Source organism: Staurois parvus, unplaced genomic scaffold (assembly GCF_062004578.1).
Source record: "Staurois parvus isolate SC_StPar_1 unplaced genomic scaffold, SC_StPar_1.0 ptg001316l, whole genome shotgun sequence".
Lineage (NCBI taxonomy): Eukaryota > Metazoa > Chordata > Amphibia > Anura > Ranidae > Staurois > Staurois parvus.
Window position 1 is genome coordinate 3,479,301 of NW_028319112.1, and position 72,089 is coordinate 3,551,389.

The 72,089-nt window shown below is 42.6% G+C and overlaps 2 long non-coding RNA genes across 2 annotated transcripts in view; both read right to left on the reverse strand.

The window, feature by feature from the left end:
* Nucleotides 1-18,221: 18,221 nt before the first annotated feature.
* On the reverse strand, nt 18,222-33,706 carry LOC149437103 (uncharacterized). The gene is made up of 3 exons (XR_016308187.1): nt 33,575-33,706; nt 18,993-19,083; nt 18,222-18,468 (listed from the first exon to the last, which is right to left on the reverse strand). It is a non-coding gene; the product is annotated as an uncharacterized LOC149437103 (long non-coding RNA).
* Nucleotides 33,707-69,438: 35,732 nt separating this feature from the next.
* Nucleotides 69,439-72,089, reverse strand: part of LOC149437104 (uncharacterized) — a 65,045-nt gene continuing 62,394 nt past the window's right edge. Inside the window, exon 2 of the long non-coding RNA XR_016308184.1 lies at nt 69,439-72,089. This exon is cut by the window's right edge and continues 2,434 nt beyond it. This is a non-coding gene — a long non-coding RNA (uncharacterized LOC149437104).

A 72,089-nucleotide genomic window follows, 5' to 3' on the forward strand; every position in this document is an offset into this window, starting at 1 on the left:
CATCTTGCTTACATTTACATTAAAGAGGCACTTGTAGGTCAGACAAATATAACATAACAGTTATAATGAAATAACCACAAATGTCTTTTCTGTGCTCACAGCATTATCAGTTTTATTCAACCCCCAAGTGACATTCAATCTTAGTACTTAGTACAGCATCCTTTTACAGTTATAACAGCTTTTAAACGTGAAGCATAGCTTGACACAAGTGTCTTGCAGCGATCTACGGGTATCTTCGCCCATTCTTCATGGGCAAAGGCCTCCAGTTCAGTCACATTCTTAGGCTTGCGCACTGCAACTGCTTTCTTTAAGTCCCACCAGAGGTTCTCAATCGGATTTAAGTCTGGTGACTGCGATGGCCACTCCAAAATGTTCCAGCCTTTCCTCTGCAACCATGCTCTAGTGGACTTGGAGGTATGCTTGGGATCATTGTCCTGTTGAAAGGTCCAACGTCTCCCAAGCCTCAGGTGTGTGACGGACTGCATCACGTTTCCATCCAATATCTCCTGGTACTGAAGAGAATTCATGGTACCTTGCACACGCTGAAGCTTCCCTGTACCTGCAGAAGCAAAACAGCCCCAAAGCATGATTGACCCTCCACCATGCTTCACAGTAGGCAAGGTGTTCTTTTCATCATAGGCCTTGTTCTTCCTCCTCCAAACATAGCGTTGATCCATGGGCCCAAACAGTTCTAATTTTGTTTCATCAGTCCACAGAACACTATCCCACAACTTTTGTGGTTTGTCCACATGGCTTTTGGCATACTGCAGTCGACTCTTCTTATTCTTTGGAGACAGCAAGGGGGTACGCCTGGGAGTTCTGGCACGGAGGCCTTCATTACGCAGTGTGCGTCTTATTGTCTGGGCTGAAACTTCTGTACCCACATCTGACAAATCTTTTCTCAGTTCCTCAGCAGTCACACGGGGACTTCTCTCCACTCTACGCTTCAGGTAGCGCACAGCAGTCGAAGTCAGCATCTTCTTTCTGCCACGACCAGGTAGCGTTTCAACAGTGCCCTTTGCCTTGAATTTGCGAATGATGCTTCCTAAGGTGTCTCTTGGTATGTTTAACATCTTTGCAATCTTCTTATAGCCATTGCCCTTCCTGTGAAGAGAAATCACCTCTTCTCTTGTCTTCCTGGACCATTCTCTTGCCTTCACCATGTTTGTAACCACACCAGTAAATGTCTAGAAGGAGCTGAGTATCACAGTCATTTTAAAGCTGCCTAATTGGTGCTTATTATGCTTGATTGCTGCTCGGTGACATCCACAGGTGTTTTCAATACCTGATGGAAAGCACCTGTATGAACCTCTGTTCTTCAGAGTGGTAGTCTTTAAGGGGTTGAATAATTGTGGCAATGAAGAAACCACATAAGAACCATTTACTACTGTATTACATAAACAATTGATGTCATTTTAGTTGCATTTGGGTAGTTACAACGTCCTTGTAGGATTTGATTCTGAATACAATTCCAAATGTACACTATAGTCCCTAAACCCCTTTACAGCATTGGGGGTTGAATAATTTTGGCCACAACTGTACGTTTAGTGGACACTGGAATGGTGACTGAAAGGTGCTTAAAGTGAATCTTGCTGTATTATTATTTTTTTTTAAGAAAACCTGTAAAGAAAAGGCTCTGTAGTCACCTGCCCCTGTTGATCTTGGCTTTGTTGAAAAGCTACCACAAAAGTCTTCTGCACATTTCTGGGTCTGTGGGATGCCTAGATCCTACTGTGCATTAAAAGAAAGAAGATTGGCAGGGTGCGCAGTGGGAAAGTTAAAGTTAAACATATATATATATATATATATATATATATATATATACCTCCTTGATCCCCTACAGTCTGGCTTCCGTCCCCTACACTCCACCGAAACCGCCCTATTCAAACTCACCAACGACCTGCTAACCGCCAAAGCTAATGGCCACTACTCAGTCCTCCTACTCATCGACCTCTCCGCGGCCTTCGACACAGTTGACCACCTCCTCCTCCTTAAAAGACTATACTCCCTTGGCATCAGAGACTCTGCTCTCTCCTGGCTCTCCTCCTATCTATCCCAGCGCTCCTTCAGTGTTACCTATAACGCTGCCACCTCCCCCTCTCTCCCCCTCTCTGTTGGGGTCCCCCAAGGCTCTGTCCTCGGGTTCCTTCTCTTCTCCATCTATACCTCCTCCCTTGGTTAACTGATACACTCCCACGGCTTCAACTACCACCTCTACACCGATGACATGCAAATCTACCTCTCTACCCCTCGCCTCACCCCTTCAGTCTCCGCCCGAATCACCTGCCTACTGAACGACATATCAGACTGTATGTCACTCCACTTCCTCAAATTAAACCTTTCCAAAATCAAGCTCCTAGTTTTCCCCCCAGCCCGTGCCCCCCCCCCCCAACCTCTCCATCATGACCAATAACGCCACCATCAGTCCCACCCCACAAGCCAAAGTTCTAGGTGTCACTCTAGACTCCAACCTATCCTTCCAGCCCCATGTCCAATCACTGGCAAATTCATGCAGGCTCCACCTCCGCAACATCTCCAAAATACGTTCGTTCCTAACCCCAGACACTACTAAACAACTCATTCACTCCCTTATTATATCACGACTCGACTACTGCAACTCCCTCCTCACCGGCTTACCTCATCACAGACTCTCCTCTCTTCAGTCTATCCTGAACTCAGCGGCCAGACTCATCCACCTCACCAACCGCTCCGTATCCGCCACCCCCCTCTGTCATTCCCTCCACTGGCTTCCGATTGCCCAACGCATAAAATTCAAACTACTAACATTGACGTACAAAGCTATTCATAATACTGCCCCAAACTACCTCACCGACCTGATATCCAAATACCACCCAACACGTACTCTTCGCTCCTCACAAGACCTCCTACTCTCAAGTTCCCTGGTCTCCTCCTCCCATGCCCGACTCCAGGACTTCTCCAGGTCTTACCCCATCCTCTGGAACTCACTACCCCAATCCATCAGACTGTCATCTACCCTCCTCACCTTTAGGCGCACCATGAAAACCCATCTCTTCAGGGAAGCCTACCCCGCCCTCACCTAACAGCCGATTTTCTCCACTCCTCCTACCACTCCATCCCCCACAGCCATTTTCTCCTGTACCACTATCCCCTCCCTCCTAGATTGTAAGCTCCAAGGAGCAGGGCCCTCGAGCCCCTGGTGTATTGTATTGTTACTGTATTGTCTCATGTACTGTCCCCCACTATAATGTACAGCGCTGAGCAAACTTTTTGGCGCTATATAAATACTGTATAATAATAAATAGGCAGTACATTTTTTTTTATTTTTTATCTATTCACAGATGCTTCAGGCTGAATTTAGGGAATTTGAGCCCCTAATAATAAGGTAATAACAGGTTTACTTAAATGTTATACTGTGACATGCATAGTTTAAAGCCCGAATCCGGGAAAATTGAAAATTCTCTCATTCAGTGGGACTGGCCTGTACTGCAAGGGTTTACTGCTCATTTACATCTAGGCGGCATAGAAAAGAAGATGTATTTGATCCTCCAGCCCTCTCCATTGTTAGACTGGTCCCTTCAGCATCTTCTCACCCATGCTCCAAGGTTCTGACGCAATCAAGGCCAAGGCAGAATCCATAGCCCTGTATTGAACAAGATGATGCCGAGAAACAGTCCTCCTCCAAAGCATGGGAGGGGCAATGATTGCCAGGGTAGCAGAGGATCAGGCAAGTAAAAGTACTTTTATTCTCCTCTACAATAAACAAGCAGTTACCCTTGCCGCACAGGAGAAATCCCACTGCAAGAAAAAGTTGTCAAAATTTCTGAAGTTACATAATCTGGCTGAAAAAAGGCAAAAGTCCATCCAATTCAACCATTAAAGAAAAAAAAAAGTTACAATCCTATACTCACAGTTGATCCAGAGGAAGGCTAAAAACCCAGCAAAGCATGATCCAATTTGCTCTTGCAGGGAAAAATATTCCTTCCTGATCCCCTGAGAGGCAATCGGATATTCCCAGGATCAACTTTACCTATAAATGTTATTATCCAGTTATATTCTGTGTGTCTAAGAAAGAATCCAGGCCTTTTTTAAAAGCAATCCACTGAGCTGGCCAGAACCAACTCTTGAGGGAGTCTATTCCACATTTCACAGCTGTTACTCTGAAGAAACCTTTCTGTGTTTGGAGATTAAATATCTTTTCCTCCAGATGTAAAGAGTGCCCCCTTGTCCTCTGTGATGATCTCAGGGTGAAGCTTTAACATTACTAAGCATATATTGAGCTTGTGTTAGAGACTGCACTGGACTGACTGGATTGGTCACTGGCCCTGAATGAGTATTTCTGTGAGCAAAAAGGAAGGAATTCCTTCTGGCGAATAGTGTCCAGTGATGGATGGAGGCGATGGACCCTCTTGGGGATTGGGATGCTGCCTTTTCTGTGCGGAATTTTGATAGTTTCAGCATGTAGACTTGGATAAAAAGAGCGCCCAGTGTCCAGAGAAATGCACCTTCTAAAGCAGGGGTCCTAAAACTACGGCCCGTGGGCCACATGCGGCCTGCCGAGGACATAAATCCGGCCCTCTGGGTGTTTTGTAATATTTGTGATCCACGGCGGTGTAGCGGCAAGATGAGTTCCCCTATGAAGATGTGTGTCCCTGACACATCTGCGCATGTCACGGTTTTCAGCAGAAGTAGCCGATTGCTGATCAACAACCATAGCACAGAGCTGTCACAGTTAACCCCTTTTCTGATGCACTGCTGATTACACTTACACACGCCGCTCATCCCGTGGATCACTAGCAGCCGATGCTCCAGCAAGATGGATCAAAGATGCGTATTGGGGAGCATCATGGATCGGAGAGAGGACAGTTACATGGGGGGGGGGGTTGTGACATTGGGAAGACACTGACATGTGGGGGGGTCAGTGACATGGGGGGGCCGTGACATGGGGAAGACACTGACATGTGGGGGGCTAGTGACGTGCTGAGGACAGTGACATGTGCTGAGGACAGTGACATGTGTGGGGGTCAGTGACATGGGGGGCTGTGACATGCGGAGGATAGTGACATGTGGGGGGCCAGTGACATGCGGAGGACAGTGACATGTGGGGGGCCAGTGACATGTGCTGAGGACAGTGACCTGTGTGGGGGTCAGTGACATGGGGGGGCTGTGATATGCGGAGGACAGTGACATGTGGGGGCCAGTGACATGTGCTGAGGACAGTGACATGTGTGGGGGTCAGTTACATGGGGAAGACACTAACATGTGGGGGGGTTCAGTGACATGGGGGGGCCATAACATGTGAACAGAACTGCGGGTGTCATTAACTTTTTTTTTAAACTATAGTCCGGCCCTCCAACAATCTGAGGGACAGTGCACTGGCCCCCTGTTTAAAAAGTTTGAGGACCCCTGTTCTAAAGTATGGTTCATAGACATTTATTAAAAAGTAGCAACACATACATCAATCCAACGCATTTCGAGGGCATAAACAGGATTCTGGCTTTAGTTGCATGGACAGCCCATGCAACTAAAGCCAGCATTCAGCCATTCTGATTTCTGAAACCTTGATTGAACATAACCATTGAATTGTTCCCATTAAAAAGTACACAGGAACGGCCCTGAAGAAGGGGGAGTCTATTCCCTGGAAACACGTTGGCTTGATGTACGTGTTGCTACTTTTTTATGAGTGTCTGTGAACCATACTTTGGAAGCTGCATTTCTCTAGACACTGAGTGCTCCTTTCTTTTTATATTGAGGCACGTTTTTAGAATGAAAGTTGTATTTAGAATATGGCAGAATGGCAACTGAAATCCAGTGATATGCATAAGCATGGTATACTGTACCCCCATAGACAATATGACTGTGGGGCAGTGTGTAGCAAGTGGCAAAAGCTTAAAGCAACTCACTAAAACGCAACTCTGCATGCTGACGTGAAGTCATTTTATATTCATTAGATAAATAAATATTTTTTGTTTTTACTTACAGTTACCGTTTTCCCACTTCCTGGTTGAGTGAGGCACTGGTGATGCAACCAGGGCCTCACAGATGCATCCTGGCAAGACTACATTATCAGTGTCCTCCCCCATCAAACAATGTGCACTGTCATATGATCCAGGAGAGAGACCCAGAGCTCCAGACAGTAAAGGGTGATGGATTTATCCGCCCTTAGTGAAAATGGCCACCATGGGAAATATAGGGAAGAATAAAAAATTAGGTATTACTAACATGGGGTGAAGTTCCTTTTTAATTTTTATTAAATATATTTCCTAAGGCAGCACAAGGCCATTCAAACAGTTCAAAAAGTTAACAACACCTCCCTATATTGAGCCCCTTGCAGTGTATCCTCAATTTGCAGCAAATGTAAATTCTGTAGTTTAAAGTAGTCTTAAAGGCATTTTTTCACTCTGGATAGAGTAAGGATGGAATATAACCCCTATCAGTTTTTCATTGCCATCTGTTTCCCATTGGGCATAATTCCCTTCCCTTCACTTCCTGCCCCATATCGAAAACAGGAAGTGAGAAATAATCCCTCCAAAGTGAGGGAATCACTGGTTGTCTCCAGGGTCACCCAAACCAGTCTGGGTCACCCAAACCAGTGTCCCCACTGGAAAATGCCCCCTCCCCCCCCCATCCCTGGTCTTGTGTCAACCTAAAATTTGGGGAATTTCTTTCACTTTCACTTTCATTGATAATGATCACCAGTACAAATAGAGAGGATGAATCTCCCTAACAGGGGCACAGGCAGCTATAAAACCTGCCAGTTGTTCTAATCCCTCTCCACTCTATCCAAAACGAAAACAAATGTTCTTCCTTTATTTATACTTTAAATGCTCTTATTCCTTACAATTTGTCATACAACCTTCTCCATTGTGATCTTACCAGAGATGTTGGACTACACAAAGTCAATTAACACTTTGGTGTTTTCACCCATTCCCCCCACATTTCTGTCTTTCTGAGTTACTCATGATCCATACCTTGCATTGCTCAGATCCTTGGAGGTGGGCACCTCTCTTCCAATCAATAATTCTCTCTGTACGAAGTGGTATTGAAAAGGGCCCTTCTTGTGCAGTATTTCTTTTATGAAAAATCTATAGCTATAACAGTTTCTATAAGCATTTAATACAATGTCACAGAAAAGCACAATCACACAGCACAACATTTTTTTTTTAAAGAACTTTATCAAGACTCTTTGTGGGATGAAACGCATCAGTGGACTGCACTATGCTGTGAAGCTGTAGCTTTCCAAGCACCTCAGGGTTTCTAGTGGTAAGATCTCTTGATTGTAGTCCTCTGTTCTGCTTGTCTACAGTAGGGGGATTTCAGCAATTTCACCAATTTCTGCCCGATTCTCTATAACAGTGGTCTCCAAACTGCAGCCCGGGGGAAGCAGCCCTTTGCTTGCCTTTGTCTGGCCCTTGAGGTAATATTCCTCACACTGACACTAATGATGAGGCACTATTCCTCTCACTAAAATCAATGATGGGATACTATTCCTCCCACTGACACCAAAGAGTTTTCTATTCCTACTGGCCTGCCTAAAGGACAGTAAACTGGACATTTGTTTAGAAAGTTTGGAGACCCCTGCCTTACAATTAGAGATGAGCGAATCAAACTTGGCGAAGTGGAATTCGTTTCGAATATTAGGAAAATTTCGATGCGCGAAAACTTTGGATGCGCGAATCGAAATTTTTCCAAAAATGGCGGCGACATGTGCGGCGACGGAGCGGGGATCTGTGGGAACGCGCGTAGACAAGGCGCACTGACCCATAATGCATTCATTCATGACATGTGATCGAATTAGCCAATCAGCAGCCAGCCAACCAGCACTGTGTAATGGTCGAGCTATAAATTGCGGCCATTTTAGAATTCTCCATTAGCCTCCAGTCATTCAAGAGAGACAGACCACCTGTCTGTATTGAGGGACAGAGTTAGGGCCACAGAATCGTTACTTAGGGACACAGAACCGTTACTTAGGGACACAGAACCGTTACTTAGGGACACAGAACCGTTACTCAGGGACACAGAACCGTTACTTAGGGACACACAATCGTTACTTAGGGACACAGAACCGTTACTTAGGGACACAGAACCGTTACTTAGGGACACAGAATTGTTACTCAGGGACAGACACAGAATTGTTACTCAGGGACAGACACAGAATTGTTACTCAGGGACACAGAATTGTTACTGAGGGACACAGAATTGTTACTGAGGGACACAGAATTGTTACTCAGGGACAGACACAGAATTGTTACTCAGGGACAGACACAGAATTGTTACTCAGGGACAGACACAGAATTTTTACTGAGGGACACAGAATTGTTACTGAGGGACACAGAATTGTTACTGAGGGACACAGAATTGTTACTCAGGGACAGACACAGAATTGTTACTCAGGGACAGACACAGAATTGTTACTCAGGGACAGACACAGAATTTTTACTGAGGGACACAGAATTGTTACTGAGGGACACAGAATTGTTACTGAGGGACACAGAATTGTTACTCAGGGACAGACACAGAATTGTTACTCAGGGACAGACACAGAATTGTTACTCAGGGACAGACACAGAATTGTTACTCAGGAACAGACACAGAATTGTTACTGAGGGACACAGAATTGTTACTGAGGGACACAGAATTGTTACTCAGGGACACAGAATTGTTACTCAGGGACACAGAATTGTTACTCAGGGACAGACACAGAATTGTTACTGAGGGACACAGAATTGTTACTGAGGGACACAGAATTGTTACTCAGGGACAGACACAGAATTGTTACTGAGGGACACAGAATTGTTACTGAGGGACACAGAATTGTTACTCAGGGACAGACACAGAATTGTTACTGAGGGACACAGAATTGTTACTGAGGGACACAGAATTGTTACTCAGGGACAGACACAGAATTGTTACTGAGGGACACAGAATTGTTACTGAGGGACACAGAATTGTTACTCAGGGACACAGAATTGTTACTCAGGGACACAGAATTGTTACTCAGGGACAGACACAGAATTCTTACTGAGGGACACAGAATTGTTACTGAGGGACACAGAATTGTTACTCAGGGACAGACACAGAATTGTTACTGAGGGACACAGAATTGTTACTCAGGGACACAGAATTGTTACTGAGGGACACAGAATTGTTACTCAGGGACACAGAATTGTTACTCAGGGACAGACACAGAATTGTTACTGAGAGACACAGAATTGTTACTGAGGGACACAGAATTGTTACTCAGGGACACAGAATTGTTACTCAGGGACAGACACAGAATTGTTACTGAGGGACACAGAATTGTTACTGAGGGACACAGAATTGTTACTCAGGGACACAGAATTGTTACTCAGGGACACAGAATTGTTACTCAGGGACAGACACAGAATTGTTACTGAGGGACACAGAATTGTTACTCAGGGACAGACACAGAATTGTTACTGAGGGACACAGAATTGTTACTGAAGGACACAGAATTGTTACTCAGGGACACAGAATTGTTACTCAGGGACACAGAATTGTTACTCAGGGACACATAATTGTTACTCAGGGACAGACACAGAATTGTTACTGAGGGACACAGAATTGTTACTCAGGGACACAGAATTGTTACTCAGGGACAGACACAGAATTGTTACTGAGGGACACAGAATTGTTACTGAGGGACACAGAATTGTTACTCAGGGACAGACACAGAATTGTTACTGAGGGACACAGAATTGTTACTGAGGGAAACAGAATTGTTACTCAGGGACACAGAATTGTTACTCAGGGACAGACACAGAATTGTTACTGAGGGACACAGAATTGTTACTCAGGGACACAGAATTGTTACTGAGGGACACAGAATTGTTACTCAAGGACACAGAATTGTTACTCAGGGACACAGAATTGTTACTCGGGGACACAGAATTGTTACTGAGGGACACAGAATTGTTACTGAGGGACACAGAATTGTTACTGAGGGACACAGAATTGTTACTCAGGGACAGACACAGAATTGTTACTGAGGGACACAGAATTGTTACTGAGGGACACAGAATTGTTACTCAGGGACACAGAATTGTTACTCAGGGACAGACACAGAATTGTTACTGAGGGACACAGAATTGTTACTGAGGGACACAGAATTGTTACTCAGGGACACAGAATTGTTACTCAGGGACACAGAATTGTTAGTCAGGGACAGACACAGAATTGTTACTGAGGGACACAGAATTGTTACTCAGGGACACAGAATCGTTGAATTAAAGAGTATGTCAGACAACACGCAGAGGAGTGGCAGAGGAGGCAATGTTTTAGGAGCGAGCAGACGTGGCAGCAGAGGAAGGGGTCGAGGCAGCACTAGTCGCAGCCAGAGGCCAGTGCTCCCGGTGTCATCCAGCGGTCGTGTCTCCACCGACAACCCTGCCGTCATCGATTGGTTGGCTCGGTCGTCTTCCTCTTCCCAGGTCACCTCTGACACCTACAGCCAACGGTCGGTGGGTATGTCAGACACAACCGTTAGTTGGCATGGCCCGGGAGCAAGCCCACTGAAATCACGTGTCCTCTACCTGCCCCTGTCCTTTGGTGTTCCCTCACCAAGCGAAGTATCGCATGCTGTGGGCTCAGCCCCACTGTACAGTGAGGAAGAGCTAACAGAGGGCGGTCAGGAACGGGGGGAGACATCCGCCTCTTCAGCAGCCAGGCGAAGAAGTACTGGCGAGGAGAGTGGCTCGGTAGCCGGTCTAGAGACAGGTCTGTCTCCTGACCCACACGCAGCCGAGGGGGCTAGTAGTGAGGCGGAGACCCTAATTGATGATGATGAGGCTGATCGCACTTGGCAGCCTCGTCGTCATCAGGCTATTGCTTCCGAATCATCAGGAGAAGAGGGTGGCAGCTTGGCAGCGAGCAAAACAGTCGGTGGGTTGCCCAGGAGGCAGCAGGGTCGCAGCAGTGTCAGTGGAGGCAAACGGCCACGGAGTAGAGCACCAGCTCCACTGCAGCCTACCACCACGGCCAGTAGTGGTGTCGGTGTGCACGGAGGAAGTAGCAGTCAGCCAGTGAGGAGTAGCGGGGGCAAAGTTTCCTACTCGGCGGTGTGGCAATTTTTCGTCAAGCCGCCCGAGGAAGTAAACGTTGCCGTATGTCGACTATGTGGCCAGAAAGTCAAGCGTGGCCAAGGGGCCCATGTTGGGACTACAGCGTTGCGTCAGCATATGCAGCGTCGCCATTTGGTGGCCTGGGAAAACCGTTATAAAGATACGGCGGTTCTGCCTGCCTCCTCATGCTGCTGCCAGGTCCAGAGTGTCTCATGGGTCCCTGTACGGCCTCCCATTGCTGCTGTCTCCATCGCCACACTCTGCCATGTGCCACTTTCAGGTCTCCTCACACTGCTGGTGTGTTCCATTTTGTCATAGGGTGCTGGCAGATTACGGGCCTCCCATTGCTGCTGCCAGGCCCGTAATCTGCCATGGGCCCCTGTACCGCCTCCTCATGCTGCTGCCAGGTCCAGAGTCTCTCATGGGTCCCTGTACGGCCTCCCATTGCTGCTGTCTCCATCGCCACACTCTGCCATGTGCCACTTTCAGGTCTCCTCACACTGCTGGTGTGTTCCATTTTGACATAGGGTGCTGGCAGATTACGGGCCTCCCATTGCTGCTGCCAGGCCCGTAATCTGCCATGGGCCCCCGTACCGCCTCCTCATGCTGCTGCCAGGTCCAGAGTCTCTCATGGGTCCCTGTACGGGCTCCCATTGCTGCTGTCTCCATCGCCACACTCTGCCATGTGCCACTTTCAGGTCTCCTCACACTGCTGGTGGGTTCCATTTTGTCATAGGGTGCTGGCAGATTACGGGCCTCCCATTGCTGCTGCCAGGCCCGTAATCTGCCATGGGCCCCCGTACCGCCTCCTCATGCTGCTGCCAGAGTCTCTCATGGGTCCCTATACGGCCTCCCATTGCTGCTGTCTCCATCGCCACACTCTGCCATGTGCCACTTTCAGGTCTCCTCACACTGCTGGTGGGTTCCATTTTGTCATAGGGTGCTGGCAGATTACGGGCCTCCCATTGCTGCTGCCAGGCCCGTAATCTGCCATGGGCCCCTGTACCACCTCCTCATGCTGCTGCCAGGTCCAGAGTGTGTCATGGGTCCCTGTACGGCCTCCCATTGCTGCTGTCTCCATCGCCACACTCTGCCATGTGCCACTTTCAGGTCTCCTCACACTGCTGGTGGGTTCCATTTTGTCATAGGGTGCTGGCAGATTACGGGCCTCCCATTGCTGCTGCCAGGCCCGTAATCTGCCATGGGCCCCCGTACCGCCTCCTCATGCTGCTGCCAGGTCCAGAGTGTCTCATGGGTCCCTGTACGGCCTCCCATTGCTGCTGTCTCCATCGCCACACTCTGCCATGTGCCACTTTCAGGTCTCCTCACACTGCTGGTGCTATGACAATAGGGTGCTGGCAGATTACGGGCCTCCCATTGCTGCTGCCAGGCCCGTAATCTGCCATGGGCCCCCGTACCGCCTCCTCATGCTGCTGCCAGGTCCAGAGTGTCTCATGGGTCCCTGTACGGCCTCCCATTGCTGCTGTCTCCATCGCCACACTCTGCCATGTGCCACTTTCAGGTCTCCTCACACTGCTTGTGTGTCCCATTTTGTCATAGGGTGCTGGCAGATTACGGGCCTCCCATTGCTGCTGCCAGGCCCGTAATCTGCCATGGGCCCCCGTACCGCCTCCTCATGCTGCTGCCAGGTCCAGAGTCTCTCATGGGTCCCTGTACGGCCTCCCATTGCTGCTGTCTCCATCGCCACACTCTGCCATGTGCCACTTTTAGGTCTCCTCACACTGCTGGTGGGTTCCATTTTGTCATAGGGTGCTGGCAGATTACGGGCTTCCCATTGCTGCTGCCAGGCCCGTAATCTGCCATGGGCCCCCGTACCGCCTCCTCATGCTGCTGCCAGGTCCAGAGTCTCTCATGGGTCCCTGTACGGCCTCCCATTGCTGCTGTCTCCATCGCCACACTCTGCCATGTGCCACTTTCAGGTCTCCTCACACTGCTGGTGTGTTCCATTTTGTCATAGGGTGCTGGCAGATTACGGGCCTCCCATTGCTGCTACCAGGCCCGTAATCTGCCATGGGCCCCCGTACCGCCTCCTCATGCTGCTGCCAGGTCCAGAGTCTCTCATGGGTCCCTGTACGGCCTCCCATTGCTGCTGTCTCCATCGCCACACTCTGCCATGTGCCACTTTCAGGTCTCCTCACACTGCTGGTGTGTTCCATTTTGTCATAGGGTGCTGGCAGATTACGGGCCTCCCATTGCTGCTGCCAGGCCCGTAATCTGCCATGGGCCCCCGTACCGCCTCCTCATGCTGCTGCCAGGTCCAGAGTGTCTCATGGGTCCCTGTACGGCCTCCCATTGCTGCTGTCTCCATCGCCACACTCTGCCATGTGCCACTTTCAGGTCTCCTCACACTGCTGGTGGGTTCCATTTTGTCATAGGGTGCTGGCAGACTACGGGCCTCCCATTGCTGCTGCCAGGCCCGTAATCTGCCATGGGCCCCCGTACCGCCTCCTCATGCTGCTGCCAGGTCCAGAGTCTCTCATGGGTCCCTGTACGGCCTCCCATTGCTGCTGTCTCCATCGCCACACTCTGCCATGTGCCACTTTCAGGTCTCCTCACACTGCTGGTGGGTTCCATTTTGTCATAGGGTGCTGGCAGATTACGGGCCTCCCATTGCTGCTGCCAGACCCGTAATCTGCCATGGGCCCCCGTACCGCCTCCTCATGCTGCTGCCAGGTCCAGAGTGTGTCATGGGTCCCTGTACGGCCTCCCATTGCTGCTGTCTCCATCGCCACACTCTGCCATGTGCCACTTTCAGGTCTCCTCACACTGCTGGTGGGTTCCATTTTGTCATAGGGTGCTGGCAGATTACGGGCCTCCCATTGCTGCTGCCAGGCCCGTAATCTGTCATGGGCCCCTGTACCGCCTCCTCATGCTGCTGCCAGGCCCGTAATCTGTCATGGGTCCCTGTACGGCCTCCCATTGCTGCTGTCTCCATCGCCACACTCTGCCATGTGCCACTTTCAGGTCTCCTCACACTGCTGGTGTGTTCCATTTTGTCATAGGGTGCTGGCAGATTACGGGCCTCCCATTGCTGCTGCCAGGCCCGTAATCTGCCATGGGCCCCCGTACCGCCTCCTCATGCTGCTGCCAGGTCCAGAGTCTCTCATGGGTCCCTGTACGGCCTCCCATTGCTGCTGTCTCCATCGCCACACTCTGCCATGTGCCACTTTCAGGTCTCCTCACACTGCTGGTGGGTTCCATTTTGTCATAGGGTGCTGGCAGATTACGGGCCTCCCATTGCTGCTGCCAGGCCCGTAATCTGCCATGGGCCCCCGTACCACCTCCTCATGCTGCTGCCAGGTCCAGAGTCTCTCATGGGTCCCTGTACGGCCTCCCATTGCTGCTGTCTCCATCGCCACACTCTGCCATGTGCCACTTTCTGGTCTCCTCACACTGCTGGTGGGTTCCATTTTGTCATAGGGTGCTGGCAGATTACGGGCCTCCCATTGCTGCTGCCAGGCCCGTAATCTGTCATGGGCCCCTGTACCGCCTCCTCATGCTGCTGCCAGGCCCGTAATCTGTTATGGGTCCCTGTACGGCCTCCCATTGCTGCTGTCTCCATCGCCACACTCTGCCATGTGCCACTTTCAGGTCTCCTCACACTGCTGGTGTGTTCCATTTTGTCATAGGGTGCTGGCAGATTACGGGCCTCCCATTGCTGCTGCCAGGCCCGTAATCTGCCATGGGCCCCCGTACCGACTCCTCATGCTGTGACGTTGCAACAAGGTGGAATTCAACCCTACATATGTTAGACCGCCTTTACGAACAGCGAAAGGCCATCACCGATTTCCTGATGTTACAAGCGGATAAAGGTACTCCCCTGTGTAACTTAGATGTCAGCCATTGGCAGCTCATGCGTGACACCTGCCGCTTGCTCAGACCCTTTGAGGAGGCCACGCTATTCGTGAGTCGGCAGGACTATGGGATGAACGACGTCATTCCTCTGTTGCACGTCCTGGAACAAATGCTGTTAACAATGGCTGGTCAGGGTGCGGTAGACGTGGCGCACAGATCTCAACGCCACATGACCCCTGTGGGGGCAGGACAGGCAGAAGAGGAGGAGGTAGAGGAGGACATTGGTGCTCAGGAAATATTGAGTGAAATGGGTGGTTTTTCCACTCAGCGGACAGGAGTGGAGGAGCAGGAGCATCTGGTAGAGGAGGAGGAGGAGACAGAGGACCAAGACGCACCGTGGCAGTATGCTGTGGAGATGGAGGCAGGGAGTCCCTCGCATTTCTTGGCACAAATAGCCCATAGCATGCTCGGTTGCTTGCGTAGTGACAGCCGAATAATAACCATCAGACAGAGGGATGACTTTTGGCTGTCCACCTTGTTGGACCCTCGCTACCGTTCAAAAATGGTGGCCTTTTTCACACCTGCTGAGAGGGAGGCCAAAATAACGTACTATAAAAACCACCTATGTAGTCAGTTGGTCTCTGCCTTTCTGCGCCAACGTCCATCCTCAGACACTGTGGGCCCTGTGCGCTCGCGTTCCGCTGCCATGGCAGCAGGGGAGGGGTGGGGTGGTAGGAGCAGTGGCAGCTCCACCAGCAGCAGCTGCCTCAGTCTGCAGTCGATGATGAGTAGCTTTCTTCACCAGCGCAGTGAGGAAACTACTAACCAGCCGCAGCAGCAGCAGCATCAGGTGGACCTGGAGCAGGACCTCAAACAACAGGCTCGGGCCTACTTGGACAGCACCCTGCCAACCGAGGTAGACAATCCCCTTGACTACTGGGCAACGAAACTTGACCTTTGGCCCCAACTAGCTGAATTTGCCCTTGAAAGGCTGTCATGCCCGGACAGTAGCGTGGCATCGGAGCGCGTGTTTAGTGCGGCAGGAGGTATTGTAACTCCGCGGAGGACACGACTGTCCACCCAAAGTGTGGAGAGACTCACGTTTGTGAAAATGAATCAGGCGTGGATTAGTCTGGATTTCAAACCACCAGTTCCTGACACAACTGACTAAATCCGCCATGAATCATGCCCCAAACATGTTATTATTTTTAACATAGGCCTCTGTATGGCCTTCAATTTAAGCTGCTTACGCTTCGCCACTTTGCCATGGGCCCCTGTACCGCCTCCTCTTGCTGCTGCCAGGTCCAGAGTGTGTCATGGGTCCCTGTACGGCCTCCCATTGCTGCTGACTTCATCGCCAGACTCTGCTATGTGCCACTTTCAGGTCTCCTTACACTGTTGGTGGGTTCCATTTTGTCATAGGGTGCTGGCAGATTACGGGCCTCCCATTGCTGCTGCCAGGCCCGTAATCTGCCATGGGCCCCTGTACCACCTCCTCATGCTGCTGCCAGGTCCAGAGTGTGTCATGGGTCCCTGTACGGCCTCCCATTGCTGCTGTCTCCATTGCCACACTCTGCCATGTGCCACTTTCAGGTCTCCTCACACTGCTGGTGGGTTCCATTTTGTCATAGGGTGCTGGCAGGTTACAGGCCTCCCATTGCTGCTGCCAGGCCCGTATTCTGCCATGGGCCCCCGTACCGCCTCCTCATGCTGCTGCCAGGTCCAGAGTGTCTCATGGGTCCCTGTACGGCCTCCCATTGCTGCTGTCTCCATCGCCACACTCTGCCATGTGCCACTTTCAGGTCTCCTCACACTGCTGGTGGGTTCCATTTTGTCATAGGGTGCTGTATGGCCTCCCATTGCTGCTGCCTCCACCGCCACACTGTGGCTCCACACTCTGGTTTTGGCCCCGTGACTGCCCAAATGAGTGAAGTGTGCGGTGATTCTAAGATCGACGGCACTCATCTGCATGTCATACTGACTGACAGTATTATTCCTCTTCCCCAGCAGACTCCAAGGGCATTTAAATTAAAGGTACAGTGTTCTGCACTAATATAAAGGCTCTCTGAAGCCTAGAAACACCCTTTTTATAAGTTAAATTCGCAGCGAATATATTCGCATCGAATCGAATTTATTCCTCGAATTCGCTGAATCGAATTTTTGAATACTTCGCTCATCTCTACTTACAATATACATTAGGGCAAGATTTTGAAGATGTGGTGGGAACCTCTTGCAAAGGCATGAGAAAAATGTTTTTTCCCCCAAAGTTTCTGTAAAAAATTAGGTAATTTTGGCAAAATTGTATAATTTTTAGCAGAAGGCCAAATTAAAGATGTAGCGGTTTTTAAAGGTGCACTGGGTTAAAAAAAAAACACAACCTCTCAATGAAGAAGAGTAGCTTGTTGTTTTTTGTAAGCTAATTTCTCCTAAGAAATTCAATAGAAAGTTTTTTGCTTTGGCAAAATGTTTCCAATAGCAATGTTTGCAGCAAAATCAATTTCACAGAAATTGGTCTTCCCATCCCTAATAATGACAATTCCAGTAAGTCTCTTGCACAGAAATCACACTACTGGAGCTCTTAGGGATAAAATAAACCAGTAGATGATCTGAAATGTCAGAATGTGCCAATAAGGTAACAGGGACATTGTGATTAATTATTCCAGTAGCTACCTTTAGGTATTTTTTGTGGTGTGGCAAACATTTTTGCCATCCAGTATTCTATAAAAGTTGTAGATTGACCCCTGGAGGGAGTCTGTATTTGACTCATACTTCCTGCTTAACAACTGTTGAGATAAGGTGTCAGACACTCAATGAGTGCATTGTTTTTAGTGAGTTGACTGACAGGTTTTGATTTAGAAATAATTTGCATAGCCATTTACCTAATAAAAGTGCATATACATCCATTCTGTGCAAACAGGGCAAACATGTACGTTGTACAAGTGTAAATCATTTATTTCAAATGGAATATATCATATTTAGCCACTATATAGAGCTAAGTATTATAGGAAATCCTTTTTAATACTTAGCTCCATATAATGGCCAAATGTGATATTTTCCATTTTAAATAAATTATTTACATTTGAACAGCACAAGATCAAAACAAATGGCAAAATCCCAGCTCATAGAGGCTCCAGGATACATGCATAGTCAATTGCAGGTGTGGATACAGTTCACCAAATAATGTCTATAAAATGAACACTCAGAATGCCACCAAGAAGTATTGATGATTGGAAGTGTGATGCATATTCACCATCAATGCATAGCAAAATGGCTCGTAGGTTCCTTACCAAAATACATATCCACAAGAATATATTGATGTATTCAGATATCCAATTTATTGAACACTTCAAAAACAAAAACATTATCTTTGTTCGAAATAACCTTGTTGAAACCTGGTAATCCAATGACAATTACATACTGTCCCTGTGACTCAGAGGTGTGCACTTAAGTCGCAATGATGAAACAAAGTAGTTGCCCCTTGTAAGGTGGCCAATCCTATGAAGGGACACCTGCTGGATATTATCCTCAAACTGGTGGCTCAGGGTCAAGAGCGGAAATCCAACTCTGATGGTACACTGACCGAGACTGCATCCTGGAATTATGAAAATGGAAAGTTGCGTTACTGCAAGTTGCATCACTGTTAGTGAAGTGCTGCCTACACTTTGGAAAATAACTGGGATAGCTGAAAGCATCTCAGATCACCAGTGTGATGCTTTTTGAGGAGTGGCCTCTTTGTTAGGTCAGCACATATAACCTATTTACAATTGTTGTTTGTCTTATTTGCATGAAATGAATGTACATGCACTTTCAACTGGTGATGGGAAATGGCTATGTGAATTCTTCATAAATCTACGCCATAGACCTGCAATGTGAGAAGGAGGAGAAAGGCACAACCATCATGTACTTCTACAAAGTAGGAAGCAGGACCTGTGTATGTAATGAGTGACTCTAGCTACACAGATAATTACAAAGTATTAATAGAAATAGAATGTTTAAACACATACAGATAATTATCTTCACATCAATCTTAATTCTTTTAAAATCTATTTAAAGCCCCACTTCAGTCTGCAGCCTGCTCCCACCCAGCTGACCAATCTAATTGCCCATTTTACTCACCTATATCTGCGGTCATGTTACATTCTGGTCACAAGTCTTCTCTCTTTTGTGTAGAGAAAAAGATGAGGTCCTTCTTTCTGTGTCCACGTGCCTGTGTGACATGAATATTTCACGTTAGCTGTACAGCAATGAGGTGCTCTCAGAATCTAAAAGAGGAATCTCAGCAGTGATGGAAACAATTGGGAACTGGCTGATGTGGCTACAGTTGCCATACTGGAGTGTGGTCTCCTCTACCTGGAGACCATCCTGGCAAGCAATCTGGACAGTGAACTTTGATGAATAAATGTTTGCTTCACAAGGTGTTAAAAGAACATGGTAGGGTGTGAGAAGGGGGATACGTTTTTCCAGAGGTGGGGTTTAGGCTACATCTCCCATGGACAAAACATGGTGGCTACCATTGTTGACTTAGTCAACCAACTTGAACCAAGTATAAGAAGTTTTAATTTCTTCATCATGTATTTCTTGAATGGGTGACTCACCAAGCACAGCAAAGTAAGTATCATTTGTGAAAATAGGCCAGCAACAGCAGTCCACATATATTTTTCTCATGACAGGTATACTTGAAACATGAGTTATGAGAAGGACTAACCTTTTGACACCTAACTTGACAAAGTGAAAGCTTCCAATGATTCTAAATGATCTGCTATGTTCATCCCACTGTATCCAGCATCCTAAAGGAACTGTTTGTATTAGAGCTCATAGGATTATAACAACCACCTTTTTTTTCTTTTAAATGCAGAAAGAGTGCAGTGGAAGATTTCAGAGCATTTAAAGCCTCTCTCAGCTCAAATTGCAGTCAGATATAAAGGAATGTCTGGTAGTTCCCACATGTATCATGTTACAAGGCTAATTTTCCACTTGTCCTTCCAATATTTTGTTCCATTATTTAGAGGCGTTAAAATATCAGTTATGACGTCCTGATGCACTCCTACAAATTAATGCTGACACTGCAGGGACAAAGGGCTGTACATGCCTCACTTTACCCATGGTATTACTTTGAAAAAATAATACATTTATTTGCATGTATATGGTAAATAAACAACATCATTTTTACACCTTGCTAGAAAAAAATGAATCTAATGCTAACAAAAAGCATAAAAACTAAGCACACAAATGTGTAATTGCAGATAATTAATCTCAGTTGATATTTTACCGGCTATAGTAAAAACTGTAGATCTAAAGGTTCAATAGTGAAAATGGCACACTGGTCTACATATACAGCCAGGTGCAGACTGACAACTCATGGGACCCCCGAGCAATAGGAGATCATGGGGCCCCATGTGTTACCACCCTCACTCAAGCCACACCTACACAAAGCTCATATTGCACTACCTACATTACATGCATTTGTGGCAGACACCCTCCATCCCAGCTGCACAGAAGGGCTCGACAGGAAACTGCGGAAGCTGTTTGACCGTCATGTTCAGGAATGAGCCAATGCCTGGTTCTTGTCTGCAACTTAGGCTCACAGAGATTCCCCTTGCCATTGCTGGGAAGCCAACAAACATATGACAGGTTCAAAGGTGGCAGCCATCTGTGAACCTGTCAGCTGCCCATATGCTTAGCTACCATGCTAATGCTAGATAAAGAGGTGCGGCACATGCAGCGTGCTGTTATATAAATTGGGCGTGGTTTTCAAGGGCTGTAGGTAGCACCTGCTGGCTTTGCAGTACAGTAAAGATGCCGATGATTGAGGGATTAAAGTTGTTGAAGATTTGTTACCTTCATGCATTCTAAGTATGAAGGTATAAAACCTTTTGTGTGTAGCAGCACCCCCAGCCCCCCATAATACTTACCTGAGCCCCATCTTGATCCAGCAATGTGCACGAGAGCAGTGGCTGTCCCAGGTCTCTTCCTCCTCATTGGCTGAAATAGCAGCGGGAGCCATTGGCTCCCTATACTGTCATTCACAGTCAGTGAGCCAATGAGGGGAGAGCAGGGGGCAGGGCCAAGCCGCATCTGTGTATGAATGGACACACAGACCAGTGGTTTGGGAACCCCCATAGCAAGCAGCTTTCTTTGGGGGCACTTGGCAGGAGGAAGGGGCCTGGATCACTGGCAGGGGACCCAAGAAGAGGATTGAGGCTGCTCTGTGCAAAATCACTGCACAGAGCAGGTAAGTATTACATGTATGTTTTTTTAAAGAAAAAGAAAATCTGCCTTTACAATCATTTTAATTGCTTTGTTTGGCCAAGACCCCCCCCCCCCCCCCCCCCCCCACACACACACACACACAATTTTTTTTACATAGAAACTTTACTGACAGCATGCATTTTTTACTGAGTTTCCGAATTGTGACAGTTTTTCCTATTGTAAACTAAAAAGTGAAGAGTGGGGTGGATGGATAGAGACAGAAGAGGACAGGGGGGAGGGGGAGGAGATATAGCAATAGGAGAGAGGGGGAAAATAGGAGAGAGATGGAGGAAGCGGAGGGGCAGAAGAAGGTGGGGAGAGGGTGGAGAGAGAGAGAGAGAGTGGGAGGTGAAAGAGGGGGGTGAGAGAGAGAGAGGTTGAGAGGAGTAAGATAGAGAGGAAGTGAAAGAGAAAGAGGGGGTGAGAAAGAGAGAGGGGGAGAGAGAGAGGGAGGGGATGAGAGGGAGGGAAGGGGTGAAGGGGGGTGAGAGAGAAAGGTGACAAGAGAGAGAGCGAGAGGGAGCAAGAGCGAGGAGGGTTGAGGGGGGCATGAGAGGTGGGGATGAAAGAGAAAGACAGGGGCGAGAGAGGTCAGAGAGAGGGAAGGTGAGAGAGAAAAAGACAAAGGGATGAGAGAGAGGGGAAGGCGAGAGAGAGAGGGGGGGCAAGAGAGAGGGGATGAGAGAGAAGAGGGGACAAGACAGAGAGGGGGCTAGAGAGAGGGGAGTCAGAGAGAAAGGGGGGTGAGAGAGAGTAGAGAGGTGAGAGAGAGCAGGGAGTGAGAGAGAGGGGATAGCGAGAGAGAGAAGGGGCAAGAGAGAGGGGGGTGAAAGTAGGGAGAGAGAGAGGGAGGTGAGGGGGGGTGGGGGAAAGGGGGGTGAGACAGAGGGAGAGGGGGACAAGAGAGGGGGTATCAAAGAGAGAGTAGGGTGAGAGAGAGAGAGGGTTCAGAGAGAGGGTGAAAGAGGGGGGACTGAGAGAGAGATGGACTGAGAAAGATGGAGAGAGAGAGAGAGGCGAGAGGGGGGTGAGAGAAAGAGAGGGGGTGAGAGAGGGGGTGAAAGAGAGAGGGAGCAAGAGAGAGAGAGGAGGGTGAGAGAGGGGGTGAGAGAGAGAGGAGGGGGGTGGGGGGTTGAGGCAGAGGGACAGAGGTGAGAGAGAGAGGGAGGTGAGGGGGGCGAGATAGAGAGGAGGCTGAGGGGGTTTGTTCAGTATGTCTGCTACTCATAACTATGGCCCCAGGCTGCTCTCACGTAGTCTCAGGCAGGATCTAGAGCTCCTGTGTTAAATATGCCGCCTCCATAGCCCCTTTCACAGCAGTGTGTGCACTGTACAGTGGTCCAATGTTCTTTTATGCGCTTGATTTGCACTCAGAATAAAAGGTTGTCCTCCATCCACAGACAGGATCATCTCCGAATCATCCCAGCTGGGGACACAACACAATAAAAAAGGAAGATCAGGGCTGCAGAGCCAGGGCAGTGATTGATCGTGGTGTCCGGGCTGCAGAGGAGGGGATGGGGCTTGCCATGCACGGCTTTCTCGGAGGTGTTCCCTGTTCTGTGGCCGGACATCGGGCTGTCTGTGCTGTCTGCTCTTGGCTGTCTCCATTCTGTCCTCAGGTTAAGGGATCTGTATGTGTGGGGACCATCACATCACTGATCTTTGAGGACTGACAGGAAACTGCTGAAGAGAGCACCATGTACAGAGACCGCTGTATGATTCATGCTCTGCAAGAAGTAGAGGGGGAGTGACAGTGCCCCTAATGGGGCCCCTACTGGCCCGGGCCCTTGGGCAGTGCCTGACTGCCCGTATGGTCAGTCCGCCCCTGTATAATAATATCTATCAATCAAAATAAACATTTTGGAAACTTTAGGAGTAAATGTGTTTTATTTATAAAAAATCATTAGGTTGGAGGGGGTTGATATTTGATAACACACATAGGATTTCCTGTCCAATAGTCCCGTAGAAAGACAATGCCATGGTCAGTTTTAAGCCTCCATTGAACTGCCTTTGTGTAAGGCCAATGGATGGAAAATTGATTTGATAGAACAGAAAAAGTGGTCATACAAATTTAATTTTAAGATACAAATAAACCCCTACCAAAGGACTACATCAGATCAGATTTTACAATTACCATAATTAGCTAAACCTGCTATAGACTAGGCCACTCCTAGCTAATGTGAAGTGTTGGGCAGCTTAGTCTGTTGTAGGGTAATTACCTTATCCCTTTAAAACGTAACACATATTAATTATACAGGTTCTGTGGCTGATTAAGGTGGTCATTAAACTCACTTAGTGCCTTATCTGCATTAAATTAGCCTCAGAACCTGTGTACTTAATACACTGCTCAAAAAATTAAAGAAACACTTAAGAGTATAGCATCAAGTCAATTACATTTCTGGGATAGTGATCTGGTCAGTTAAGTAACAGAGGGGGTTGTTAATCAGTTTCAGCTGCTTTGGTGTTAATGAAATTAACAACAGGTGCACTAGATGGGCAACAATGAGATGACCCCCAAAACAGGAATGGTTTTACAGGTGGAGGCCACTGACATTTTTATCCCTACTCATCTTTTCTGTTTTTCACTAGTTTTGCATTTGGCTAGGGTCAGTTTCACTATTGGTAGCATGAGGTGATACCTGGACCCTACAGACAAGCAGCCCAACTCCTCCAGAATGGCACATCAATACGTGCCATTGCCAGAAGGTTTGCTGTGTCTAGCAGCACAGTCTGAAGAGCATGGAGGAGATTCCAGGAGACAGGCAGTTACTCTGGAAAGGGCCGTAGAAGGACCAATCAGTAGGAACGGTATCTGCTCCTTTGTGCAAGGATGAACAGGATGAGCACTGCCAGAGCCCTAAAAAATGACCTCCAGCAGGCCACTGGTGTGAATGTCTCTGACCAAACAATCAGAAACAGATTTTATGAGGGTGGCCTGAGAGCCTGACGTCCTCTAGTGGGCCCTGTGCTCACTGCCCGGCACCATAGAACGCAATTGGCATTTGCCATTGAACACCAGAATATACAGGTCCGCCACTGGCACCCTGTGCTTTTCACAGATGAAAGAATCTGGAGAAACCGTGGAGAACATTATGCTGCCTGTAACATCGTTCAGCATGACCGGTTTGGTGGTGGGTCAGTGAAGGTCTGGGGAGGCATAACCATGGAGGGACGCACAGACCTCTGCAGGCTAGACAATGAAACCCTGACTGCCATTAGGTATCGGGATGAAATCCTTACACCCATTGTCAGACCCTACGGTGGTGCAGTGGGTTCCTCCTGGTGCACGACAATGCCGGCCTCATGTGGTGAGAGTATGCAGGCAGTTCCAGGAGGATGAAGGAATTGATACCATTGAATGGCCCCCACGCTCGCCTGACCTAAATCCAATAGAACACCTCTGGGATATCATGTTTCGGTTCATCCGATGCCGCCAGGTTGCACCTCAGACTGTCCAGGAGCTCAGTAGTGCCCTGGTCCAGATCTGAGAGGAAATACCCTAGGACACCATCTGTTGTCTCATTAGGAGCATGCCCTGACATTGTCAGGCATGCATACAAGTACCTGGGGGCCATACAAACTACTGAGTACCATTTTGAGTTGCTGCAATGAAACTTCAGCAAAAAAGACAGCCTGCTGCATCATTTTTTCACTTTGATTTTTGGGGTGTCTTTGAATTCAGTCCTCTGTAGATTGATCATTTTCATTTCCATCAAACAATGGGGCATCCTTACGTTCCTACCCCTTACCCTATCCATATCAGTATACAGTAGATATCTAGCATGATATTTTTCTCCATTTAGATCTGATGTGTTTTCAGTGTGTTCCTTTAATTTTTTTGAGCAGTGTATGTGTTCGGGTTTAAAGGGATGAGGTGGCAACCCCAGTCTGTTGTTTGATAAGCCTAAATTGGAAGCTTTAAAAAGACCCTGTCACCAGACCAATCATTTCAATAAAAATCTTACCATTTGTTCCCACTGCTGTCAATCACAGCCAGTGAGGAAAGCGCAGGGGAGGGGACGAGATGCAGCTCTGTGTGTCTAATGGATTGATAGAGTAGGCCTCCGGAGCAAGCATAGTAAAATAATATGTAAACAGCGCAAGTCAACCTCCTCACCATATAAACAAAATTCTTCTATAAATCAAAAAAATATTGATAAATTAAATAATGATATTAGTTTCCAAAAAAAATATATAAATTGCATGCAGAAAAAATATAAAATTAAATAAGCATGCATGGGTCTCCCCATAGCAAGCGGCTTGGTCAAGGGTTGGAGCCATCAGTGGCGGAGGGGGACCTGAGAAGAGAAGGATTGGGGCTGTTCTGTGCAAAACCACTGTACAGAGCAGGTAAGCATGACATGTTTGTTATTTAAAAATAAAACTTTAATATCACTTTAAAAACTAAAGACTTACAAAAGGAAATGGTCATAGACTGTGCTAAAAGAGCAGGGGCGGACTGACAACTCATGGGGCCCCCGGGCAATAGGGGATCATGGGGCCCCTTTGTCCCTGCCCAAACTCAAAAAAGCCTATGAAAAAGGTACCAGGGGCATCTCATGGGGCCCCCTACTGACCCCTGGCCCTCGGGCAGTGCCCGAGTTTTCAAATGGTCAGTCCGCCCCTGTACAAGAGTTGTTGGAGACTGGAGTTAAGCTGTCAGGGACTTGTTATATGAAACTGCTAGCTATCACAGTTATTACAGACCCATTACAAATCAAAACTCTCGCTGCTGACTGCAGGGTCTGAGGGCTGCACTGCAAACACTAAACGGCCACCTGTGGCCCTTAGGCTGTAGGTTGGGTATCAGGACTCTATAATATTCTTTTTTGCTCCTCCCGTAGCTGGTACATTAAAGTGTATGTAGGGTGATGAGAGGAGGGGCATAGGAGCTGGACCAAGTAATTAGACAGCCTCAGAAGGGCGGGGAGGGGCTTTGCTATGCAATTGCAGTAGACAGCTTTTTTTTAACAAGCACATTTCAAGTAAATATAAAAAAAAGTATTGAATAGAAAAACACTGCATGTAAGAATTTATAGCACTAGCTTTTGTGCCTTTTACATGTAATTTCTTTGAGGTTGGTGACAAGGTCTCTCTTAAAAAAACTGTCACCAGGAAATTAAATACAAACTAAGCCCCAACTACATATGGGCACCCTTTGTTGCACATCTGTCCATTGCCCTGAGCACCACCCAGTACTTCCAGGCATTTGGCATGTACTTGTACCCCTAGGCCTACCACAATGCAGTGCTTGGTGCCTGAGCTGCAAAAGGCCAGGTCATTGGCAGTCATAGTAGTATGCAAATGCTGACTTTCAGAAAAATGTAACATTTCCAAAGGCTCTTTATAGTGGCAGCTTCACATTTGGGTGGGGGTAGTGGGATAAGGTGCTAATGAGCTCAAAACTAGTTAGAGAACCAAAGGGGCTCATTTGTATGTAACTTCCAGGCATCAAGTCTGCTTTAACTAGGCCATATAAATCAGGGAACAATAAAATGCTGCATACAGAATCCAACCACCTTTAGATATCTGTATGACCAGCTTCCTGTATAAACATGAACATTTGGTTCAGTCAAGCACTTGTGTTTATGCCTTAAAAGAAAATAATAGAAAACAGACATTTTTTCTGACTCATGTGTATGATTTTTTCCCCTTTAGAATTATTTTCCATTAGTGTCAATGGACACAAAGGATGAATGAAATTGGAAATTGGTAAAAACTGGGAAACTCAACAATATTTTGTCATTTTGGCAAAATATATTTTTTAAAGGTTATAAGGTACTTTTGGCTTTAAATGACTCCTGAGGTTACAGATGTTCCTTATAACTGATGTTCTAAAAATAAATCCCTTGTTAAACTCATCATTTATGTTTGTTTTTTTTCACACAAAAAAAAAAGACGTTAAAAAAGTAAAATAAAAAAAAATTAAGGTACAATACACAAACAACAATCAAATACACAAATAAATTAAATAAACTAAACTACTCCAAATACACCAACAAAATCATGCCTTCTAAATGAAGAAAAAAAAAAAGAATGCATTATATAAAAATGAAAATTTATACATAAGAAAATTTGCCTAAGCTGTTTAGTAAATTGAGAGCTTCTGCTTCAGCAAAGTTTTGCAGCAAAATCAATTTTGCCAAAATTAAATAGTCAATCGGTCCATCCATAAAGACCAGCTCACACCACAAAAAACACGCACCGGAAGAGTTTTTGCTTACAGTTCACACCACACTCCATTCTGGTGCATTTTTTTTGCCGTGTTCCAGTACAGTTGTGTGCAGAAAAAAAATCAGCATGTTCTACTTTTTTTCTGCACCAGAACACACTGGAAATGACTGCACTAGTGTGAACTAGGGCCATAGGAATACATAGAAAACACTGTGCATGTATTTTTAATGCAGAAAATAAAGATCACTGGAATGTATCTGGTGTGAACCAGCCGTAATGGACACCCATAGGCAGCAGATTATTTCCCTATGGGGGAGATTTACTAAATTTGGTACAGCTGTGCATAGATACCAATCAGCTTGTTCAATTAAGCTTTGACAATAAAACCTAGAAGCTGATTGGTTACTGTGCACACGTGCACCTGATTCTGTGTTGACCGACTTTAGGAAATCTCCTCCTATCTTGCCAGATGGATACCTTGATAATGAACAATAGCAAGGCTATATTACATAAATGTCAATATTTTATTTTCTGCAGCATTGATTCTTTTATATATATTTTATGATTATTATTTTCTGCTTCTTCACATAAAATAGGATAATTATACTGAAGTGATAAGTTGTATTTCGCTGGTATTTTAACCTCCCTGGCGGTATGATTATTTCAGATTTTTGGTGCTGAAAGCGGTACCATTTTTTTGCATGGAAATATGTATTTTTTTTATTGTAGGCTGTAATTTTTAGGAAAAACTCACTGAAATCTGTCCGAACAAGAGTCTAGTAAACATCCCGGGTATGATAAAATTTGAAATACAAAATCATAAATTATAATTTAATAAATAATCATAAAAATAATATAAAAATAATAAAAAATTTAATTCAATAATATAATCAAACCAAAAACACTGAAATGTGAAATAGAGCGCCAAGTTCGCACATTGCTGAGCTCAGTCGCAAAATCGTTTTCAGTTTCTGATGACGAATTTCCCCCACGAATCATTATCACTCAATTCTGTAAGTGGTTCTGATTTACTATCGCTGTTCTCTAGCTGATCTAAACCGCTTTTGACCTAAAGGGACACTTTTTGGACGCCATGGACATTTCTCAGTTTCCAGGCAGAAAGAACAGACAAAATGCAGGCAGGGCGCCGGACAAAGCACTAGGGACAATATGTATGTGAAATAGGTTGAAACAGCAATGTTTTACTGTGTAAAATGAAAAAAAAAAAAAATGACATTTTTTAAAATTTTTAAATTTCCCGCCGGCGGCGGCGGCGCCCGTACGTCCCGACGTCACAGGGACAGGACACAGAAGCCGGATGCCGGCATCGGCCGGAGGAGATGGCCGGGGACGCTGCAGGGGACACATCGTGGGAGCGCAGGGTAAGGTAAGTGAAGAACACATGCCGGAGCAGTGCTGCATGGTAAGCCCGAGTGTAGCTCGGGGTTACCGCTTTTGGTACTGAAATGTTACCCCGAGCTACACTCGGGAATACCGCCAGGGAGGTTAAGTCTTCCATGTTACGGACATGCACAGACATAGATTGTCCTGTTATTAGCAGGCAAATTATACCCTTTGCAAATCAGTGAATACCTGAAGGGAGAGTAGTGAACGAATTCTTTAAAGGGAAAGTATAGGGCATTTTCTGTAGCCACTTTAAGTTATTATTGTTGTGTTTTATCTAAGTAAATGTTGGTGTGACAATTTCACATGCCTGCTCTCTGTATTTGTAGATTAGCGGCTAGTGGTAGGAAAGATTATCTACTGCAATGATTCTGCCTAACAACGGTTGAGATAAGGTCAGCCACATAGGGAGTGCATTGTTTTCAATGAGTTGTTTGACTCATATTACCTGGATTATGCATCACATGCATGTTGGAGCCCCAAAGCCATAGAACAGCCAAGGGAAGCTCTCATAATATTTGCAGTAAGCATACAGTGCTCCCGAAATGTGCAAAACTATCATAGTGGACATAGAGCTAATTCATTTAATGTGGTTTTCAAAGAAGCAGTCTGAACGTACACCATCCATGTGCTGGGTTAAGTAAAACAAAAATGGGAATTTCTCAAATGTTTTGAGGGATATCATGCATAGCCTTGCATTGTGAGAAGGAACAGCAAAGAACAGCTTGTAATGCAGGAATCACAGTGTATGTAACCCTAACAACAAAATGGTATTATTTACTCTTTTATGACCTATGCAATCTGCCTCTGCTGCACTGAAATTTCAAGTAGTGTTGTCAACCATACCTCATTTATTTATTTATTATAGGTAGCTATATAGCACCATCAATTTACGCAGTGCTTTACATATTTATTATGTATTCACATCAGTCCCTAACCCTCAAGGGGCGTACTGTCTAAAGTCCCTAACTCACATTCATACGTACACATATTAGGGCCATTTTAGAGAGGATCCAATTAACCTACCAGCATGTCTTTCATCGATTGGGGCTACAGAACACCTCCTCTTATATTATGGAGATGAAGAGAGGGGAAAATATGAGCATCTGAGAGTGACAATGCTGCTTCTCTGTACAGTACAGTGAGTGAGCGTTGTCACCCTGCAGGGCGTATGTAATGGCCTGATCACCAGGTGAGAATAAAGGAAAAAAAGACTGAAAAAGCTACAACATCTAAGGTCTTCTAAATTGCAGTTTATTAAATGTGTGAGGTTTTTTTGAATACACTTATCCAAGTACATAATGACTAAGTATGGCTGTTTCCAAGTACCTATAACATTACAAACTACACATTGATTAAAAAATAGAAACAATGACAAAATTATTTACATCATGACAATCTATTTGACATTTACAGCATTGAGTTGCAAATGTTTTGGTAGTCTGATTTTTGGGACATTTTGGTGCATTGGCAGCCCATTGATTTAGACAATAGTGGTGTGAACCTCCTGTGCTCCCAAGTGTTTCAACTATATAAAAAACCAGGAGAAGCTGCTAACATTAAATCATATACCAGTGATTGTGATAAATAGATACAATAAAGAATGTAGCGCTACTCCTTTAGGTACATACACACACATATATATAATACATTAATTAGTGATGTGTAAACTCAAAATTCCATCAAATTAAATAAAAAAAATATTTATGTGATAGTGATATCAATTAAAATAAATTAGTGCCCATTACTCATTAGATCTACAAAGTTAAATCAGGTAACTTAAAATATGTGAAAAAACATTTTCGTATATATATATATATATATATATATATATATATATACTTCTGTGAATATAAAACCACACGTGCCTCTCGTGTAGTGAAAAAAACACAATATAACAGTAAATAGAACAGTGCTCTCAAAGTCCAATGAATGCTGATAGTGACCAAAGAATAAAAAACACTCGTGCTTCCAATAACTACTGATGGTGATTGGTGACCATAAATTAACAGGAACTCGTGTAGATATTTGGGTGCATGTGAATATGACAATCCGACCACCATCTGGATAAGCCTCTCAAATCATCACTTCGACCCTTGCGGATCAAAGCGCTTTAGTGGATCCCCCTCACGGATCCTCCAAGATAGCTATCATTCCAAATGTTGCTCCTTGTCGCACCCACATCTCTCAGAAATTAGTACTCCACCAATGGCTCCTCTCCAGGCAAGTTGCAGCATCAATCTCTCAAATAAGACATAAAATAGATCCTCCCATAGTGCAGTATATTTTATTTATGAAGTAGGGACAGATAACAAAAACTTCCTCACTCACGTGGCAGCCGTATCCAATTCAAAACCTCATGCTTTTGGATGAGGGTATGTATGTATGGGTGTACAGCTGGGTGTACAGGTGTACCAAGATGGCCGCCACGCCGGAAATACGTCACCATGTCAGGCCTCATGGAGCCCTCTACTGACCCCGGGCCCTCGGGCATTGCCCGAGTTTCCAAATGGTCAGTCCGCCCCTGCTTTTAAGATGGTAATAAAATCCTCCGTCTCAGCGGACACCAGTCAACTCCAACGCATGTAACACTTGCATGTATTTAATATATGTATCCATTAAATGGGAGGAGGAACGGACTAAGGAGATATCGCGAGGTCTGGATGTGTGGAGATGTCATATTATTAACACGCAGTTTCTACATGCGTTGGAGGTGAGAGTTCTGTGAGTATGGAGTGGCACTGTTATTAGCATGAAAATTCACATTCACCATGGAATTGTAGTTACGGTATCAGATCATGTGATATTTGGAAACTTATGAACTCATTTATTGAAAGCACTTTAGTATCTTTATTCACATTATTCAATAATTTATATTTCAGATCATGTGATATTTGGAAACTTATGAACTCATTTATTGAAAGCACTTTAGTATCTTTATTCACATTATTCATTAATTTATATTTATGGTCTGTGCTGTTGGTCATTTATTCACATTATGATTATGAGCACAGTTTATCCACCTGTATTGTTTATTAGTACTGATTGATGTACATTAGCAGCGCTACATCACCTTTAATTCATTTATTTATTAAAGCATGAGAAATGTCAATAAAAGTAAATCTAGCACATGTGCCAAATGTATTAAAGAATACCTGTCACTGCCAAGCTTTCACAAGGGATATTGGTCATCCTTTTTGGTAGCAATAAAGTTCAATTAAAAAAAATAAAAATTGTTAATAAAAATTAAAATAAAATAAATCATAATATTTAAAAAAAATTAAACACCACATGTCTCCATACTCATGAGTAAATGTGAACATAGGACCAGCTTGCATATGTAAATGATAAGTGCACCATACATGTGAGGTATTGCTGTGAGCATTAGAGTGAGAGCAATAATTCTAGAACCAGAGATCATGTTTAGCTCTAAACTGGTAACCTATAAAGGCTTTTAAGGCATTGCCTATGGAGATTTTTTTGGTACTATAGTTTGTTGCCATTTCACGAGTGTGCAAAATTTTAAATCTTGACATGTTTGGTATCTATTTACTTGACACAACATCTTCTTACATTAAAAAAATGGGTATTATATTGTGTTTGTGTGCAGTAAAATGCATTTAAGTGTATTTTCCCCTGAAAACTTGCATTTGATAAACGGTTGCACAGATATCGTTAGACATAAATAACTTGTAACAAACACCATTTTATTCTCCAGGGCCTCTGCTTTCTGAAAATATATGAAGTAATTTGCTGGCAAAAAATGCTGATTTTAACATGTATGTGAGAAATGTCAGAATTGTCACGATTGCTTTCTGCGAAATGCAAAGAACAAACTTATCATAGGATTAAATAGAGAGTGTACTGTGCATCTGCAGGCCCTACCTAGCTTAGAAGATTTTAACAGGGGCTTGTCATCAGCTTTGTGAGTGATATCTCTGGATAAGGGACAAGACTTGTGGGGGGGGCAATATAAGGCAATATAAGTGTTAACCGAATAGGCTTTCAGGCATATAAGTGTTAACCGAATAGGCTTTAGGCAGCTGTATAGATGCCATGCATCTATACACCTGCCTAAAGCCTCACAGTAGTGACAACCACTGCTACACTGGTGACAAGGTGACAACCACTGCTACACTGTATGCCAAGAAGTGAGTGCTGACACCCTGAAGAAAGCAAGTGCTATCAAAGAAAGTTCAAATGGTTTATTTTATTAATTAAGACAGAGGGAAAATATAAAGCTAATAGGGTTACTGGGTGCTTGTGCATCAATATTTTGAAAAATATGCATTGGGGGCGATCCAGTTGCATATGTTTTCCATGGAAAGTGATTGATTCTCCACCAGTGAATGTCTGTGAAAATCATATTCTATGCTATGTAAACAAACTTCCAAATTAACACTTAACAGTAATAATAAAAACAACAATTACAACAGCACCATATAGCTAAAAATTATATTTCACCATACAAAATACAAAAAATTCTGGGATGAAAACTTCAGATGAAAATGTTAAGAGAAGATAATAATATATTCATTTGAATAAAAAAACAAGAACGGATTCTTGGTGGTAGCCACAGTGCTTAATGGTTAAACTCAAGAGTTCTAAAATGCGTGTAGTTAGAATGTTAAGATTCCAAGGCTTTTAACCTCTTAAATCCGAGGATTACAACTGACAAATCTACTGGATTAAAAGGATTCATAAGTGACCCTAAGATCAGACCACTACTTGTGTCATAATTATCTATTTCTGATGTTATATTATGTTATGAGCTGACGTTATTAAATTGTGGGCTTTAATTCGGCCGTCATCCAGCCTTTTCTACAGACTGTGTTAAAACCAAAATTCCCTTGATCTTAGCAGACACCTACCTTGTGTGTGAACAGCTGTGAGATGAAGACCATTCATTCCCCTGAACTGGTTAAATCCGTCGTCCCCTCTGACTCAGCCGTTACTCTTGCCAATTTGTGTTCAACTGGCCATGGAGCCTTTCAGATGTTTATTGTGGGTTCCCAGTAACTGAGCGAGAGCACCACAAATCACAGTAATTTGGACTTAAACCAAGAGTGCTGATCACAGAGCCAATGATCTCCCTTTCATAGCAAAATGGTGAGGGGTAATATGTACAAGTAAGTCTGTTCCAAGGACAGAGTTAGAGCAGAAATATTCAGATACTACAGAAGGAGAGTGGACGGATTAGAAAAATGATTAATAGGAATCAGTCTTACAAGCTGCCTTGACACACACCAGGTCTTCTGTTAAAGCCGAGCTTGGAATTTAAAATAAATCTGCTCTTTTTGTTTATAGAAATATATAATCTGCAATTGCTGGCCTCCATTGAAAATGCTAGCTACCTGGCCATGATGCTGACCATCTAGCTTTAGTGATAAATTTAGTATGCAGATCAAGAACATCAGGGGATAGTTGAAATTCCTTTTTTGCTTATCCACTTGTCCTGGGTTGTTGATTCAAAAAACTGAAATCGGTGCTTCACCATGACAGCCAGGTAACTAATAGCATTCTCAGAAGGAGGCTGACAGTGGCTACTCATTACCATTTCACCTATCGACTTCTATTTATTAAAAGCCAATACTCTGTTCTTGAGTGTTCCTCTAATCAACAGCCTGTAGTACCATACTTGTAGTAGATTGTTAAGATAGTAAGCAATATGAAGGGGGGTCCCGACCCCGTGACATCACTGCCCTAAAAAAAGGAAGCACAATGCTTCTCTATAAGGTTCTACCCAAGTGAGCGTAGACTCTGCTAATGAACTGACGGACCCCATTACTACTTTACTGCACTCAGTTCATGTAGAAACTCATAACTTCTATTTCTTCTGAAAAAAGCTCATCGTCACTGCTAACATACCATTATAACATTCACTCTATATATCAAGCACTGGGAATGTATACATGTACTGTTATTGGGGTATTTGATAGAATATAACATGTCAAAGAGTAAATAAGCATTGGTCATTATAAAGAAACATATATTCTAAAGGATATCTCAAGGTAAAAAATGAGTCTCTGAAATTAAAATGGTTTCCAAGAATCATTGCAATTTTGATAAAATTAGAAAGTCCACTATGGAACTCCCGCCAAATAGCAAAAATCACAGGTGAAATACATTTATTAGATCTACTTTTAATGCCAAAGCATTTGTAATTAAGATTAGGTAGTCTTGGGATTCCAGCCTATTTGGTGACCTCACTTTTCTCTATTACAGATACACAATGGGATTGATTAACTAAAACTAGAGAGTGCAAAATCTAGTGCAGCTTTGCATGGTAGCCAATCAGCTTCTAGCTTCAGCTTGTTCAATTAAGCATTGACAATAAAACCTGGAAGATGATTGGCTTCTATGCAAAGCTGCACCAGATTTTGCACTCTCCAGTTTTAGTAAATCAACCCCAATATGACTTGGTCAGCTTCCCGCCCCAAGCCTGATGATTGAACACTGAAGGAGCCTTACCACTCTGATGAGATCATCCCTTTGTTCTCTTCTGCTTCCTAATGTCCTCAGTTGGGCTAGATTATGTGATGCAGAGCATTGAAAAATTTTATTAAGACAATTTTGAGAAAGTAATTTTAGTGGCATTTAAAGTATACATATCATTTTAATGAACACAAATTGTAGTTTTTTGTTTTTTGTTTTTTTGTACTTTTAGGCTCCACTCACAGCGGAGCAATTTCAGATGTGACTTAAGTCTCACAGAATCCCATAACAAAAGAAATCACATTGTTTTTAATGTTCCCTTTCAGATCAATGTAACTCAGCACGGCACGATTTTGGGAAAGGTTCCTGTACTACTTTGGTACAATTCCAGCACGTATTTGGCCCCAAAGAATATGCAAACCACTTCAAAGTAGCATTTCAAGTTGCATCCAAGTTGCACTACATAATTGCACTGAAAATAGGATCAACATCTGATCACAGCAGCATGAACCTAGCCTTAATTAGGCTATAAAAATCTTCAGCACACACCAGGAGGGACAACAATGACAGCTATCAGTGTAGAGAAAAGAGAGCCATCCTGTGGTGGGGTAAGGTCCAATTCTTGCAACCCAAACACCCCTGGTTTTTAGCTATGCCATTTTCTCTCTTTGTCCCTTCTAAGTGGGCCTAGCCCAATAATCATGAACAAACTGGCATTTGCAACTATTCTTTGTGCCATGCCACTATTCTAAGAGAACACAGTATAAAAGCTATACAGAAAATACCATTGATATAAAAATCCAAATAGCTAAATCAAACATAACATTTATATCATAACTTTTTTTATCAGAGTCCTAAACAATAATACTACAATATTATTATTATTAGTAGTAGTAGTAGTCTTTTTTTGTTCTACTATGAAGAAAGGTGTCATGCAAAGTCTCATATTTCGTCTCTATAACATTTTCAAAGCTTGTGTTGTAATTTCTCACTACGAAGGAATTATACTTGTCGAAAGATGCTAAGCCTTTTCAAGAGCCATACTGAAAGAGCCAATCAATACAGCACTTCTATTAGCGATCCGGGTGTTTTTGTGCCAAACGTTTGCCAGTAATTCATAACAGTTTTTATTTCCAAAGATTTTAATATTTTATCTTGCTTTCAGTTTTTTTCTGGACAGGTTCCAGATGAGCAACTGGGAAAGGGAACAAAACTACTGAGATTGCAGGAAAGCACTGAAGGGTACGTGTGTTCTGTAGGCTTTATAAAATATGATAATATGCAAATAAAATAATGGATGACAAAATAGAACTTTTGAAAATCATAGAATAAAAAGTGTGTGCTAAATTTCAGAGACAGGACCCTAAACATAAACCCAGACATAAGCATTAAAGTGCATGTGTAGACAAAAGGTTTTGGATAGAACAGAGATAGATTGGAACCCCTGTCAGGTTTTTATTGCTTATACAGGAAAACAGAGTCCATGAGTGTAACTGATATTGATGGTTTTTTCAAGAAACTACGAGAAATGGTGAGAACACCTTGAAGAAATACTTTGTACGTTAAAGCGTTCTTGCTGCTGTATGTGTCACCTTCAATAAAGAATCAGTTTCCTTCATTGCATTTGTGGATTCCTTTTCCTGAATAGTTCATTTACTTAAGTGGGCAAAGCTGTGAATTTAGCTCAATCTTAAGGGTTGGATAAGTGTTGTTTCCCTTAGTGACATTGGTGTCCGTTTATGAACCAGCGATAAATGATTGCTGCTCAGTTCTCCGACATTCTCGGAGAACACAGTTCTCCTGTGAATGCCTTTTATGAAGCAGTTCTCCGAACGAAGGGAGAACGGTCTTCAAACGCTGGAGAACGGTCTACAAACGGTGGAAAATGGCAGATTTTACTATAATCTCATGAAATTATAGTAAAAGATCAGTTTACTAAGCAGAGGTAAATTTTCGCTGCTTAGTTTGCGGTCCCTCCGATTCTCCAGCTCTGAGCTGGAGAATCTGGAGGGAGAACACAGATCTCCAGTGAAGAGCTGAACAGTTCTCGACTGATCTCCTGAGTGTCATAAACTGTGAAGGACCAGAGAATAGCTGCGATCCTCTGAATCACAGCTATTCTCTGTGTCATAAACGGACACCTTTACTCCGTACATTGTGAAAGTTTTTTGCTGTCTCTGTCCAAGCTATGTAGATTCACCTCTTCAATTTGTCTTGATGACCACCATTGTCAGCTAAGTCAGAAAGTGATCAGAAATTTAAAATGTATTTGTCACCAGGACATGATGTGAGGGTAAGTTATTCAATGTGAAGACTTGTTTCAATTACAACTGTTTAAGAGAGGAATTACCCTCATTTTGTAGAGAATGGAAAACCAGGAATGGAAAGGAAAATCTCCACAGTTGGACAGAAACAGAAAAACTGAACTTATCTGGGTTTTTTAACCTTTACTCTTCTATCCCAATAAACATTTTTAAAATGTTTTGACTGTACACACACTTTAAATATGTCTCTGTACAATTGGTGTAATAAGGTCACACCACAGGAAAAATTCTGAAAACCCCCATAGAAATCACTTGATCTTAGGGCTGAAATGAAGACGGAGGAACCTACGCAAATGGCAAGTGATCACTAGATCAATAAAGCTTAATCACAGTATGGAAGTTTGTGTATGGCCTCCACGTTGCCACATATACAGCTAGCTTTAGGCTCTGCAGGTGTAGAGTCTAATCTTGGTAGCAATATAGCCAACAGTGAATTTAGGATTTGCATATGCATTAGAGACGATCAAAATGGTTGGGATGGTGTGATACAATGACTATTATTATGACTAACTCTAAATAAATTTGCAGCACTGTAATGTCATAATAATAGTCCAAGAATGACAGTCCCATCATATAGTATATCAAAAATTCATTCGTAGTCCCTCTGTGCAATTTATGTGTTGTTGTACTCAATATCCTCCAATAAAATTAATTCCTGAAGAAATGTTTATTTTGAATGCCGGACAGAAAGTGGCACTAAATGGAGTTCTGTGAGTAGGTTACATATACAGGTTGGACCCTAAGGAACGCGAGGGACCCCTGAGGATGCACATTTGTGAGAAACACGTTGGGTGTATTGTAAGGCAAGTTATTGCACCGACACATCAGTTTCCAGAGTGGCGGTGTGAAATGTAAGTCAGAGCGGCTGTTTTTATTGTTGATTTTATGTGACTTAACTGTGCTGCTACTTGTTGTTCGTAATAAAGACTACACTATATGGTGTTTTATTTTGGTTGCCTTGTGGTGGTGTTTGATGGCGAGTGGAACAGTTCCCCCTGTTCCACTCTATGGAAATGTGATTAAAGTTGGTGAGAGAGAAGATTGATGCCAGCGCTCCAATTTGTCCTGATGCATTTTCTGCTGTAAATCATAAGCAGCACACATTGACGGTGAGCACGCATTTTATGTGGGTGGCGGAGTTTTGTACACACACTGTATCACGGAGTGTCACCTATGCACGGTTGTTGAATTATATTACACATAAGAGTACTACACTATATATTTTTATTTGTTTTTTCTTGTTACTTCTATACAAGTCTCATACTGCAAAGGAGGAAGGAGTGGAGCAGTCCCCCAGGAGCCACACGATCAGATGGGTGGTCTTGTGATAATTAATTAAAATGCTGATATATGCACTTTATATCAAGGCAGAATATATTTGTGATGAGTTAGAAATTCTGCTTTCCAGTGCTGAATATTCTGATTTTTATTGGAGGAAATCAATTACAACAACACATATATTGCACAGAGGAACTACAAATTAATTTTTGTCATACTAAATTGATGGGACTGTCTCTGGATTATTAATGTGACCTTATAGATTTGAAATTGTATTTACACATGAGTTCACATGAAGGGTGATGTATTTGTACCTGTATTTGAAAGCTGCTTATTTTTTACACTAGTAGGGAGCTCTGACTTTATATATTTTGCTTATTATTATGACTAAGAACCAAAGTTTGTGGGGCTGAAACGTGTCAATTTTTTACACTGGACGGATTCTTTTGATGTCTTGATGGATAATGAACAAAGTACTTCAATTTTATCTCATACTGTGTCGGTGCTGGACACTTTTCTCCTGGCTTTCTATAGTATGTACAGCATTGTCCTAGCATAGACCACACACTTTTATTATTATTATTATACAGGATTTATGTAGCGCCAACAGTTTGCTCAGCGCTTTACAAAATAAATAGAGACAGAGATTAATTTGTTGTCATTGTGAATAAATTCCACAATGAAAAGAACTCCAACACAAATAAAATCACATCCAGCTACACACATTTTAGAAAACATTTCACAAAAATAGTACAAACGTCCCTTAAATTAGCAGAAAAATGTACCAATTGTTTCCTAGCCTATAGTTAAATTCCCATATACTGTCTTTATTATCCACCAGCTAATGAAAAATTAAAGGTTTGCAGCATCATAAGCCACCTTTCTGAGTATGATAAGATGCTCCCATAGCTCCCAACTGTCCCTCATTTGGAGCTAAATCTTTCCCCCCCCCCTCTCTTTTTGGTCGATGGGATAGACCTCTATATAAAAAAAATTACTATTTAAGGTACGTCTAAAGCCAAAACGCTTTTTCCCATTTTATTAAAGTTAAGATTAGCAAAAGGTTATCTCTGTTCCATTCAAAAACTTTCCTATTACTTCCTAACCTGCCAACAGGAAGTGAAGTAAATCCTCTTTTCAAGAGTTGTTACTGTTCCCTCTGTTGCTACTCCATTGACAAGTCAATTGTGGTTTTTACATTTTTCCTTTTAAGTCCTGGCGATAGTGGTTGCACAGAGTATATTTCTCTAGACGGAACAAAGAAAGCAAAAAAAAAAAAAATGAAAGGGGTTTTATGCCTCATCAAAATAAAAGTTCCAACATTAGATACACCTTAACTACACTAAATCTTTTTTTTTTTCACTTAAAAATTTTATTGATTTCAACAAAGAGGTGATACAGAGTAATAAAAGCATTTAGAACTGCTGTAATTACATTTCTCAGCAGATGACATTTAGGTAGCACACTATATTCATATATACAGGATGCATACCAGTAAGAGATGCGTCCTGACCCAGGTATCAACCAAAACAAAGATAGAAAAAAAAGAGAGCTACATAAGGTACGTTGAAGCAATGCAAGCCAAGTATTGTCATAATATAATCATAGATGGGTGTGATCAGATGGGTTTCACCATAGATATTCCGGTGACAGGCAGAAACTATGTGATGAGAGCGTCACTGGACAGATCATTTAGCCAGGGTGACCAATTTGCTAGAAATTTGGGGATTTTTACATGAGCTTTAGCAAACATATATTCTGTATTTAGATTTTAATTAAGAATGGAAATAAGTTGTGGAATATTTGGTGGTGTTTGATTTTTCCAGGTGCGTGCAACAGAAAGGTGTGCTGCTATCAAGATTTGTGTGATAATAGAGTGGTACTGTACATTAAATCTTTTATCCAACTTATATTATTGTATCTGTTACTTTGAAAATCCATATGAAGAAAAAGTAGAAGTGAAAAAAGTATTTGTTGGTTAAAGCTATAATTTTTAGCACATTAATTCTTTATGGTTCGCATGATGGATGACATATTAGGGGTGTGTTCCTTCCCTACATACTTTGAGCAAAGAAGGTGTCACTCTTTCTCATCTGAGGATCTTGGGAGATATGTACACTCTAAGTACATCTAATCTTGTATTTGCTGTACAGGTGAATAACGGAGGGGGGGGAGCTGCCACATTTATGCTAACGTAAAAAACGTACTGTAGGTTTTTGCAGGCGTCCAGCTACACCTGTCAAAAAGCAATTTAATATCTGTGTTTAAGAGCCATTAGATTTAGTTTGGTTTCCAAGGTAACCCCCCATTTAATAAATAATAATTTTTTATCCTCCTTTTTGAGATCACAAGACCCGTGAATTCCACTCCGTCTGGCAAATGGTGTCACACTGGCATGTTTGTCAATGAAATGCAGAGAGGTTTCATAGTGTCAGCAGTGGTGTGTTTCAGCTTCCCCGCTAACCTTTGTCAGTGTACTAGTGGCTGCACATTCTCTTCATCCATTTCATTGAGTTCTGCGGTACAGCCAGCACATTCTTCAGCATGGGCTCCAGTAGGCATGGAAACTAGAAAACATTTCATGACTGCAGGCAGCTATGTGCTATTCCTTTCCTCCTTAACCTGTTCAGAAGTTATCAACTCCATCTATGATGTCTGAACTAAATTGCTTCCTTAATTGAGGTAGTACTGGTGCCCTGAATGAGCAGAACACACTCATTTAGCCTGTGAATTTGCTGTGTTGATGGCTGCAGGTACCTCAAGGCTAGACTAGTGATTGCTATGTTGACTTTGCCTAATTGCAGGGGAGGAGCTAGAGAATCATTGATGGGCAGCATTGAAATCAGCGGGAGGCTAAGGAAGGGGGGGGGGGGTGGCAGAAGCACAGAACTCCACAAACTGTCTTTCAGGATACTGGCCAACTGACTAAACAACTTAAAAACACCTTAGGCCAGGCCACAAATTCAGTTTGAGTTTTGTAACAATTTTAGGCAGTCCTATGGTTGTCGAAAAAATGTATAATTATAATTATATTTGAAATACCTAGTTGAGATGCACAGTCATTGTATTGTTACACTTGTACAGTATTCATCATTGATTTTTAAATGTTCGTTGATATTGGTGAAACACCAGGCATATAAAAAAGAAACCAATTATTGCAGCTAGATATTCATCAATACATAGTTAGGACTTGTTCACATGGGTGGCCAAGGAGTGGTAAAAGCAGGTGAGCTGTGGTTTTATTGTACTCTCACTGCCCTCCTAAAGAAGCCCCCCCCCCCAGCTCAAAGCAACGCACATTCTACAGCAACAATTATACTACATGCCGCATTCTGTGAGCAGCACCACCACCACCAAATGCAATCTACTCAAGTGTATAGGGACACACCACAGCGCTGTCGTGGTGCAGTGGGTTGATACTTTCAGAGCGGGTGGTGGTGAGGAGGCAACATATTGAGCTTTCTTTTGGTGGTATTTGATCACTTGAGCCTTTTTTTTTATTTTTTGCGCTATAAAAAAACAGAACAATTTTGGAGAAAAAAAAACAATATTTTTGACTTTTTGCTATTAAACATGTCCAGTAAAAAATTTAAAAAAATCAAATATCATCATAAATTTATGCCAAAATGTATACTGCGACATATCTTTGCTAAAAATCCCAATACATGTAAAATAATTGGTTTACGTGAAAGTTATAGTGTTTACAAAAGGCGGTATATACTCTATACTGGGATCAGTTTTATAATGATATAATTATATCCAGGAGTGCCTACTGGAGTCCACCCTTACATCTGAGAGTGCCCATTAGAGTGCTCCCTTACAACCAGGAGTGCTTATCAGAGTTCCCTCTCATGGAACTGGGGGAGCGTCATTGCTAGATGACTAGTAGTGGATGGACCGGTGACTGTTCTTCTAGTGCTTCCACTGCCAGCAAACTTGAAGAAGGCCAGAAGTGGCCAGCAGACATAGTTTGAAGACCTTTGCTCTAGATGTACAAGTATGGCTCATTCTTATTTCTGAGAAGTTACTGCACAAGCATGGCAATGTCAAGAAGATTTGTGAACACAGCACAGATACGCCATGGTAGGGCACCACCACTAAAGTGAGGTAAGTGGGCACCTAGGTGCTGGTGGTTGGGGTATTGGTTTAGGTTAGGGGGGTGGGAGGCCCATGTAGGTTATGGGGTAGAGGGGTAGTAGTCCTTCAAGCAACATTTTATAAATCAGTAGGTTAACAAGGAAATATAAAACATTGTCTCAAAGCAACCAATTACACAACAGCCAACCACAACAGGTTTATTTGTACTTATGAAATGTTAGAGGTGGTAATGTGAAGAATGTGTTATATGTCATAAGAAATAGGTGCTAGATCTTTATAACTGTGGATTAGCATGATCTGTCATCCAACTTGGCAGGTGACTTTCCCAGCTGTGGTTTTTTTAATGGTTAACTCCCAACCTTCCTGGCATGAACTGAAATTTTTTTTTTTTCCTCCCGGTTTTTGTTTACCACAGCTGAAAACTCTGCAGCGATGAGCTGGCTTCCTACTGGTTTTGTTTGCTCACTGGGAACAATTGACTCTCATACTGTAGTTTACCACCTATTTTATCTGGAGGAGCCGCAGACACAGTTGCCAGAAAATCAATGTTCTCCTAACTGTATATGTAAAGAGCATGCTGCAATTGTCCACCTGAATCAGGTCAGATATAAAGGTGCATGCATTTTAAGGTTGAGCTGAGATAGAGGGTTTTAAGCTGGCTATGGACTCTGGGAATTTGATGGAGGGATCAAGCTTTCAATTCAGTTTGTTCTGCTGAAATCGCAAAGCAATCAAAGACATAGAATGCCGGCTTCAGCTGACCGCAAGGGAGGACATGAAATGTAGTGGAAAAAATCTGATCGCTTTGGACAAAATTGCAGTAGAATTTGCCAATGTTGATGCCATTTTAATCAATTCACAATTAAAAATTCACACACCAAAAGGTGCATTTGATTGATATATGTCCAATTTTGACTTGAATTCTGAAGATCAATTAAATTCATAGGTGGTAGACTGCTTAATTTGGGGAGATAACTTGTGATCCTATTGGGGAATGCCAGTGGCTTGAAAGTGATTGAAATGGATTGAAAATTGCCAGGTGTATGACCAGCTTTAGAGCAAACGTGGACAAACATTTGACAAGCTGCAATTTTGTTAATAGATCTGACAAATAAATGTGTTCTTTGATATTTTTTCTAAAATCAAGTAATACCTTAGTAGAATGCCCTTCTTGCTAGTGGAATATGTTAAGTTCCATGCACACTAGTGTGTTAATACAATTCATAGTAACACATAATGCTAAGTCCAGTCCAATGTACTGTATTTGATTTTAAATGTTTGTATATCAGTAGTGGTTATAATTGATAACCTCAGCACTACATCCCATATGCAATATCAAAAATAACAAAAAATGAGTAGTGGCACTTTTAAGGTGCTAATAATGCTACCCCCATGAAAAAGAAACAAGAAAAAGCATAGAAACATATTGAACACATAGTTTTTATTGCAAAAGCATACTAAAATGCTGGTAAATAACCCCAAAGGATATAAGCATATTGGTTGAATTTTGTTACAGATTTATAGTCAGCAACCCCATACACCTTCCCATATAGATAACCAAATCAGCATATAGACAGCATTAAACATGTACTGCAAAAATTAGAACAGAGTATAGGAAAGGTGAAATATCCCAACGTGTTTTGCAAACTGAGCTTCTTCAGAGGTTCAAGGGGTACAGAACAGTATATAGAGGACAGCATCAGACCACAGTGGGTAGCTCCCAATGATCTCAGCTATGAGGCACAGGAGTGTCATATGGGGAGGACACAGACCATTATACCCTAAAAGATTACATAAAGCCTGCAAAGTAATGCTGTGAGGGAATGAAATTGGTTAAGATGGCTTCCTACTATAAATCAATCCAGCCACCAAATGTCTAAGCAGGGAGTAAAGCATGTACCTCTTCACCCAGGACAAGCAGCAGATTTGGTTATCTATATGGGAAGGTGTATGGGGTTGCTGAAAGTATATCTGTAACAAAATTCATCCAATATGCTGTTATCCTTTCCCACGTGGGAGAAAATATATTTTATATATATTTTAAAAATATTCTTCCCAAATATATTGACATATATTTGAAATACTACAATTTTGGCCGTATTCAATATATTTCAAAAATATATTTCAATATATGTTGTGGCAATGCGGTATCCTGTCACAGTGAAAATCAAGGTTATAACCCAAGATTCTCAACCATACAAGTTGAGGGGCTCCAGGCAGTTCTCATAATGCAGAGGAAACTGGTTTATAAGTTTCCTCTTTGGTTTGTAAAGCCTGTTTTGGGACCTGTGGCCTGGAGATTTCTAAGTGATTTGGGAGGGATGAAATCTCCAATCCTGGGTCCATGTTTTGAAAGCAGCCAGCACACTGATTGCACAGGTGTGTGCAGGCTTTTTGTAGAAGGGCCCAACCAGGGTTCTGGGCTCCACCCTGGCAGACAGGAGGTCATTGCCCAGGAGTCAGGAGGGCTCCACCTAGGAGAGGAGGAAGCCAGAGCAGCAAGAGGCTTCTAGCTGTGTGCTAAAAGCCATTTTTGGAAGGAGTCTGTAGGAGCTGTGAGCCTAAAGTAGAAGGCCAGAGCGGCAGAAATCTGGAGGCTGAATATTTGTTTAATTTGTTTGATGGTGGATACCCCTGCATGGGAAACATGTTGTGGAGCTTTCTTTTAAATAAAATTGGGCTAAAAGGCCTTTAAAAAAGAATAAAACGAGTGGCTGTGTGCTGAAAAACTCATTTGATGCTAGTTCTCACTATATATTGTGACAGTGTGGCGATCTGTCACCCTGGATTCTCAACAAGGCAGGTTGAGGGGCTCCAGGGTAAGTGTTTGATACGGAGGAAAGTGGCTTTTCACTTTCCTCCTTTGTTTGTAAGGTCTGTTTTGGGATCTGGAGCCTGGAGATTTCAAAGAGATCTGGGAGGGATGAAATCTCCAATCCTGTGACCAGGGTTTGGGAATGGCCAGGAGACTGATTGCACAGGTGTGTGCAGGCCTTTTCAGAAAGTCAGGATCAGAGTTCTGGGCTCCACCCCAGCAGATAGGAGTCAGGAGGGCTCCACTTGGAAGACAGGAGGTCACTGCCTGGAAGTCAGGTGGGCTTCACCTAGGAGAGGTGGAAGCCAAGAGCAGCAAGGGGCTGCTAGAGACTAGCTGTGTGCTAGTGGCCAGCTGTGAGCAAGAGCCATAATTCTTCAAGAAGTCTGCAGGAGGCAGACATCAAGCTGAGTGTAAGCCAGGAGGCTGAATCATTGTTTTGTTTGATGGTGGATATCCCTGCGTGGGAAGCTTTATGTTCTGGGACATTTTCTGTAAATAAAATTGGGCAAAAAGGCCCTTAAAGAAAGCGAGTTGCTGTGTGCGTTAACAAAGCTCTACCACTTTGAAGCGAGTTCCCACAATATATATATATATATATATATATATATATATATATTGAACCCCTCGTGTATTGTATTGTACTGTATTGTCTCATGTTCTGTCCCCCTCGCTAATGTACAGTGCTGAGCAAACCCTTTGGCGCTATATAAACACTGTATAATAATAATTATATATATATATATTACTGTATTTTGAAATGCATTTTTTATATGTTGAAAAATTCTGAAAAATTATTTTAATAATACATTTTAAAATATATATCTTTGAAAATACATGACTAGAGCACCAGAGATAGATCATCCAAATCCCCCCCTTTTAGCTATACTTAAAGGAAAACATGACACCAATTTTGGAGTAAAATGGCCAACATGGCCTTTTATTAACAAACATTTTAACACACCAACCATTCCTTATAACAGAAACATAAAGAGTTGTTGTTTTTGGTCCTCGAAGGCACTCCCCAAAAATGATCTGAAATGCACCTGCAGACAACCATATTACACAAGGCCTCCAGCCGCAACCAACCAGCTCGGAGACAACCATACCGTCCGCAGTGCAGTACCACCACCTTCCAGTTAAACTGTGGTTAACTGGAATGTCCCTGGGCACACCATACCACCGATGGTTCCCACACCATTATCTGTACCTCCAAGATAAGAACTGCCTCCAAAGACCAACAACCGCCCCATGACCGAAATAACCCCCCTTTCCCCCTGAGAGGAACACAATACTCACTAAAATAGGGAGGGCGGGAGGGAAGCTCACTCACCAACGTCCAGCTCCGACTGACGCCCCCCCCCACTAGGACACCCCACCCTAAGGTGTGGCAGAGCCCACCCACGCTCTCCCTTTACCAACCAGCACCCCCAGCTATACTTTTCCAAACCCCCTGGCACATACTTAACCCTTTCTATTCTCCTTCCCACTCTAGGCCTAGTCATGCCTGCCCTGCGCTAATTTTCTTTTTTCCTTTCCGCTACAGGCATTTCTTTTAATCTACATTTTTGGAATGTATTTACAAATATATGTAAAAATATATGTTAAAATTACCTTTTTATATGTTAAAAAAAAATCTGAAGAATATATTTAAAAAAATATATATTTTTAAATATATGCCTTTAGAAAATATATTTCGATTTAAATTTTTTAGAATACATGTTAAAATATCTTAGCGTAGGCCAATATATTGTAAATATATGTCACATATATAATTTTTTTTCTAAATATATTGGAAATATATTACTCTTCCATCTGGGTTGGGCTTAATTACCTGCATATCAATAGTATAATTTGGCAATAAAAACTATCTTCTTACATGTTTTTATGCTTTTTTTGTTTCCTGGAGATAGCATTATTAGCACCTGAAAAGTCCCACTACTAATTTTTTCTTATTCTTCATTTCCTTTGCACATCTAGGTAATGTACATCAACCATCTGTGAACCAGCTTTGAGCTGCATTGAAAAAATAGTGTTTGTCCATTAAAATATACTTTTCAGTGCGTTGCAAGCCAAAATCTACAGATAAATTTTTGTTTTAGTTTTGGATAAATTAGGGGAAGATTATAACCTCCATTGATGTCTACTGACATCTGTAACCCAGCAAGGAAAAGATTTACCCTTTCTATTTGTCCTACTGACCGTTGTCATTGCGACTGAGGGCCAGTTCACATCAGACTAGCCTGTAGGAAAGTGCGTCCCTTGTGCGTTTCCCAAATCGTGTTCAAAAAGCGCTGCCTTTGTGTTCTGGTGCAGGTGTCAATATCTTGATAATGGCACCCCAAACAGATTGAAAAATGCAACAGCATTGATTTACTAAAGGTAAATATACTGGTGCACTGCAAGTGCAGCTGCTTTAGATCCGAGGGGAAGCTCTGAAATGAGCTCTGCTGATTTCTTTTGTCCAATCATGTGCAAGCAAAAATGCTGTTTTTTATTTTCCTTGTATGTTCCCCTCAGATCTAGAGCAACTGCACTTTCAGTGCACTTCCGAGCAGGGGCGGACTGAGAACTTATGGGGCCCCTGGGCAATAGGGAATCATGGGGCCCCTGTGTCCTCACCCACACTCAAACCACACCCAAAAAAGCCTATGAAAGATATCAGGGGAATCTCATGGGGCCCCCTGCTGACCCTGGGCCCTCGGGCAGTGCCCAAATGGTTAGTTCGCCCCTGCTTCCGAGTGCACTTGCAGTGCACAGCCTATTTGCCTTTAGTAAATCAACCCCAGTGAGTTTGTGAGCAGCAGCTAAAATGGTACCACAGTACCATGTGATTTGGTGTGACATATTTTCAAAAGTAGTATATCCACTAATTTTCATATTTTCCAGTGCAATTTACAGCCCATTCATATAAATGTGCTGCCAAATCGCAGTGCAGGGGAATGCACAAGAATTGCACAGGAACATGGTCTGTGTTCCAGCGCAACTCTGATGTGGACTAGCACTAAAAGCGATGGACAATCCAAAATGTAAACGTTTTGCCAGAAGAGAGGGTGAGTCAAAATCTTCTATTGGAAATACTGGGGTAATACGGGATTACCTCTAACTTGCGAGAGATTTCTTCTTCTTGTACTTCTAGGGAAGGAAGTGAAGGTAAATCTCAGAAAACGCTAGAACACAGACAAAAAAACTTGCGTTTTAACCATTCCAAAAAAAAGTTCTATTATAAAGCCTAATTGAACTCTCTCTCAGCCCCAGCCTGAGTAGAAGAGCCTTGATGAATACTACAGAGTCCAACCCTCGCTCATCGTGGAGAAGCAGTGGTCCCTTTGCAGAGGTCTGATATCTGAGTCAAAGCCAGAGATTTCCAATCAATGCGGAGCATGAACTTGGCTGATTGCACAGCAATAGGTCTGACTAAGCAGGGGACACATCCAACCTCTGCAGTGAGACTACTGCTTCCCCACAGAAAACAAGCATCTCATGAACTGTGGTACTTTGCACATTATATATTTTGATGCGCCTGATATGTATTTAAACTGAATGTCTGATTGACCTTTAAGGATAGTGTGTGGAGACATCATAAAGCGAAAAATGACAGGTAGAAAATGAAACTTTACATTCTGATAAATTGATAAGAACCAAAACAAACAGTTCTTATTTCTGAAATGTTGACAAATGAAGCCCATTGCCTTTACGTATCATATGATTTATGCAGAAGAAACAGAATTTGTACTTACAAATGTGAAAATAACCCATGATTACTAATCAGAAAATTGCCTAATTTACAAAAGATTAAAGTTAAGCCGTTGTTATAGGGCAGGGTACATGGGCATTTGTAAATAATCCATAACATTTTACACTATCCTATTTGCTTGGGTGCATGTTTATAAGCTGTCAGTGATTACAGTATATATGGGAGTTTATCCTATCACCACTGATATGATATCCAGAGGGGTTGGAAACCCTTATGTGTCTATGTAGCTTGCAAGGTTATTGAACACACATCAGGAGTTACTGCTTGAAATAGTGATGTGGTTGGTATTGCTTTCTGCCTTTATTCTAAACCAGCCTTCCTCAATCTTTTCAACACAGAGGAACCCTTGAAATGACTTTCCGGAACCTCTGCTAACTATATCTACAACTCATAATACATTAGTGTGATGGTCAGTGGGAAGAATGGCCCTAACACTTGTGGTCATTAGGAAGAATTGCCCCTTACAGATAGCTAAAAGATGAATAGTCTCAGTGGGAACTTATCTGAAAGTCTGAAATTGCTTATTGCTTAAAGAATCCCTAGCAAACTCTGGAGGAACTTTAGGGTTTTATGGAACCCTGACTGAGAACCCCTGCTCTAGACCTACAAAACTTGAATTTAAAAAGAGACATTAAGTACTAGTGATGAGCTTGGGCATGTTCAAACTAAGACCAGAATCCACGTGAAATGGCCTGCCAGGAAGCTGTCACCTGTACAGACCAATCATCTGCAACCATGGTATTCCATGCCCCAAAGTTGCACCTATACAAGGGATGTGTGCAGGGCTGGATTTCACAATAGGCAACGTAGGCATGTGCCTACAGGCGCCCATCCTATAGGGGTGCTTGTCTGTATGAGTTTTTTTTTTACAGCTGTTCCATGGAGTCCCAGAAATGAAGCTCTGTCATAGACAGCTGAGATGCTTGCAGTGAACTCTGTGCAGATGGTGCCAAAACAGATGCTGCAGGACAGGGTGGGTATCAGACATAACTTGTCGCACACAGATCCCTCCCCCTACAACCCTTGGGTCCTGGTCTCCAGTAGCTGATCAAGTGGCTCTATTGGCAAATCAAGGCTTGCAGTGATTGGGCGGGACTCGGGAGGGTGTATGGTCACCTTCGAGGGGTCACGCTGGCCCACCATCTGGTGCAGGTATGACAGGCTCAGTCAAGCTGCAGACACTGTGAACAGAGCAATCCCCTCTCCAGTAGGTACTGGGGGATGGAAGTGAGTGGAGGAGTCTGGGGACAGTCAGAATCTCTCTAGGCAGCGCAAAGAGGGCACAGGCAGTGAGTCCTTGTCAATGATCAGAGTGGAGGAGTCCACTCACAGCTGTCCTGCACACAAAAGAGTGAAGGGAGGGTGGATCACACTGAACAGGTCACTGTGTACACAAGGCAACATCACCCCCTTCACAGAGATGTGAGGGGGCTGTGGTCACCAGAGCCGCCCCCCCCCCCCCCCCCCACAGTGCAAGGAGACCTCTGCGGACCCTGATGTAAAGGAGAACTCTGATAAAGGAGGGAGGGGACACTGCGAACCCTGATGTAAAGGGGAACACTCCTGACTGTGTTGTAAGGGGGGGGGGTTTGGAGACCAGATACCACCTTACATCAGCGTTCCCCTTTGCATCATGGTCTGCAGTGTCCCCCTTAGTTTAGAGTCCCCTTTTAGAGAGAGGAGAGAAGTGCCTCTAAATGCAGTATATCACTTTATTCAGGTATATAGGTAGGAACACTCACATAAAGAGGATAAGTATAAGCATAAAAATCGTGGTTGGTGTAACCATCAGTATGTGGGTATCCGGGGTGAGAGCTGTCATCTGTGTGCGGAGAAGTCAGCGTGCTGCTGGAGCAGCGTGGTGGCTGGAGGGGGACAGCTGTGGAGCCGGCCGGCGTGCACGTCCTCCCTCAGAACCGGGTGGAATGCACGCTGGAATGCAGTGGCGGCGTGGGCGTGATGACGTCAGATACCCAAGGTGCACTGCGATGCGTTTCGGAGCATGCGCTGGCTGGGAAAGGCGGAAGTACGCTCCTTTGTCAAGCAGTCTCTTTTATACCAGGGTCCACAGAGGTTCCCCTTGCACCATAAGGGGGAACCTTGCAGATGCTGATGTAAAGGAGAACTCTGAGGACTCTGATGTAAGGGGAACTCTGGGGACTCTTGTGTAAGGGGGAGGCTCCTTTATATCAAAGCCCGCAGCATTCCCTTTTACACATAATAAAATATTTCTATAAAAACATTTTATCAAGAAAAGAAAGTTGGTCTTACTAACTTTTTTTTGGGTTGGGGGGACGCTTCAGAATTCTCTGCCTATAGGCTCCTGAGATGTAAATCTGGCACTGGATGTGTATATGCGGGGAATTACCCAGTCGCCGATGATTGTGATGACAGCTTCCTGGTGTGCTAGCAGGTTGAACAAAAAAAAAACTGACCTGATTCCCCCTGCCGCACATTCTAGGTGGATAGGATTCTCCTCCCTGCTGAGCTATCGTATTCTAATAGCGGTGAGAATTCCCCACCATCAGAATATACTGATCAGCGCTGCAGGCCAGTCTACAGTCCGCACTGCAGATCAAGCAGAGAAAATCTGACAGGGCGGTTATACAGAAGTCAATCCGTGGATTGAAACAGCTGATCTTCGACCCATATTTGGCCAGCTTTAGTGTTACTTAACTGCTACAAAGAATTATATAGTTTCCTGCAATGCCAAACACGTCTGTGATGTATAGTAGAGCTGTGTAAATCTCAGGACTGAATGGACAGCTAAAATCCTTTCCTCACATGTATTTCATCTGTGTGTTTATTGCTGTTTGCTTGAGGTTCAGCCTTAAAGTTATAGAGGGGCAATGTTGGACCATGCCCTTGTAATGTGTTAGCATTGCTGCTTTTTCTCTCAACCAGGAAGGCGTGTGACAGGGTGACAACATAGAAGCACCTTTAGGAGACAATTGTCACCCTACAACAAGAAGTGTCTAAGCAGGATCACCAGATATTCCTCTAATGATAACTGTATGTTTAAAAATATTGAATATAACTTTTAAAATGTCATGTTAAAGCTTATTTGAGGTTTTACTGTTTGGATGTAGATCTACGCTATGTTTATTGGTGTATGTGTCCAGATTGGAGGCCATCTTAAACAGATTTTGGAGTGATATTTTTCAAATTTATATTTCATGGAACTCAAGATCTGAATAAGGTTGGGGACCTCTATTTCACATCTATAAGTTTTATAACCTCAGGGCTACCTAATTAAAAGTTTATTATGAACGTTATGTATTTTAATTCAAGACATAATATTGGTAAACTCATTTTTAGTAGCATTTCTCATTTTCTAATGATATTCTGTAGTCCTTGCTAGTTAACACTGCACAGTGTGCTCCCTGGTGCCCATTGCATTATTGATAACCCTTTAAAAAATTTAAATGGTAGTGTAGGTGTGTTAGAGGACAGGCAGGAGGTCTATGCCATTAGCTTTGATAATCATTTCTTTTTAAACCATACTGTTTAAGTGTCTTAGAACTAATCTTTGTTATGCTTGTGTTTTTCAGTGTAACCTTCTCAATTATAAAGAAAGATCAGTTGTGACTGCAATTTACATGATACCTTAGCCTTATCAATAAGTGATTTCTACAGCTTTCTGCTAGCTAATTACTATCGCTCAGCTTTGACTAATTCAAAACTGGGATGGGCAGAGTCTGGATGTTTCTGGGAGGGACAGCTAAAAATACAGGTTACTGTAAGGCTTCTTTTACGTGAGTAGAAGTCTCTACTTTCTTCTGAAAAGCCATCTGCAGTGGATTACCTTCCGGAGGACAGTTGTGCCGCGGCTTCCAGGTGTTCAAAAGGTGATCCTGATGCTCCCTAATGTGTGTGGGGGTTTTTGTACTGCTTTTTTCTTTCATTTCCAAGAGGGATTTTGTATTGAAACCACAAAGAAGTGGCACTCTGTTGTAACGTGGTCCCATTGACTTCAATGAGCGTAGATTTGCCCTTGCCATAAGGCAAATCATTGTAGCCATGGCATGTTTTTCCACCCCCTCCAGCTACTATGGTAGGATTTGCCTCCATCCACCCAGTGAAGAATCTTGCTTTTGCTAGGGGACAGGCTAGCACACATTACTGCCCACCTTACTCCATGGTCCTATGATTTTCCTCTCTGTTCTGCATGCTGGTCCTTGACCACTACATTTGCTGTTCTTTTTCACCAATGTCATCATGCCTGCACAGTAATCAGTACAAATACAGAAGGCATGTCATCAGGATGGCATGTGGCTGATAGAAGGAGTGTCCATCCACTTAGCAGCACTGGAGGGTAAAGGAACAGACCACCAGCTATCACTATACTGTGCAGTAAGATTAGTACTACTGTGTGCTGGCCCACCCCCGAGAAAACTCTAGCAATAGATGGCCAATTGAAGGAATGCACACAACAAGATGACATTGCTGCTAATTTTGAGGTAGCAGCTTAGTGTTTCCAGCCTGAAACAAGAAGTGCTGCTACTGGCAGGATCTCCTGAAAGAAAACTTTGCAACAGCCCCCCCCCCAACAAAAAAATAAAAAGTAGAAATAAGATTCTGTATACAGTGTGGCACAATTGCTAAATATACTGAAATGTTTACTTAGGGTTCACAAACACTTTAAAGCAGGCCTTCACCCTGTTTTCATAATGTCACTCCTTTCCCTCTCTTCATACAATTACAGGTTTTTTTTTACCTTTTTCATTTAAGCTGCTTTACTCTTCTGGATTTCTCACATAGGTGAGAATGATGTATCCTTGACTGTTGACAGCATCCTAGGATACTCATGTCACATGTAAGTAAGTTGGACACTGCTTAAGAAGTTAAGTATTGGCCCAGGCTGGATTGGGAAGGAGTTAAGTTCTCTGCTCCCAGTGTGTGGGTTTTTCTTTTTCTTTGGGTTGCATCCGGCCCACCTGTGGTATAAATCGGGGGAAGGCTGAGGTCCTAGGGCAGCTGCTGCTGCTGTGTTCCGTGGTGCTGCTGTAGCCACGACATCTCAAGAAAGCCAAGGAGGAACCATGTGTCCTCTTACTACCACGGGGGTACCACCAATTACGGACTAACACCTGTTAAAGTATGCCTGGGCCACCTATTAGTTATTCAGGATTAGGGAAGGAATCGTTGCACTTACCATGTTTGCACTGAAGTAGTCTGTTAAACTTTGTTCTTGAGCCTGGTCTGAAGTTATTTAAAGGGATGCATATTGGGGCTGGCGTATTAAATGAACCTAGGTTGTAAGGGGTATGAAGAACACCTCACTGCAGTGTCAATGCAGTATCCTAAACAAGAGCAAAGTTGTTGCCAAGAGTTACTAAGTGCACGTTTAAAACACAATGCAACCAGTCGAGATGTGGTATCTGGGTAAGGTGAGGTGTCCTTTGGTAGTAAGGGAGTCATTATTTGGGCTCCCTTCAAAGCGGTCCATCTCCCAGAGCAACCAGGAGCATGCCAGTGTTACAGAGGTCCTCAACCTAACTGCATGGTATGGAAGAGTTAACATAGGACACACATGATATCTGAACTATGTGTCCAGAGGGATCCCATTCTGTTAATGGGAGTGAGGTAACAGAGGTACACTGGCTGGTGGAGGTGGTGCGACTCTACCCGCCACTCTGAATGCAACACACATCAATCATAGAATGTAGAGTTATGGGACAACACTTCATCAGGAACTCAGCTTCATTCTACATGTAGTGCTAGCTCATCTCTGAGTCAAGAGTTTGCCTTAATGTTAGATGGTACACACAAACACAATTCCTACCTAGTCCCGGGCATTGATAAATGCACCTTCAGGCAAGGTACCGATAGTGCATGGGAGTGGTGGGCCGAGCCTACAATATGGCGTAGTCAGACATGTAAAAGACCCTACACAAACATCCCTAGAGGCTTTGGGGCAATCCACAGCTCATTTGCAGTTATGTATCATCATGGGGCTGACTGCAGGAACCAGGAAGAAACAACCATAAGAAAAGAAGATGGCAGTGCAGGAACGGGTGTGCAGCAGTAGAGTGGCATATTACAATAGAACACACTGGATTTGTTTGCATGTATGTATGCATGTGGAGGAGAACCCAGTGAATAAGTTAAGGGGTGATTGAAAGAAAAAATATCACAGGGGCATGAAGTTAATTTTTACGTTTTTAGCTCTACAAACCTACGTTGTCCATTTTGATGGATTCCCACTTTTCCTGCTGAGTTTTTTTGTTAATTTCACATAACAGAGAATACAACATAACATTCTAGAACACACAGAATGGTTGAGAACACCCGATATTGTCAGGTGCACAAAGTTAGGATTTATGGAAGGTAAACCTTATCAATAACCTATACAAGGCATATTAAAAGTCAGGAGATGACTCAGGCCACCGTGCCCCACCTATAACTATGTATAGCAGAATACATACGGTTGGTTCTTCATCCCTGACCAACCAAGAAGACCAGAAATTACTCTATAAAACTTTGAGATGCCCAGTTGTCTCCTGCCACCTTACACCATTCTTATTCTACATTTATTACAGTATTGATCCAGTCATACTTACCTCCAGAGACTTTGGGAAAAGGTTGAAATCTTCTATGCCGTGATTATTTAACATATTTGCAGTCATGCACCCTCCTATTTATAGATTTATCATTGGTCCTGTGGGTTGGGTGTAGGAGGAGCACCAGTCAACTATATATGCGGCTCTGGATAGGCAGCAGGAACAGAAAACTACTGAAGATACATATACAATCTTTTGTTTTTAGGGTGGACAGACTGTTTTATTTAAAAAAATACACTCCAGCAAGAATATATTTTAAGCTAAACAAATCTGTAATATTAGCCATATATGGATCTTTTTATCAATGTTTTCACTCAAGATTCACACATTTTTCTAAATGAATCTTGGGTGAACACATTGATAAATGAACTAATAAGAGGTGTAGTTATTGATTTTTTTTACCCAAGATTTTGCATCACCCTATAGTCACTCAATTCTCTAATTCAACTTTATGTGAAAAATAAGTGAATGTTGAGTAAAAGTTTGGTAAATGAAAACATTGATAAATAGACACTTTAGTGGACACCAACACAATAATAAACTCTACCATTGCTTTGAAGGCTACCAAAATGTTTTCTGCATGCTGCTTTGATGCACAATATTTTTCTGAAGAAAATTAGTGCATACAAATGTGTCACTCAATCACGAAACCTGGTTATTGAAGTTTCTAATAGACTCAGCGGCCTACATCTGTAAAGCTGAGTAGAGCTGGACTTCCTTGCCTTTGAGGTCTGTTTTTTTTTCAGGATTTGGTTAAGTGTCAGACCAGTCAATAAATACATTTGTGATTCACCTGATTTCCCAAGAGGAAATATCCTTTGTGTAAATGCCACAAATCCATTTTAATGATTTGCTCCAGTACATGTGTCCTTTCATAAAGTCATTTGCAATTACATATGTCATTAAGTTCATTTTTCGCTAGCTAGTCATCGCAGCCCACGTAATTTCATCTATAGCATTATCATACAGGAATAAGTGCTTTTTAATTTTTTACATAGAGCAAATGGGAACTTGATTAAAACCTACATAGGAATAAGATGGTGGCTTGCTTACGATGTTTAATTTTAAAAAAGATGAGTAAAAGATTTTATTTTGGACATTTTGATGTTGCTATCTTCGGCCCATGCAGCAGTCTTTGAGTCTTTGGCCAGAAATCACAGCTCTTAGACATCAAGCTGAGGCAGGGACATTTTTCCCATAAAATAGCATCTGGCTTCTTGGCAGACCGAGTATTCAGTTGTACTGGTGATGTTTGCCGTCGCCTCTAGGTTGATTGCATGGCTGTGCTGAACACAGGCATCCGTTGTCTGACATATGTACAGCTGGTCTTCTTTCAATGCATTGCTTTCTTCCAAGAAACCCTGTTCTGAACTGGATCAGAAGGGACAAGACACAATAGCAGACAACCAGAGATGGAGGAAACAACCGAACAATATGCCGCATCTTGCTTACTTTCCATTAACCGGTACATATGTCAGAAAGAAGAATCCCACTTTAATCCCACTTCCAACACTGTACCCATATTAAATTTTTATGATTTTTTCACACACATAGAGCTTTCTTTTGGTGGTATTTAATCGCCACTGGGTGTTTTATTTTTTGCGCTATAAACAAAAATAGAGCAAAAAATTAAAAAAAAAAAGTTTTTCTTTGTTTCTATTATAAAATTTTGCAAACAGGTAATTTTTCTCCTTCACTAATGTGCATTGATGAGGCTGCACTGATAGGCAGCACTGATGGGCACTGATGGGCACTGATAGGCAGCACTGATGGGCACTGATAGGCAGCACTGATGAGGTGGCACGGATAGGCAGCACTGATGGGCACTAATAGGCGGCACTGATGAGCTGGCACTGATGATGCTGCACTGATATGCAACAATGATGGACAGTGATAGGTGGCACTGATGGGCAGCACTGATGGGCACTGATGGGTAGCACTGCTGGGCACTGACTGGTGACACTACTAGGCAGTGACTAGCGACACTGCTGGGCACTGATGGGTGGAACCGATGGGGGGGAAATGCTGTGAACTGGTGGGTGGCACTGCTGGGCACAGGTGCGTGGCACTGTTAGGAACTGATGGGCACAGATGGGTGTCAGTACTGGGCACAGGTGGGTGGCACTTCTTGGCACTTGTCGGTGGCACTGCTGGGAACAGGTGGGTGGCACTGCTGGGCACTGATATTTTTTCTGACATATGCCGGTTATCGGTAGTACTTTCCTCACGCTGTGACAGCATGGGGAAAGTGCATCCGACAACCGGCAACTGCATTTACCAGGTGATCTGCTGTGTCATTGGGCACAGCTGATCACGTGGTAAAAGGCCGCTGTGTTTGGCCTTTTACCACATCACGTGATCAGCTGTGTCCTTAGGATCAGGGTGCGTTCTGGGAGGACGTCATATGACGCCCTCCCAGAACTGGACAACTGCACTGTAGCCATCATTTGGCTATAGCCTGGTTGTCAAGTGGTTAAAAAATGCATCTCTGTCTACATGCACACTTTAAAATCCTGCAAATGCAGAAAAATACCTGTTGATCCTGTTAGAAACACAGCAAGCTTCTAACCTCCTGTAAGGACAACATGTCTCTGCTGCACTGAAATCCGAAGCAGTGTGGTCACCCATGCCCAGCTGTCTCCTGCTTGACTACACAACACCCCCTCATCTCTATGACATAAGGGAGAGGTGTTACATAATCCAGTTGGGGAGAAATCAAGCAAATGATAACAATGGAGTTGATTTCTAAAGGAGTAGAGCCAGGGCTACTGCTAGACTATTTTGTGAACTAAGCAAAACCAGCTACTTGTACCCCCCTCCACAAAAAAAATAAAATAAAATGAAAATCCTTGCCAACATCAGCTCTGTGTGGAGACTGGGGAGGTGATGTTGCGTGCAGAACCTCATTGGCTGGATACCCCTTCATCACAGATTGGCTGAAATTTGCTGTAGACGGGTTAATTTCCAGCTAACATAATCCAATCCCCTATGGGGACAGTGACACGAAGACCCAAAATTGATGTTTTATATGTTGCTTCCAAGTCATTAACAGGAAGGGGAGATCAGTGAACAGGTGTTCACTGATCTCCCTCTCTTCTACCAGTGGCACTCACCATGCAGGTCCCAGGTCCGCTGATGGGAGCGCATAGCCTGGGAAGCATGGCAGGGCACATGGGGGGGGTGGAAGTGATCTGGAGGCTGCACAGCTCCTCGGATCATTTCCACCTGACAGTCAGCCTGTTAGATTTACACACACTCAATGAGATGCTTCCTGTTAGTTCTTATTTACACTTGTGTTTGAAGGACATTAAAAATGTGCACACTTTTACTGTCCCCCAACCACTCCCCATTATGCTGCAAAGGCACTGTCACTGTAGTACAGCAGCAGGAGGTTTTACTCAAAACCCCACCACTATTGCCATACCACAGTGGCAGTTCCTTTGCAGCATAATGGGGAGTGGTTGAAGGACAGTAAAAGTGTGGCTCAGATGCACATTTTAATGTCCCTCAAACACAAGTGTAAATAAGAACTAACAGGAAGCATCTGATTGTGGTTAAGTGATCGTTATCATTATCATCATGATGATCACACAGTACAGAAGGTGCTGTGTGTCTGTCTGTACACAGCGTATGGCTGTATCTCTGTCTGTGCCTCAGAAAAAATAAATTGTGAGCTTGCCTGTGGACCAGGCTCCCATTGCTGCCTTTGCCCTCGGCCACCTCTCTGTTGAATCACCTCCCACCACCAGACCGCAGCCTCACCTTCTGCCCTCCTCAGCGGAGGAAGGGATAATCACTCTTCAAGTGAAAGGCTGTGAGCAGCTGCGACCGGCCGCCACTGATCAGCATTGGAAAACGCAGCATAGCTTTAGCTGCCTGTGCCCAAAATAAAAAAAAAGAGTCCCTCTGTGTTCCTCATCTCCTGGGCCCCTCTGGTGAACTGATGGGGCCCAGGGAAAATATAGTTAACGTTACAGCAGGGCCAGCTGTACTGCCCTATTGGTGGCCATGGCTTTGCCCTAGACAGCTGCCTAGTTTGCCTAGTGGTTGCATTGGCCCCAAGTAGAGCAGGAGTAGAAGAGTGAGTTTTCACTTATTTTAGTAAATATTGTGAAACAATGTCAAACATTTGTGTAAAAGGAAATGCAAAAGAAAAGAAAACCACAATTTTTACTTGCTTATGAATGAACCATTGAAATCAGCACAACTTCACCTTTTTTACTAAGCTAAGTGAATTTTCTCTTTGCAAAGTGAATGTTGTACTTAGCATAGTGAATGAAGTGAAGGGTGCTGAGCAATCATCCAATCATGTTTAAGCAAACATCCTGGGGTTTTTTTTCTTTCATTTTCCTTGTACAAGATTCAGTATTTCCAAAATGATTTTTAACTTTGTGTCACCTTCGAACATCTAAGATAAGTAAACCTTCACTTTGCAAAGTAAAAGATGTAGCAGTATTAAACCTAAAAAGCAAACATTTATTATATTGTAGCTTACCAATTCTTAGATGTGATGGCTGTATTAGTTTTCTTTTTTAGGATTTCTTTCTTCTATTTTTATCTGGTGATCTAGCCAATAAGTCTTTTGTTTTTAAACAGAAAAGGTTGCTTGCAGTTATAGGGATGAGACAGACCATTAACACTGGCAGGGGTGCTTCAAATGATCAGCTTTTATGTACTTCTTTAAAACATTTATCCCAAAAGGAAAAAATGGTTTGTTGTAATTGATTAGTAGCTTCAATTTGTTACATAGCTACATAGGTAATCTGGTTGAAAAATACACACAAGTCTATTCAGTTCAACCAACAGAGAAAAAACACACAAACACACACACTAATATTAATCCTCCATATACACATACTGTATACACTTATACCCATAGTTGATCCAGAGGAAGGCAAAAAAAAACAATAAAGCTTGATCCAATTTGCTCCTACATGAGGAAAGTTTTATTTCAGATCCCCCAAGAGGCAATCAGATATATCCTGGATCAACTTTACCCATAAATATTAGTATCCAGTTATATTCTGAGTATCTACGAAAGAATCCAGGCCTTTTTTAAAACAATCTATTGAGCTGGCCAGAACCAGCTTTTGAGGGAGTCTATTCCATGTTTTTACAGCTCTTACTGTGAAGAAGCCTTTCCGTATTTGGAGATTAAATCTCTTTTCCTCCAGACGTAAAAAGTGCCCCCTTGTCCTCTGTGATGACCTCAGGGTGAATAGCTCTATACCAAGTTCACTATATGAACCACTGATGTATTTATACATGTTGATCACATCACATCCCCCCTTAATCTCCTCTTCCTGGTATCTTCTCTCTCATTGGACCTCTTCCTCAGAGTGGGGTACCACTCTCCCTCAGCAAATAATCATTGAGTATCAGAAAACAAAGATTGTAAGCTTGACGAGCAGGGCCCTCCTACTCCTTCTGTATGGAAATGTATTGTAATTGTACGGTCTCCCTTATATTGTAAAGCTCTGCACAAAATGTTGGCGCTATATAAATCCTGTATAATAATAATAATATTCTAATAGTGTAGCATTTATTAAAAAGTGTGAATATCAAAGTGCTTTATATAGTGCTTGACTATCTTTCTTCCTCCAGGTGCCCAATGCCTCAGTACCAATACACTCAGCCCCTAGCAATTGCCACCACTCCACTCTCTGCAGCCGGCGTGCATTTCACTCTCCGGAACCAGAAATTACGTCACCACGTATACCGGATATGGCGAACATGTTAACTGCCTCTACATGTTTCGCAGTCATGGTGTCCTCAGTGAGAGTTATTCTTATACATTTTCCAGAAAGTTTTAACCTTTTAATAAATACTACATTATTAGAATATTTGTTTTCTGGTACACAATGATTATTTGCTGATGGAGAGCGGTACCCCACTCTGAGGAAGAGGTCCATAGAGAGGGAAGATACCAGCTGGGAGCTGAATATGGATTCTTGGTTATTAAGCGCTTATGACCTTCCTTTTAAATAAAGAGTCTTAGATCTGTTACATAGTTAGTCTGGCTGAAGAAAGGAAAAAGTCCATCAAGTTCAACCATAAAAAAGTTTGTGGAAACTTATTCAGAAGGACAAGAGTAGGACAAGTCAACATCAGTACAGACAAAAAAAACACAACCACGCAGGAGTCCCTGTGAGGTTATATGAGGGTGCACACTGGGGAGCACTGGAGCGTCACACCTGGTGGAGCACCGAAGTAACCAAATAGGAGGAGGAGAAATAATTAAGCACTAAAAAAAACCACTTTGATATTCACACTGTGGTGTAGGACATTTTTTTTTACATTTTAGGTTTTATACAGGAATATGGACTGCAATATTATATTTTGTTTGCAATTTGGTAATATATACATTACAGAGTAAGAGCCTAACTTTGCTTAAATATTTGTATAAAGTGATATACACTTAAAGGGGCAGCTACACATTTATTTACCCAATAATATATATTATTATAGGATTTATGGCTATGTAAGAAGTAGGCACCAACTATTAGAAATTAATCCCACACAGTATACCAACAAAATGTTACAAATAATTAATGCTGTTTTATTAATTTCTGTGTAATTATAATCCTGTTTTGTTATGTCCTCTGAATTCGTCTAGTATTGCTCCCAAAGTTTGTCCCGTCATTGCTCAAAATCGTGTCCTCTCAGATCAGACACTGAATATGGGCTTCTATTGAGATTGCAACCCCACCATTGTTGTTTAGGCCTACAAAATGGCTTCCTCCATTGTCAGAATATGAGTACACTTTGATGGGTTTACTCACTCTATTCCCGATAAAACACTGGAACACAAACAATGTTGGATTTGGCAGGCAGATGCTTATGTTATGTAACAGTCTCATTGATAAATGTGTCCTGGATCCGTCTGCCAAAATCCACCAGCCATTTCATCTGGCACACACATAGGCATCGACACATCAAAGGAAAACCTTTGTTTGTCTCTAGCAGGAGAGTCATTTTAATTTTACTGTATGGAAAATGAACACTTGGCCAAGCAAATGCAGCATAGAAATAGAAATACAATTTTAGTAATGGCAGAAAACATCTTCTAGAAGTACAATGCTTGGGTATACCACAATATAATACAATAACACCTCTGTCATTTAGCATTACAGACAAACGGAATTTACATTTTTGAATTCCATTAATAAAGTGCATAACCTAAAAACAATAAACATAATTTGTAATGCTTGACATAACAGCAACATAAAAAGGGAGACAAACTAAACTAAAAAAGATAAACAATATTCTTAAAATTGTTGTTACTTTTATTTAATGCCCACTCTCACTTACCAGAGTGGACATCCGTTCAAAAATAAAAAATGTGTTGTGCTACTTAAAGTAAGAAAAAGTGCATGTGCAAAATAATAAAGCAATTAATATACAAAGGTATTCATTAAATGCATCAGATTCATGAATAAGATTCATCAGATTCAATAAATCCAAAATATGTGCTTCACAAAATTCATACAAGTTAATTATAAGACCCAATTTAAAAAAGTGCTATAAGCAAAGTCCATAACCAAAGAAAATAGTGTGTGAACACAGCAGCCCGGATAAGCCCATAAATGATGAAGGGTCTTCACCATTTGTGAACACCAACAATCAGATGGTGTAATGTGAGGACCACTTTGATTTGGGACAGTATTTTCTCTGGAGTCCCCTTGCTGATTCTGTGGATCTGTTTTACCCTTTTGGCTTATCATGGAACACATTCTTGGGCATTATGTTGTGGACTGCCTTCTAGAAGGATGGTTATCGCCCTATCCCTTATGATTTCTATTGATTGTTTTGCCTCTTATTGCCGGCGTTTTGGATCAGTTGGATACTAGTTTTTGAGTTGGATCATACATGTAACTAAAGGCTTTGATCCTGAGGAAGCGATAACCTCACAAAATGCATTGATCCATGCTTTTTGAAGTTGTACCCTTCAGTTTATGGTACTACATTGTTATGTCCAATAAGACATTATCTGTACTTTGTAATACTTTGTTTTATATACTTTTTTATATTTGTTTACATGTATTCCTCCTAAAGCACATTTAAAGTCCCTTTTCTTTCCTCCTCTAGCTTCATTTTGGAAACTTCAAAGCAGGAGTGAAAGTATAGAAAAAATGTTTTGGGTGGCTTGGAGAAGGCTATGGGGTTGATTTACTAAAACTGGAGAGTGCAAAATCTGGTGCAGTTGAGCATGGTAGCCAGTTTCTAACTTCCGCTTGTTCAATTAAGCTTTGACAAAAAAAACATAGGAGCTGATTGGTTTCTATGCAGAGCTACACCAGATTTTGCGCTCCCCAATTTTAGTAAATCAGCCCCTAAGGCTGGCCATACACTATACAATTTTCTGTCCAATTTCTGCCCAATTTCCTTTAGATTTACCTTCAACTATATAGTGCAAGGACCTGCCTAATTGGATACAACTGAAAGTATTGTTTAGGTTGGACCTCATAATATATGGTTTTTGGTAAATCTAAAGCAAAATTCTCAAGAAAATTGTATAATGTATGGCCAGCCTAAGTGTCAAGCTAGCAATTTGCACTTTGAATGTGCAGCTCTGATTTAAAGAATGCCATACACTAGTAGCTTTTCGAACGAATGTTCATAGTAACATTTGTACGAAAATTCTCAGGACATTGGATGACTTGACGAATATCTTTCACAAGTGATTCAATATTTAATTTTCTTTTAACATTGAATTTTCAAACAAATTTACTTTCCCAAATAATTATAACATTCACGGTTTTTCCATTTCCAAGATTTCCTCCTTCAAATTTTCTGTGGTCAAAAATGATTGTCGACTACCCCCACTAAGGATTACAAAATGGAACAAATGTAATGGAAAAAAAAAATGTATGAAATTCTACTAGTACAGTATATGACCAGCTTAACACTGTGATGTACTGTATCTCTAGCAATGTTGCTTGCTACTGTTTGTCACCAGAGTACAGCAACTGTACTTACTATACAGACAGTGTGCACAAAGAGCGGTCTTTCTAAAACATTTGAAATAATTTTTAGGTTCTAGGGAACCTAAAAAAATATTATTTAGAGAAATACTTTTTAGGAATTAGGGAACTTCTACTAAAAATGAATGTACCTGCAGCTCACAGCACATAAGGGTGGTCATTTTTGAACAGCGCCTGCTCTATACAAATAATTTATTTAACCTCCCTGGCGGTATTCCCGAGTGTAGCTCGGGGTAACATTTCAGTACCAAAAGCGGTAACCCCGAGCTACACTCGGGCTTACCCTGAGGCACTGCTCCGGCATGTGTTCTTCACTTACCTTACCCTGCGCTCCCACGATGTGTCCCCTGCAGCGTCCCCGGCCATCTCCTCCGGCCGATGCCGGCATCCGGCTTCTGTGTCCTGTCCCTGTGACGTCGGGACGTACGGCGGGAAATTTAAAATTTTAAAAAATGTCATTTTTTTTTTTTTACATTTTACCTAGTAAAACATTGCTGTCTCAACCAATTTCACATACATATTGTCCCTAGTGCTTTGCCCTGCGCCCTGCCTGCATTTTGTCTATTCTTTCTGCTTGGAAACTGAGAAATGTCCATGGCGTCCAAAAAGTGTCCCTTTAGGTCAAAAGCGGTTTTAGATCAGCTAGAGAACAGCGATAGTAAATCAGAACCACTTGCAGAATTGAGTGATAATGATTCGTGGGGGAAATTCGTCATCAGACACTGAAAACGATTTTGCGACTGAGCTCAGCAATGTGCGAACTTGGCGCTCTATTTCACATTTCAGTGTTTTTGGTTTGATTATATTATTAAATTAAATTTTTTATTATTTTTATATTATTTTTATGATTATTTATTAAATTATAATTTATGATTTTGTGTTTCAAATTTTATGATACCCGGGATGTTTACTAGACTCTTGTTCGGACAGATTTCAGTGAGTTTTTCCTAAAAATTACAGCCTACAATAAAAAAAATACATATTTCCATGCAAAAAAATGGTACCGCTTTCAGCACCAAAAATCTGAAATAATCATACCGCCAGGGAGGTTAAAGTAATAAATTTGAAATTAAATAAATAATTACAAACAGAAAAGAAACACAAATGTAGAAGTGACCCATTGGTGGTAAGTGGAAAATTGTCCCCTTGGATTGTTGGCCAGTGTAGGTGGGAGATCAATGTGCATGTTGAAATGTGTTTTTATTACAAAATATATGAAAAATATATTTAAAAATACATTTCATATATAGTGTATGTCTTTAAAAATACAAATCTACATTTTTGGAATGCATTTACAAATATATGTAAAAATATATGTTAAAATGACTTTTTAATATGTTAAAAAAAATTTGAAGAATATATTTAAAATGTATATATTTTTAACCACTTCCAGACCGGACATTTTTACCCCCTTCCTGACCAGGGCAATTTTCAGCTTTCAGCGCTATCACACTTTGAATGACAATTGCGCGGTCTTGCAACACTGTACCCAAATGAATTTTTTACCATTTTTTTGAGACAGATAAATCTTTATTTTGCTGGTATTTATTCACCGCTGGGATTTTAATTTTTTTTGCTATGTAAATGAAAATGTCCAAAAATTTTGAAAAACAGTGTTTTTTTATAAAATTTTGCAAATAAATAATATTTCATCATAAATCTTGGCCAAAATTTATTCCGTTTATCTCTTTAGTAAAAAAAAGAAATCTAAATTAGTTTATTACCAAAAATTATAATTTTTAAACATTTTTTTTTACATTTTTATATTATTATTATTATTTTTTTTTTTTACATACTGTCACCCTAGCAGTACAGTGTCACCATGGTGACACTGTACTACTTGTGGGGGGTAATGACGTTTTGTTTTTTTTTGTTTTTTTTTACAGTGATTGCTTTTACATCCATATAGGATGTAAAAGCAATCATTTCTCTTTCTCTCTGTCTGCATTCTTGCAGCCATTGAGAAATACTGAGTGAGCTGTGATTGGTCACAGCTTGTCACATGGTACAAGGCTGTTGTGAATAGCCTTGTACCATGTGACCTCTGTGATCATTCACAGATTTCACACGTAGTAAGCAATGATGTCGCAAGTGACATCTTGCTTGCTACTTTGCATGTGATCACTGATTGGCCAATCAGTGATCACATGATCGGGACCTCGTACAGAGGACCCGTCCGATGATCGGTGTTTCACTTTGTCCGGAGGACACAGCGGGCACCGGATCGCGGTGCTGCGCGCTCCCTGGGAGCGCGCACAAGCAGGGTGCGGGGAGGCCGTTTATAAACGGCCACCCGACCCTGCAGTGCCACCGTCCGGCCGTTTATATGCAACGGCCGGTCGGGAAGTGGTTAAAAATATATTTTTTTAAATTATATTCTTCTGATTATTTCATATATTTTGCAATAAAAACACATTTCAACATGCAGTATATATATATATATATATATTTATTGAAATATATTTCGAAATATATTGAATATGGCCAAAGTTGTAGTATTTCAAATATATAGCAATATATTTGGAAAGGATATTTTAAAAATATATTTCAAATATATTTTTCTTCCATGTGGGATCTTGTGTGAGAAAGGCTTTGTTGTCCTGGAGCCTCACATCACTGTTGCAATGATAAGTATAATTTTACACCACAATGGTTTTCAACACCTCCCACCAAAACTAAAATGTGAAACTTTGAGTGAAAGTGTTTACATAGATAATAAACAGTTTGTCAGTGCAAATTGCAAACAGGATTAAAGGAAACCTGTATAGCAAGAGATACAGGGTTTACTATTGCTAAGTTGCAGTGCTAATTGACTGTATGTATCTGGCTTTATTCTTTGGGATGCTAACATGGAAGAAGCATGCAAATCTGGAATGCCAGAGTAAAACCAGAACGTCTATTTGTAAGCCTCTGCTCTTCATCACCAGTATCCTCACACAGACTTGTGTGTTACTGAGAAATAGATGTGGTATGTCTGACAAGGTCTGTTACTGAGTGATGATTACTGAGTGCACTAGGTCTGAAGCTGGCCACACATGTGAAGATACAGTATCTCTAGCTCAGTCCAGATTACATTGGTTCCTCCACCTATGCTAAACAGAATGGATGGATAGATCCTGCTGGCTAAAGTATTCTGACAGCCAGCACCCGGGGCTGTCTGAATACCAGAACAGTGACTGCAGATGATTGGTTGTTTGGCCAACTATTTCCACTTTCGCAATCAAATGTTGTCTAGCTGGGTGGTGTCAGCAGAGCCTCCCAAATCTCGAATTTACAGGAATTACCTGAAATTCGAGCCATGTATGGCCAGCTTAACTCTGGCGCACAGCTGCTGTCATACAGAATTGTAGGAAAGACTATGAAAATTCAGCTTGTTAGTACAATGTTTGTCTACCTTCGAATCTTTTATTGTGACTTTATTATTGTGAGTTCAGTTGGGCTTTAAAGTAGATCTGCATCAGTGTCACAAATAATTGGTCAAATTAAACAAAATCTTTTTACAAATCAGACATGCTAAACACTAAATCAAGGCTTTCTTTATAATAATAAAGGGGTTAAAGGAATTGTAAAGTTTAGTTTAGTTTTTTTTAATAACAAACAGGTTTATAGTTATCTGCTCTCTGCGCTGAAATTACACATAGCGACCCTGATCCTCCTCTTCTTAGTGTGCCACAATAGGAAGCCATTTCCTATTGTGGCACACCTACAGGCTTGAACCCGAGCAAAACGCTGCCTGCATCCATAGATATAGACAGTAAGGCTCAGCCGCGTCACAGGATTGGACTGACCTCAGCAAAGCCTGGGTAGCCTGGGAGAATGAAGAGAGCTGCTACAGATCAACGAGTGAGGGCTCAGGTTAGTATGGGGGGGGGGGATATTACTACTGAAATGACCAGTCAACTTGGTACATTCAGCCTCCCCATACATGGTTTGAATCTTGTTTGCTCCCTGCTGAACCTAGATTTGAACTGTCTACGGCCGGCTTAAGACTGTAAGCTCCACTGGAACAGAGACAGATAGGTATAGAAATTAATTCCTCTAAAGAGCTGTAGAAAAAAAATAGAATAGAATAGAGAAGAAATGTGTGCTGGTACCTTTTAAAAGTTCAAAAAATGCTACATCTCTTTATTTTAATAAGAAACAATATATTACATAAAGCTTTACAGAGTGCATAGATCCTATCACTTCAGTCCTCATTGTCCACAGGAGCTCACAATCTATACCCCTAGCATAAACACGTTAGGGCCAACTTATTTTTGGACAATATATTTTTGGATTATAGGGAAAAGCTGAAGAACATGAAAAAATGTACCATCATTAAAAATTCTAAAATCATTAGCTGAACATTCAACATCTATAGACAGTGTCACTGCTGGGATCATAACACATAAATAGTGGATTCAAACTGATTGACAAAGATGCTGACTTTTCAAGTGGACCTCCATCCAAAACATGACATGCAGACACTAAACACTCAACTCTTGATGTACACATATGTTTTATTTGTGTTATTGATGGGTTTTGTAACACTGATGCAGATCTACTGTAATTGCTCCAAAACATGTTGTACCTACAAACAAATATAATATGTGAGGTCAAGATTAATTTGTTTACTTTCTATTGTTTATTGCCCCTCCTGCATGAAGTTGAGCACATGCTACACCTACCTTGATTCTATGTTTTTATTTTGGTGTCTCAGCTGGAAAGATCTCCCCTCTCTGTTTTGCTGACTGCAAGATCATGGCAATGGTCCGAACCTGTTTTTTATCCATTGAAGTGCATTCTACATACATTTCTCTGCAGAATCCATTAACCTCTTCCTGTCCGCCCATTGCCTATAGAGGGTGGAAGAGAAGCTTTGCCGATGCGGGCTAATGTACAGTACCTGTACGTCAGCCTGCATCAGTGGCTCCTGCACAGCTCACAGAGTGCGCCCCCGAGAGCCTGGTGATCAGTGTGTTGCCCGGACACAGCGGATCACATTACTGCTTTGTCTGGGTGATCACATAATCACATGGTAGTTTACCATGTGATTTCTATGACCAATTACAGCATTCACACTGTAAACACTAGAAAGTGAAAGTGAAGATCGCTTCTCTCTGCTCTCACTCACCATGTACACTCACAAACTGCTCTGCCAGTCACCCCAGTGTCCCTAATTACTGCCCCAGTGTCTCTGATCACTGCCCATAGTAATCAATAATAAACAAAACAGCCAGCCCTGTCACCTCTCCCAGTGCACACAATAACATGGCCATACACCATACCAATGCCCTAATCACCGCCATACCAGCTCTATCTAAAAAAAATTATATAAAAATGTAATAACGGTACTGTGTTGCATGACCGCACAATTGTCACTCAAAGTGTGATAGTGCTGAAAGCTGAAAATTGGCCTGGACTGCAAGGGGGTGAAAATGTCCGGACTTGAATTGGTTAAGGACTTAAAGTAAGGGAAAAAGGAAGCCCAGCTCAAAGCAATGCATGTCATCTGTTCAAGAAGTGGGAAATCTTTTCTTTGGGGCCACAGACAGCAGTAATAGGTAGCAAAAGTTCTAATCAGCTTCCACTGTAAACAAAATTATATATGACGTTTAATTCCTACATGTGTAGCACCCTCCTAGATAGGTGCTAGTTTAGGTAAATTTAGTTCCTGTAATCCATTGAGCTGCATGTGATTATTTTGGTCTGTTCTGTGTTTCAAAGGCTGCAGGGTTAGCTGTTTCCCTCAGTCTGTCGGGAGGGTTCTGGCAGATAGTGGGCTGGGAGAGTCAAATCAGCAGCTGAATATTTATGCAGCTCTGGCCAATCCTTGGGGAGAGTGTGCCGAGACGGTGGCTAAGAGGGAGCATAAATAGCCTGGGGCTTGGAACAGAAGGGTTCTTGTTCTGGAGGAGGAGATCCCAGCCTGGAGGGCTTTTGCCCTTCTGGGCAGGCCTTCCATGTGTCTGGTGTTCATCAAGGCCCCAGCTATGCTAGCTGGGGGGATGTTTTGCCAAAATTCACTGAAGCTGACTCAAGAACTTTCTTTTGAGGATAAAGTATGAAGAATTCACAGGAGGGGTGTCTGGAAGATATTAGAAGAAGGCATCCAACTATCCAAGGGCATTAATGAGTACAGACCGGTGTGAGAGATCCCAGTGACTGTGTGCTGCTACCATCCTTCTTTTACCAGAGTCAGCATTGCTCAAAGAGGACATTATCTACAGTACCCTGGTATAGCTCAGCCCAATATTTGCTGCAAGCAAGAACAGTACTCAGATTCATAGGCAGAAGATCAGCATCTTCAAATTACTGCTTAAAATTACTGGAGTATACCACAATTACCCTATACCTGCCCAAGTTCAAGTTTTTGCAATAAAAACATACCCCTATACTGATTACTGATCCAAGAGAGGGACTGTTTGTCTAAGTTCAACTACTAGGAATGAACCAAGGGACCTAAACAGTGGGCTCCCACTGGGGCTAGCAGTACGCATGATACATATTTTTTGGAAGACAATAACAATTTCATAATCCCTTTCATTAAGGGAACATTTAATCACCAGCTACAATTCAATCAATATGAACACAAATCACCTACGAATAGCAGATGAATTTTAGGTTACTCAACTTTACATTGAGTGCACATTGTTATAGAAAAGGTAATTTACATTGAAATAATGCACATAGTACAGTTATATTTTGGCTAAACATCTTTCCTAGCTAACCAGGAAGAATTTTAACAAAGTCATGATCCTTGGAGTGAGATCTATGTAAGTATAGCGAATTGGGAAAGGGAAGGCTACACCTGCTTGGGAAGGGTCTGTGAAAGGAGACTTTGCAGGAAAGTTTCCTTTCCTTTTCAGCAGATACAATTTTATTTTCTTATATCTACTCTATATAAAATACCAGTGGTGCCCAGGTCTCAGGCTTTATATAGTGGTCTAGTGATTTCAATTAATTGGTCCCATAGTTACATTGTTCTCAGTTGAACTCAGTAAAACAGCTAAATAAAAAGAATATATAAATATGTGGAAGCCATTTTACCTATCAAATGATTTGTATTACTGCCCATCCATTTGTGAGACTTAAAGCGTTACTAAACCCAGGACTCTGCATTCACTATATGCAGTCTTCCACAGTACACAGT